Genomic DNA, 64,787 nt, shown 5'->3' on the forward strand with positions numbered 1-64,787 from the left:
TCGCACACAGCAGGTTTAAACCCACCTGCCGCCCCGCCAGCTGCTAACTTTAGGCCGGTTGTGCGCTCACGGGTCCGGGAAAAGCCCGGTGATTTAGCCGCGCTTTCCCGCGCGCCCTGCTCTCCCGAGAAACGACCGCTGGCGGCGCACGGCGCGCAGCTGGAGCGGCTTCTGCCCCTCGGTCTGAGGGGCAGCGCCTCCCTCCGCCAGCCGCACCCGCCCAGCCCGGCCGCACGAGCCGCCGCCGCGGGCAGCCGTTACCGGCCGCGCCGCGCGAGCGCCCCCACCCACCCGCCGCTCTGTGCGCGCGGCGGCCGCAGCCCCGCCCCGCCCTTCCGGCAGTGCGCGCGCAGCCCGCCCCGCTTCCGGAGAGCGGGTCCCGCTTGCAGCGTCATCCTGAGGGGCCGGTTTGAATGAGACCCTGAGGGAGGGAGGGAGGGACGCGCCGGAGCCGCCGCTGCTGCCGCCATCGCTCGCCTGCTCCCTCCTCCCTAGCGCCGCTCCACCGCCGCTCTTTCGCTTCCCCACCAGCACCGCGCCCTGCTGGGACACGGCGCGCCGCCCGCCCCCTCCGCCATGCCGCTCTTCTCAGGTGAGCCGGCCCCGCCGCTCGCCCGCGGCCGTCCGCCGGGCGCGGTGTCGTTGCCTCAGCGACCAGCCCTCCTCCGCGGCCCCCCGCCCTCCGCCAGGCCCGAACCGCGGGCGGGCGGGGGGAGGCGGGCGGTGCTTCCCACGGGCAGCGGGAGGCTCCTCCGCGGCCCCGCCGTCCGGTCGCCGGCGCCCGGCACGTGTCCGCTGAGCCCAGCCGGGGGCGGCACCGGGAACGGCCCGGGACGCGCGGCCCGGCCGGGCCCGGTGCGGCAGGCGGCCCCGCCGCGGCGGGAGGAAGCGCTGGCCTGGTCGGGCTGTGGGGAGCGGCGGGCGCTGCCCGCGGCCGTGTCGGCACCGCAGGTCCTGTGAGCCAGTGTCAGACGGGTGTCGCCTGCCATCGCCCCTCCGTATTGCCGCTCCTTGCTTTATTTGCCTTTTGTACCAAGCCGAGCTTTGCTTTCTGTCAAGCCAACCGTAATCCTGCATCCACCTCTGCCCCTCTAAGCCTGATATTTCCTAATTAAAGCCAGAGGAGTCAAAATTTTTTAAAATCGCATCGTATCCCGCTCTACCTCCTTACCATAAAGGGGGATTTTTAGTGAAGACCGCAGTAGCAAAACCTTCAGTGGCACTGACGGATCAGTCACTGCCTTGTTTATGTTTCACAGGTCTAATCTCCTGGGCCTTTTTAGTACTTGAGGAAGAGACCGTGGAAGAACCTCAGTACACGGTTGTGTCCTTGTTCCTCCACTGTTTTAATTGTGGTTGGCAAACTGGGATCCTGATGTCAGTGTAACAGCACTTTTCATGAACTCTAGCACATCTGTCTAACTTGTATTTTATGTTCAGTGAGGGAAATATGTCCTTCTTTTTTCATAGTTTCCGTTGTTTTCAAATTAACAATTTTCTATTTTGGAAACTTTTGGTGAAATTTCGCTTGCAGTCTCTGAAGAGAAAGTCATGCTTTTCAGTTTCCTCCTAAGTGATGATCTGTCAAAAGCAGTGACATTACAGATTAATAGTTGTTAACTCTTCTGCATATTTAGTGATGGATGTATGACTGTTCAAAAATGCAAAACTTAAAAGACTGCAGCTAACACGTTCGGTGGCTGAGTGGGTTCTCTTCCCAGGAAACGGGAAAAGACTTGTGCTTGGTAGGTCTTAAATATGCAAAATAACGAATATGTTTTTTAAAAAAATCCGAAGTCTGGGCAAACCAGAAGTTACTTTCTGCTAGAAATACTGAAAAGACAGTAATTTGAGTTGCTTTGTAGGCTAATTTAGACTAGGTTTTGATTATTTTTTCTTATTGCCCATCACAAGCGCTGCATACATCTGAAACCTTACCCTTCCTTGAAAGTTTTTTAAAATCACAACTTCTAAGAGGTTTCTGTTGAAAAAAACTCTGGAGTTGCCATAGTATATTTACTTAAAACTGAAGCCCGGGTAGAAGGAAAGGATATGACTTTTTTAAAGTGTGGTATTTCAGCCATTTACTGTGCACATAGGGTGCTACTGTGTGCTGTATTTTGCAGATTTTCAGCAAAACTACATCTTGCTAAAGTAGCATTGTGTGCCTGTGATAGTGATTGGAAGTGATCAAAGATACATAACCATTCTTTAGAAACCACACTGTTTACTCCAGGCATTTTTGTCTGCTCTTGGTTAGGACTAGCTTTACAAAAGTGAATGTAACATGCTTTTGTGTCGTTCTACCTAACGTTCCTGCTGGTCATCCCATTTCCAGTGTCAAGAGTTACACTTTGTGTGACCAAATTTCACTTCACTTCTTAATTCCAGTCTTGCACCTTTACTGGGGTCAGGGCTTCTGGAGCTGCACTCTGTGCTAGGCTGTTGTACGTATTCACACACAGGTGGGTTTTTTGTGTGAACGCTGTCAGCACTGAGGAGGAGAGCAGTGATGGTGTTGTAATCAGTGCTGTGAGCTTAACCTTACATTGCAAGGAAGCAGGAGGTGTGCTGTTCTGTGGGTCTTGTCTTGATGCGCAATTATTGATCCTCATGTAACTCCATGTGGATGATACTGGTAGCCACAACTACAGCTGTCAGTCACTTTGCTGTTAAAGAACATGGTATTGTTTGCTGTTGAAGAAGGATGGAAGTGCCATGGAAAACTGAACTGGAATCATGTCTGAACTTCTTCAGAAATTTGTTTGCAATGAATGGTGCCAACAGGTTGGGAGAGTTGCTTTTGAGCTGCTTTGCCCAAAGGATTTCTGATGCTGTTACACACATCTATTGCTTGCAATTTTTCTCAGTATATATGTTGCTTACAATTGTTTTATAGGCTGTTTTAAAACTTGTTGGAAATAGTAGGTTCTGATGGCTCAGTCACCTTGTGGAAAACATGTCCTTTAGCTTGATTATTGACAAGTTTTAGACTTACAAACTGAATGTTTTGAGATAGTATGAAGTCTGGAATGTGAAATACTGGGTTAATCATGGTAATGACATTCTTTTGTATTAGGAAGTAACCTAGTTTCAAAACATTTTGTTTGCAGTTAATGTGAAATGGGGAAAAGAGAAATTCGATGGCGTGGAGCTTAACACTGATGAACCTCCAATGGTCTTCAAAGCCCAGTTGTTTGCACTGACTGGAGTTCAGCCAGCTAGACAGAAAGTTATGGTTAAAGGAGGAACTCTGAAGGTAGGAATCTGTGACTTTTTGTATTGTTTCTAACTCTGTTACATTTTAAGGTACTGAGCAATGACCATGTTTCCAAGTATTCCGTCAGAAGATCTTTCATTGTATGTATTGAACTCACTACACTTTTCAAAAAAGATTCTGTATGTATGATTCATTGCTTACTACTAGAAAATACTGGCAAGAGTTTATTCCTAAGTGATTGAGAGGTACACTGCTGTTTTAAAACATTTCTTCACTCTTTTATACCAACCACTACTCTGCTTGGTGTATTTTCTGTTCCTTTTTCATGTTCAGAATCTGAATGCAGCTTTTTGCTTTTTAGCTTGTTGAAGAAAAGTTTCTCTGGCACTTTTTTGCTGGAGACTTAGCGGTATAAAGCAATATAGGCAACTTCCCTACAAAAAGTTGTTTATATCTAAGCGGTGTTGAACAACAGATGAAGAACCTTATTGAAAAGATGACTGCTTTTTCTTTTAGACAAGACTTGATGATGCGTGAACAGTTAATATTGTGGAATCTTGGATGAAGCAATTGTATATTTAGAAATATGTTATTAATATTAATGAAAATATTTGCTTGTCTTTTGCTGCAAGATAACTAACTTGTCTTTTATTTCGTTTCAAATACAGGATGATGACTGGGGGAACCTGAAAATAAAGAATGTAAGTTCTGAGGAACAACTACGTTTTACTAGTTTGATTTTTATTTTGGCATTTAAAGAAAGATTTAAGGTTCTTGCTGCTTCTGCTTGAATGGGTATCTCTTTCTTAAAAATCAGACCTTGATGAAACGTAACTTTATAGTCGTTGTACCTACGCATTCTTACAAAGTTCTTGCCATTGATTTGCAAGAAACCTTTTTTGGCATCAGTAGGGAAACAACACCATCTTCCTGAAGTACTTAGGAGCATATGTTTCTTTCTTTCTTACAAGAAATATTCTGGGTCAGACTGGTGATCCTCCTATGTTGTCCGTCTGTGACCATAGTAAAAAGTGATGTTATTGTGGGAGAGTGTGAACCCGGGCACTGTCTGTGCCATGTTGTGCTTGTATGTCCCCAACATGGAAGATCGTTGCATTAGAAATGTTGAAGTTACAGCTCCGCCTGCTTCCTTTTTTATCACCCTGCAGAAATTTGTTCTCCTGTATTAAACAGCTGCTGTTTAAAAACAAAGCTGTTAGTAATAGTTATTTATACCTTTGACTAGTTCAAAAAGAAACCAAAAAGTGAATGTGTTTCTTTTCTTATGTACATAATGTTGTAACAGGGAATCCCAAATATTTTTTGTTTGGTTTGGGTTTTTTTTCATAATTTTCTTTTCTGTAGGTATCTTGTAACGTCTGTTTCATTCAGGTTTTATTCCTGTTCTTCACTGAGCAGATTGAATTAGGTAGCATTACTCTTACCCTTGTAATTTGTTTGCAAGTGTCTGTTAGCAGCCTGTAGCTGCAACTATTGTAGCAAAATCATTCAGCTAAAACCCCAGTACATAATATTCTTGTCCTTTTCTGCATACTTTTATATTAACAGCTGCCTTTATTAATTTTAATAATGTTATATACAAGTTCTAGGGATTATGTTTATACTGTCAGAGCTGTTTCTTTCCATTCTGTTGTCTATCCTTTTCCTTAGCGTTGTATTTTTCCAGGCTCTAGCTAGCCATTTTCTCACCCTTTGATAGATCTTATTGTGTAGATGTGTTCCTGTTGAATGCTGAAAAGCTCCTTTTCCTTATGCTAGTCCAGCAAACTTGGTAACTTTCTTGATTACCCCTAAACTGACAGGGTGATTTTGGTTTTTTTTTTCCACTTTTTGATTAATTTAATGTCCTCAGAACTTGCCAGACCAAAGGGTGGCACTTCTCTTTCCTGTGTGCTTTTCAGATGGAAAAAACAACTCAAAACTCAAAGCTGTGGTCCTTGCTATTACCCACATATGTCTGTTTCCCCAGATTCTAGGCTAAAGATGAGGGATGTTTTTTGTTGTTTTTTAGAGAATTCTGAATTTGAGAACTTGAGACTCTGTTGACTGAGAACCTCAAACATTGCAGCTTCTTTCAAATCAGAAGTTAGCTGCTCAGTTATCCTTGGTTCCAAGGTATTTTCTAAGACTTAAAGGGAAGAGGAATACTTACACTGAGGTGTCGAAGGTGCTTGATCCCTGGCGGTCCATGAGAAATGGAGTTTTTCTGCTCTTCACATTGGGATATTTCATGAATGTTAAATTTAGCCCTGACTGGGATCTTGCCTTGTCAGCTGCTGTCAAGCTCACCAGGCTCAGTGGAAGTGTCCAGTGTGGATAATGCTGTGGAGTTCTTCTCAAAGAATGCTTTCTAGATAATGAGAAATTTAAAGTATACTCTTAAGAAACACATGGCAATATGAGTTTTGTAAATTAAGACAATGTGGGTGTTTATTTTTTGAGAAATAGCTGAGACGTGTCAAAGAGCTTAATGTTTTGATGTGTGGTGTTCATTTTTGTTATTTGTGTGTTTGTGTGGTTTTTTGGTTTGTTTTGATTTTTTTTAAGTGGAAATAACTTTCCTTAAATATTTATTACTGTTTTTACTGTGTTTGAAGGGGATGACCTTATTAATGATGGGTTCTGCAGATGCACTTCCAGAAGAACCAATTGCTCGACCCGTCTTTGTAGAAGACATGACAGAGGAGCAGTTAGCTTCAGCTGTAAGCATATTTCAAACTTTGGGTTCTTCTAAACCTTTGAAAAATTGCAAGTTTTTAAATAATTGCAGTTGCTTAAAAGTGGATTTTAAAACTGTAATGTCTCTTTAGCATTTATAGCTTCTTAAGGAAATGTGAATTGACCTTGATGACCCAAGTGGTAGCAGTGATGAGAAGTCTGGAATTTAACTGAAAAGTCATATGACTAGTCCTGTTTTTTCTTTAGAGCAGGCAGCTTAGTACATTTTCAGCATTACTGATAGTTTTTAAAGACAAAGTTGTATTGCTCTTGCTGTATTAGTGCCTTTGCCTGAATAAGGGCTTCTAGAGGTACAAATCTGTTTCCTGCCTCCTTTATATCTGTGAAAGGAAACTAGGGCTGGTTTGGTGTGTGGTTGTTGCAGATCAGCAGAATGCACCTCACTCAAAAGAGAGAAGCATCAATACGTTTCATTGAGGTAAAATAATATTTTGGCAGAGTTCAGTGAATTCAATGGAATTTAAGAAAGTTAGCAGTGGTTTGACAAGGTTCAACAAGTTTGGCAAGGTTCATCTTATTAATTACTGCATAGAGGAAACATGCAGAGCAAAATCGAGTTAGCCTTGAGTTAGAATGATTTACATGTAAACTGGAGGTGCAAAAGGGTAAGGAAAACCCTCCCATGGATTTATGAGGTTCAGAATGGAGCCCCTTGCTTTCTGAACTCCTTCTCAGAGAGTAGTTGGGGTGCAGCTGGATCCAGACTTAGTTTCAGCCTTGATCAAGGGTAAACATACAAGGAATAAAGGTAATATTGAATCGCCACATGGATTGGTAATGTTTCATAAGTATCAATTCAGCATGCAGTCACAGTTACCAAGGCAAAATCCAAGTTACTATACTGCGAGGCTTTGTGCAGTATTGGTCGCTTACCAAAGATCTGCTGTTGGTAAAAGGTCTCTCTGCCTCGAGGAGCAACCTTGAGAGGTGTCCCAGCTCAAGGGGAGATGACTGCCATGCAGCCAAGCTGCCTAGCAGGGCAAGCTCAGAGAAGGCTCACCTAGGCTGTCATATTTATGGATTAAAGCAGTTGGCTTGTAATCAAATTATATGGAATGGGAAAGGTATGGATGAGACACTTTGTACCCGCAACGTTCTTAGTTCCTTGATAAATGAGTCTTGGAGAAGCCACCACTGTTCAGACATTAATTGCATGATGGGTGTTCCAAGCTTATGAGCATTGGTGCTCACAGTACCACTCTGTGCTTTGTGGGTGAGCTGGAGAAGGTCTTGGCCTGGCTGCGGCTCAGGCCTTGGCCTCCTTTGGAGCCTGCACCAAAGCACTGCAAAGGGGTCAAATGCAGCTATCACAGGGATGTGTTTGGGTGCTTGTTTGTTCTTGTCTATGAGTAAACTTTCCTTTCTGAAAAAGGAAAATACATTTGACATTAGTGGAACAGATTATGTGTTTTTCTTTATGGGAGTAACGTCTGGGAGAGCATAATGAATCTCATTTTTTAATGAAGTAAGTTCTGTTTGAGTTGTTTCCTTTTTTTCTAATTTAAAAGGCTTAATTTTCTCATCAGTCATTTGCACTAGGAATTATTCTTCATACTTAAAACAGTAAACTCCACATATAGAACCGGGATTCTTTTATGCATGTCTGTATGAAAATAGATCCATAGTTTGTACTTCTGTATTTAATGCTTTCCGTGACACCAGCAAGTGAAGGATATTTTTGTATTGAGACTAACCCTGTACAAAGCCTTTGAGGTAACTGAGAGGCAAACAAGGAGAAGATTCAGTGTCAGATAACATTTTGTTAAAGTTGGTCGCATTGCATTTCTCTCATTCAAATTTTGTTAGACATCAAAATTAAATTGCTGCATGTATTCATTAAAATAGAATACACAGCTAAATGAATTCTTTTCCTAAAGTAATTAAGTGGTATTGGTATGCAGTACTACTTCAGTTACATTAAATTACGTGCTTTTCCCTGACAACTACTCAAATATGCAGGATTAAAAGAGAAAAATGCTTCTACATTATGATTCATAGTTGTTTCTGAAACTGGTTAGTTTAATTGTTAGTTGGCATTTGAATTTTTCAAAACTTTAGAATTCATAAGTTGTCAGAAAGGATCCAATTAATGATCTGTTGCCAATTTCTGGAGGGGAGTTTAAATAATGCTTTTCTTTCTAACTATGAACTTCATCACATTCAGAGTTTTACTGAAAACTGATTTTAATTAAAGCATCAGTGTTTTGTACGTGAATTCATGTGGAAATTTCATGGAAATAGAGTTTTAAGGTCAAAACTTGAAGGAGATTATAATTGAACTTTCTGAATGACTGCGTGCTTGAAGAATATGCTCATTAAATTAAACATGAACAGAAAAAACTCCAAAGTGTTCCTGAATGTGCTCTAAAAGCACAGAATGGTGAAATGATTAAGGTAATCAGAAAACGGATCTGGAAAACTTCATAAAGATTGACTGAATATTCCAGGTTTTACACGTCTGATCATTCCTTTTCTTAGAAGTTGATATCAAATTATAACACTTATACAAAAATGGTTGCACATCTCTCTCAGACCATCAACCACCCTTGCAATTTTTTTGGTAGATGGAATTACCATGTGGATTGACGAACCTTGGCAACACTTGCTACATGAATGCTACGGTTCAGTGTATCCGCTCAGTGCCAGAAGTGAAAGAGGCCCTTAAAAGGTAGGATCCAGTACAAAAATACCATAACTAAAATGTTTTCGTTAGCTTATGAAATAGATATTTTGTGGTATGGTCATCTTAATACTGGTATGGATTATCATAACAATCTCTTATTCTTTAAATCTATTTATTATTAAGATAATGGTCAATTAAAGTTTATCCTATGGCTGTGTTAGTTTGTACTTTTTAAAGAACTGAAGACTATGTATTTGTTGGAACTGGCTTTTAGTGGAGAGAATGTTTTGCCTACCTAAAAATAGTTCCTATCAAGGCTTGTTTAAAATGCTTAAACAAGCTACTGAACTCCTAACCCTGTTTGCTGGTGTTGTTTTGTATGATCTTGTTCTGTATTAAAGAATTGTATGGGCGTTTTGTTACTTTTTGCAATGGCTTTATTGGATAGTGTGTTTTCAGCTATGAAATACTGGCGTTACTGACATTTGGTACTTGGAGGTACAGCAGGAAGCTCAGAGATAGAACCATGGGTGTTACGGTGGTGGCAAACTGGAAAAAGCTGGAACTACATGGATCTGTAGGGAACAGAACACATGCCCTTATGGAATTTGTTCATTCGTTCTGATTGTAGAAGAACTTTTCTGATGTTTGGTTGGTTGGTTGTGTGTTATTCTGGACTGAAATGTGAAATTGCCATTTTTTTTGGTGAGGAATCTACGAGAAACTTGAAAATTATGAAGATTGCCATATATTCTTTTTGCTTACAATATGAGCCTGAATTTGCCCTCCAGATGAATTATAGTGTGAAATCCATCAGTATTTTAAAGCTGTGAGAATTAGGTAGAGGATTGCCATCTTAGGGTTAACATAATTCCTTTAAAATACATTACATTCTCAATACCTTGGTACCCTACTGGATAGTCTAGATTGCTCTAAATGCTGGTTATTTCAGTACTTATAATTTTTTCTTCATTCTGTTAGCAGGTGAACCTTAATTATTTAGCATTGAGAACTATCTGTGAGGTACAGAAACTCTGTTTTAAAGCTTTTTCTTGCTTTTTGGTGTTGTCATTTTTAGGAAAGTCTGTTTATTTCCATGTAAATGACTGAGTTACTGCACTGAATCAGATTATTTGACAAATTTAACATGCCAAATGTCAAAATGTAGCTTATGAAAGTGGCAGACTGCAATACAAGATGTGACCTTATTGTCTGTGGGAAGCAAAAGGCGTGTAGATGAGGTTCTTGGGGACATGGCTTAGTGGTGGACTTGGCAGTGTTAAGTTAATTTTTTGACTAGATGATCTTAAAAGTCTTTTCCAACCAAAACAATTCTATGATTCTACAAGTCAGATTCACAGGCAGCTGCTTTGTTTTCCCCTTGAGATGGAGCCTTTATTTGATCTTCCCTGCTTGATGACAGCATGGAAGGGTATACAGCAGTGGGAGAGAGGTGAAAGGACTTCACGTGGGAAGCTTACTATTCCAACTTAATTTCTCACCAGCTTTTCTGTTGACCTCTGCATGGATACTCCCTATTTTGTAGCTTGACAGGAGGATAGTTTCCTGCTCATCATCCAACAATGGACCGAATTTTTCAAGTTCAGTCTGGGATTAAAGAATGCATGAGACCCTCCTTTTATTTGGAGGCTTATGTAGTTTGAAGAGGCCATCTGTTCCATGTGCAGGTGGACAATTAAGAAATCATTCAGGGTGATAAGTTCTAGTAATACAGGGGAACCCCTATGCTTTTTCAGTGTGGGTCACAGCTCCCCAAGAAAAATGACTTGCCCCTCACTGTTCTGCTTGTGCTGTGGAGGGAGGAAGCAGGCCTGCCCTCCATCTCTGTGCATTTTGTCTGCCAACTATCCTTGAAGGTGTTTTTACATGCATCTGTAGAAGCTGCGGCAAATCTTCCAGAAATGGGGTAGCTTCTATGCAGACATTTTCATCAGTGTCTTTGAGGCAAGTGGATTAGGGAAGCAGCAGTGATGTATCCAGACTTCTCAATCTGCATTTATTTATTGTGTCAAGGATGCCAGTTTTCTCTCGCTTCCATGCAGTGCTTTGCAGAATAACAGGGAATTTGAGATGAGTGTAAATCTTACCTTCAGTTACTTTTGTTTTGGCGATTGATTTCTTTGATACTTTTAAATAAATCTATCTGCCTGCTTTAAGATTTGAAAACCTGATTTCTTGGTTGTTTTTAATTGCATACAAATTATTTTTCTACTCTTTTAGGTATGGTGGTGCCTTAAGAGCTTCAGGAGAAATGGCCTCTGCTCAATACATCACTGCAGGTTGGTGTTTAGAGTAGAACACAGTGTTTTAGGCTAGTCTGTGATTTCCTGGTAGCTGCAGATGAAAATTGCAGTTGGAGCTCTGCCTGTTTTTTGTCAGTGCACGTGCCTTAGGACTTCCAGATCTGCTGGCACTGGAGGATTCATTTTGCTCTGTCGTTAATGTCTTTAAAGGTTATTCTGAGTATGGCTGCACAGCATGCATTTCTGCATGTTACCTAGCTGCACACTAGGAAAAATGTATTCAAGTGTGATCCAGACTTCGATAGAAATCATTCGTATCTCTGACCGTTCTGCACATAGGCACAAAGTAATTGGAACTTCCTAAAGCAGGCTCCATCCATCTGTTAATTCAATCATTTTGTGTAGAAATAGTTTAGTAAACAGTTCTTTGTTTCACTTAATGGTAGGCTAACACCGTGCTCCTAGAATATGTATTTCATTGATAATGCTCAGCCAATAAATCACATTAAAAATTATTGTTAAGGTGGTAGCTGATGCTTTATCAGTGATCTTAGCTTTTACCCTAAAGATGCAGATTTCATAACTGAAATAGAAAGTAGTGTCTTCAAAAGGGAAGTTACTCTTTGTTGTGGTGATCTGGGTGCTCACAATGTGGGAGCTCACGATGGCCCCGTATCTCCAAGTTCTAACTAGAATTCTAGTTAGACCCCTTACACTTGAACAAGGGTACTACTTGTCCGCTTTTTCTTTTTTTACTCTATTTCATTGCCCCACTAAGATGCTGGGCCAGGACACTGGGATTTCTACCAGTCCATTTAAGGAAAAACAAAACAATATAAGGAAGGAAAGGTCCAGTTTGTGGGTATGCCTGCTGATCGAATTTTGGGGTGGTAAGTTCAATGGTTACTCTATACAACCATGCCTGCCCCTCCCCTTTTCACTGCCTTTTACTTCGTGTCCCTTGTTTTCTTTTTAAGGTGACAGCTCTGCTTTTTAGGAATCTGAATAGTTTAAGATCTGAGTAATTCTTAGTAAATTCTTTGATGCTGAGCTGGTCAAGAACTCCTGCATGACACTTATGGCATTTATTTAAATGGCTGTGTCATATCAGTTGTCCTTCCAAGCGAGGTCTTAAAAGGAGGAAGCAACTGATCTTGGTTCCTTGTAATCTTGCCTATATTCGCTTATTCAAGAGTGTCATTCATTGGTCTCTCCACTTGTAAATCAGTGAATATGCAGACTGTTGCCTACCTCACAGGGTTTTTGTGAGGATTAACAGGTGTCTCTGAAGTGATTTGTAGATTTAAAATGCTGTAACCTGGGTAGATAAGACATGTAGCCACGTGTCTGGAGCAAAAAAGAAAGCCATGTGTATTGTCATGCAATCAGTAGCATTCATTGAATTGCATATAGTTAATGACTTGTCTGCACGTATGCAGACACATACTTGTTTTCCTGGATGTTAAATTAAGCATGAATATTTTTTAGATATTTTAGTTGGGAAAAATGAAAACTTTTCCCAGTAGCTGGTGAAACTTAAGCTGCTCTAGAGAATAGATTGTGAATGGCTTCTGGTTTCTCTAGGTGGTGTAGCCCTCTTGTGAAAATATTTTCCTCAAATGTTTTTCAAATGAAGTCTTAACAACTCAGCTTCTTTTTTCTTTTGTTCTGTTAGCAGTCAGGAAAGACAAGGCACTATGTGCCAAACCCTGCTCAGAATTGTCGTGTTTACACTTGCAAAGTCATGTTCACAAATGACCTCTTAGGTGCACCTGTTATGCCACCTGGAAAATTCGGCCCTGCTTTGGAAAGATCAGATTGGACACTGTTAAATGATCAGTCTTTAAATGTTGCTGTTGTTTTACTATTATTTTTAAAGTTCCTGCCATGTTTGAATTGTTTTTCCACTTCTCAAAGCATTCACTTACTTTCTCTTCAAGCTCTTAGAGACTTGTTTGATTCCATGGATAAAACTTCCTCCAGTATCCCACCTATCATTCTCCTGCAGTTTTTACATATGGCCTTCCCACAGTTTGCAGAAAAGGGCGACCAAGGCCAGTACCTTCAACAGGTAAAGACTGATTACTAGCTTATTGTTTGAAAATTCTGTAGTATGTTGGAAGTTGAGACCAAGAATATTTTAAAATGTTCCTTCTCCAGCAAAAATAGTTAATCCCAGTAAAGTGTTTGCTTTTGCATTTTGTAGAAAAGTTGAATGTTATATTGAGTGCTAGTTCTGAAAATGTATGGTGGAATAGGGAGAAATTCTTAGTTAAGTAATCCTTACTTTGGTTTTATAGTGTAAAGATTGATGGGTTTAATATTACTAAATAGTAACACCACTAGTTAGATTTAATGTTCTGTTCCCTTCCTAGGATGCCAATGAGTGTTGGGTGCAGATGATGAGGGTACTACAGCAGAAGCTGGAAGGCATAGAAGGTGATACAGTTATGGAGGTAATTGTAATCTTCCTGTAACCAGAGTTAGGATTTATAATATTGTACTTGTGATTCACTTACTTTTTTGCTAAGCATTATCTGTTTTGTGAGTTCTTTAACATGTGTCCATAGTCCAGAAAGCAAAGTTGCTTTCTGAGGTGTCTGATCAGTGTAATGGTGACTTTGTCATGTCAGCTAGGCTGTGCAGTTTACTGTAGAAATACTTTCTCTCCGGGCTTTGTAAAGCTTGTGTTGGACCAGGGTGGTGGTGACTGTGGGTATGCAGTGTTTGGCCCTGATAACCTGTGAATTTAGCATTTAAGAATTTTTTTTTTCTTAAAAAAAAAAAAAACAAAAAAACAAACCACCCCCATAAAAAGAACAAAAACCAAACCAACAACCTTGTGCTACAGCATTCTGGGCTCCATGAATGCTATTTCCAACAGTCAGCTAACTTAATCAACCTGATAATAAATTACTTAAAGTTTTTCCCAGGATTTTACCAGACTGTAAACTATTTCCTGGGGAGTCTTGGCAGTGGCAAAAATTTGATATACTCCTCTAAAATTTAAGACACATTTAATCTGGGGAGCAAGGAGATGTAACTTTTGGTGGAAATCTTGCTTGCTGATATGCTTTGAGGTGTCTTTAACAACATGCTATAAATGTGTATGTCTTGAAACTTTTATATGGTATAAGGAGATGGACTGACTATGAGAAAATGCACCTATATAAACGTGAAAAGATAGGTTTCAAAGAGTTTAAATAAATGGGGTAATCTTGTCTGTAAAGAAGATTGTCTTTACGTGCTATTCAAAGTTACATCATAAGAAAATTTGTTTTACAGACAGACTCCGGAGCTACAGCAGGAGCGTCTAAAAAGAAGAGTTTAATTGATCAGTTCTTCAGCATTGAATTTGAAACAGCGTATCCTAAAGACTAAGGCAAGACATAAAGAATGACAGTGATTTCACACTTTAGCAGTTGAGTGCAGGGAGAATGAACAGCATCATCCAGAATAGTATAGAAAATAAAGGTGTGTGTTGGGGAAGAGAGGGAATGATGTATTGCAGGAGGACACAGAAATTCAGGTTAAGATTGGATATACTTTGAGAGGGTGATATGGGGAAGAAGAATGGTAATGGAAACTTACAGAAAAAAACCCATAGAATTTGAATACCAGACTTCCTCCCCAGGGAAGATTGCCTGTTATCTACTTGAAAGATGCTGAGACGTTTTTCCAAATAAAGGATTTATCCTTTTATCCTAGATAGCCTTTTTTTGACTTGTAAGGAAGTATTGCTGAGTTGCCAAGTATGCTTGGCATACTAAACATGGACAAAAGGTAGCTCGATTGATTTCTTATGAGATAGATGCACACTGTTAGATGAGGTAAACTAATGTAACCTGCAACTTTCTAATAGCTTTTTTAGAGCAAGAACAGGAAGTGTATGATGACATCAGGCCATACATCTCATGCCAAGTGTTAGTTTTTTCCGCATTTCTCCACCCCAAAATCCTGGCTGTCATTAAACTCACCACCATTGGAAAGAATTATATTGTGCATTTTGCTCTTCTGAAATAAGGAAACATGCCCTTAGCTGAGGTGCTGTATCTCATAGCTTGGTAGTAAGGAAGAGCAAAGGCCATTTTTAAGGTCAGTGTTGTGTATCTCTCTCCCTGTATTGTGATGTTATCACTGAAATAGTTGGGAGGAGCAGAGTGAGTAGCTCAGAGGAATGATATGTAGGCCAATGGTACGAGGAAGAGACTTGGTAGAAGAGGCTTGTTGCAAACCTTCCAAGTGTGCTTATGGCAGCATTTGTAGAGTAGGTGCATTCGGAGCGGTCAGAAATGTATCTAGTTAGGAGGAAGTGAACAAGAGAAAAGGATTGGGATAGGAGTGTGAAAAAGAAGAGGCTGGACAGAAAGATTAGAAAAATGTTTAGAAAATAATGAAGAAACGGATTCCATTTCAGTGAAGAGGACCCATACAAGGCAGGGAAAGGAGGCCATGTGTGTTGAAAGAAATGGGAAGTCTGGCCAGCAGCAGAAATAGAAGAAATTTATTAATTAGAAGTAACAATGGAGCATAATGTTGTAGGAAGGCTTCAAAGCTTGATATTGGCAGCTAGTTAGTATGATCTGTGTCCTGGGGGTTGGGTGGTGGTGGGGAGAAGAAAGAACAAAGCAGGCCTTACGAGCTCAAATGGTGATTGAAAAGTTATTGTCCTTTTTTTGGTACACTGTCTGCTTCAGCTACCACTTGCTGTTAGATATGAAGGAACAGATTGGTTAGAAGGAAGGGCTGTTTCAAATCTTCCTTTTCATACTGCAAGAAATAAAAGTACTGTTGGTGCACAAGCATGTGATTACCTTAAATTACCATGCTGTTCAGCAGGTAGTTTTCACTAGAGCAGTAGTTCAGCTCTTGGTGGGTGCATGATGGTTTTCCTTAATTTTGTGAAGCATGAAATGTACAGAAGCTGAAGAAGAGGAAGTAACTAAAGGAAAAGAGAATCTGCTTCAGCTTAGCTGCTTTATCAATCAAGAAGTGAAATATCTGTTTACAGGACTAAAATTGGTAAGCCAGTTCTTTTTAATTTAATTGAATTTCTAAATGACCTGTGTTGTTAATCTATGGGCTGGAGTTGACATCTGCTGTCCAATCTTCGCAAAGTTCGAAGACTTTTTTTTGTATATGTGTTCAATGGGAAGATGGCAGTGAAAATGAATTGCATGTTAATGTACAGCAGACTTCAACAGGGCGTTTTCTTGACCCATGGCAGGTAACCAAGTACAAGCCAATTCGCTCCTTGCAATTCGAAACTGTTCAGGTGGCTTTCACTTCAGACTGAGCACTATCATGATTTAAGCATGCTGTAAATTATTCCCAAAACCTCCAAAAGTCAATTTAAAAATAGGGTGGCATTTTGGTTGCTAATCAGAAAACCCATGATGGATCAATTAAACTTAACTTTGCAAATGTTGAAGGGGGTGTTGTTTTCCATGACACTACCTCATCTTTAAACTGTTTATTTAAGTAGGACTTCTTAAAGTAGCCTGTGCTTTTTATATGTACATATTTCTAAGTTTTCAGGTTTTTTTGGAGAATCTGAAAGAAGGAGGAGAAGAGCTACTACAAAATCTTTGTAGTAACTGCTCTTGCAGAGTATAAGAGTGATGGGGGGGGGATGGAAGCAGTGGTCTGCTTTGTACAGGACTGGACCATGTTGTATGGTTTTCAGATAATCTTTGTATCTGCCTTCTTTTTTTGGTCAGAATTTAGTAGGAAAAGTAAGATAAAACAGTTAATGTTCACAAATTAAAAATATTATGAAATAAGAAACTTCACTTTCAGGCCAAAAAGAGGCCTTCTGCAATTCTTAGGCTGGATTGCCTGTAGCAAGAGTCACAACGCTGACAACCAGGCCAGTCTTTCCCTGAGTTCAGGAAGGTCCCTGGAAGCAGAGTGTCCCCACCTGTGTCCCTGTGTGCAGCTCTGTCTGCTTCAGGCTGAGAACTGAGAAACGTACAAATGTACCTGTCGCAAGAAACTTCAGATTTTCTTTAGTTGTGTTCCAAGCGTGAAATGACACATTCATAACCAGATCCAGATGCTTAAGCTGCAAGTTCTACTCCCGTGGAATAAAACTTTTTGCCGACGGGAGCTCGGTTGTCAGGGCTCAAGACCGAGGCCGGAGCTGAACAAATGAATGGGCGCGGTCCTTCTGCCAAGGAATTTCAAAATTGTGTGTGTCGTAATGGCAGAGAGCAACAGAAGGGACTGGCAAAACAAGGTTTAGTTTATGGTTTGTTGATTCATGCTGTGCTTTTCTTCAGGCTGTGTTTTATGATGAACGTATGTGCTATTACCTTTTTTTAACAGCGTCTTCAAGAGGAAATCACCAAACTCTCCCCAACACTGCAGAGAAATGCACTCTATATCAAATCTGTGAGTAGTACTTTGTTGCTCTCTTTATGATTCTTTTAACCGTTGTCAATTTTCTGTCCCGAAACGCAAAGTTATTGCTGGAGCAGCATGTGATTTATGTTTATAAAGCATCTGCATATCCACTACCAATAAATTTAAGACCAGTTGAAAATGATTTCTTTGAGTACACTATTATACAGAGCTTCAAAATTGGAGGCCTTGTTATACTCCTATGTGTTTGTGTACAAAGAGGTTCCCAGAATAGCCAGTAATTTAGGATGAGCAGTGTTTAAGGTATCTGTGAATATCTGAAGTAACAGCTTTTTCTAATTATTTTTATAGTCGAAAATTAGTCGCTTGCCGGCATACCTGACTATTCAGATGGTCAGATTTTTTTACAAAGAGAAAGAATCTGTGAATGCCAAAGTTCTTAAGGTGAGTAATTTTTCTGCATATTGAAGTTTAATTCCTCTTCAGGCTTTTCATTGAGTTTTTATTATAGGCACACAACTAATATTTGAAGGCTACTTACTAAATTGTTTGTTTTTAAATTGCAGTTTCTTTGCTTTAAGTACAAAGTACCTTTGTTCTCAGTTGCGATGAGCTGCGGCAAACTGTGCTACTAAAATAGTGTGTGTGGGGGAGGGACGGGACAGAAGTGAAGTTGCTCCAGTAATGTTGGGATTTTTTTTGGTCTCTTTTCACTAGTGGTTCAGAGGAGAATGGAAGCATGGCCCTCTCCTTAGCTAAACAGTCACTGGTCAGTGTTCTGAAGTCGATGAGAAATGTTTACGCTACCAAACGCTTCCTGTATTAGTTATTCTAATTGTCTGGCTTCCTGACTGAGAAATGCAAGAACCAGCTGCAGACAGCTCCTTGTTCCAGCTTCGGTTTCTGTGGCTGATAGAGCTCCTGGGCTGCCCAGGAGGCATCACGATAGACGATCCCTGTTACGAGACAAGCGAGGGAATAAAGATTGAAGGCACATGTTAACTATTTTAGAAGACTCTTTGGATTACACATATTGACATTTTGCAAGTGTACAGTCATTTTACATGATCTTTTTCTTAAGGTCCATGTAGGTGTTTCTGTAGTATAAAAGTATGACAGCTAATAATAGCCTAAATATTTATACTGACTGTAGTAATTTATGATGGTTTGTTTATACTGAATCAGACATTCTTCTGTGACAGTATTGTAGCCCTTTGGGTAAGTAGTGGCAGCAACGTTTCAGTAGATCAAGTCATCACAAATGTCACGAGAGTTGCATTTAATTTGACTTGGTGTTGTCTTCCAACCAATTTCTGTTAATAATCTTTATGCTTTTTCCTTCCTAGGATGTTAAATTTCCTCTTATGTTGGATGTGTATGAGCTGTGTACGCCAGACCTTCAGGAAAAAATGGTTTCTTACCGGTCAAAATTCAAAGATCTAGAAGACAAAAAAGTAAATCAGCAGCCAAAGAATGTACGTCTTCTGGCAATTTCATTGCTGGTTTGATTAAATAAGTTAAACATTTATCTGAAATTTGGGTACCAGCAAGGACTAGAGAAAACTTGACTTCCTTAAATATACTTTTTTCTTACTTAGTATTCAGAGTCCTTGATATTGAGCTTTAGATATTTTTGTGTGTATGTATTTTCATGAAAAGACAGTATCTGCTTTGGTGTGACTGCTTAATGAGCAATGTTAAATGCTGTAGACAAACGTGTTGCTTACGTTTTTATTTGAAAATGTATTAAAAAGTATGCAGAAAGGTTTTCTGTGAATGACAAAAAGTAATTCTCTTCAAGCATGACCACGTGTGGCAGGTCACTTGTTTGGTGGGTTGCAGGCAGCTGTTTCCTGCTCACCAACTGGAAAGGGCTGTACAAGGGAGCTCGATGTGTCTTGAGTGAGAAAACTCAGAATATATGTACTAGTGAGCTAACAGTCTGTACTCTAAAAACTTGGTAAATGATTTCATCTCCTACTTCCCTTTCTCAAATGAATCAAAAAAAAAGAGCTAAACCTGTAGTGGTTTAGCCATTTTTTATGCTAGTCTTCCTGGCCTAGTTATTGGCACTTTCATGTAAACATTTCTATAAGACTTGCATCTCTTTTTCAAAAGTTTGGTGCAAGGAAAAGGTGCCATTTTAAAACAGAATATATTGGCTCTTGGAGTCTGTCTTTGGTGTTTTCTTGTTGAAACTTCTGCTGAAAGTCCCTGGCAAGGAATAAAGGCTTCAATTGCAGAATTGTTTTCCTGCTCCAAACCTGTAAATCTTGGTGGTTAAACAGTCTAAGCAATATGTGCTAGAATGGTTATATATTTGTTTTTATAAAGCGGTCTTGTTTAGATTAGGCTTTTGGATGTCCAGCTAGAAATACAGTAGTGGAATTTGTTTCAAGTTGAACAAAAAATGTTTAGGCTTAGAGATGCCTTTAAATGAACAGAGAATTAGTATTTGATATGATTGTGCTAAAGCTTTTTCAAAACCATTCCACATTAATTCAGCATATTCTGTTCTTCAGTCTAGTAAAAGTGATGGTGCACAGAAAGAAGTTAAATATGAGCCATTTTCTTTTCCTGATGGTGAGTACAGCAAAATAAATCTATTTCAAAATAACTTTCTGTTTACTCATGTTGAAGTCAACCTGATGGTAGGAATGTTTTGAGAACCCTGGTTATTTTTAATGCCTTTAAAGATTAAGCTTCAGAATCTGACAGAAATCTAAGAAACGGAAAGATTAAACAAGTCAAAATGCTGTCAAAAACGTAAGTGTCATCCCTTGAGTTAATACATAGAAGACATGCGCATCAGAAGACATTGCATGTACTGTGCAGCTGTTCTGTACGCTTCCCTGTCAGTGGGTGGTAGGAAGCTGAAATCGAAACAAAAACTTAAACTGGTCTCTCAAAACTGCAGTTGTGGTGCTGGTGTTGCCTAAATTGTGGGGGGCCTGGACTTTGAATGTCCTAAGCATTCACCCTCATGTTGAGGACACTGTGCAGTTGTTATTTTGGAGGTCTTTTTAACTGAATTGTTACCATTGGGTGCTTCCTGAGGTTTCTGTGTGATCCACAACACAAGAAATTATGGGGGGGCGTTAAGCAGCTCATGAGCACAGTGGAAAGAGGATGTTCTAGAGTGCTGAGAAGCACAGTTAAGATGTGCTGGGGACTGCAACACCCTTCTCGCTACACTTGGAATCAGCCAGTTTTTTCCATTGAAAAATTAACAGTGTAATTGAACTAATTGCAGAGTGCATTTAGGGGTCTCAGCAGTGTCACTGTAGCTCCTGCTCAGCACACCTGTCCTTGCAGTTTCACAGCTCACCCTGAACTCAGACAGCACTCTGTGCTTGAAGGAAGCATTGGCCAAACCTGTCCCAAAGGTTTACTGACCACACCCCATCATTTTAATGCTTTAAGTTTTACTGCCTTTGTGTTACACCCAGGATACATTATTTATGTCATGCAAATGGACATGAAAAGTCTCCATTTCCTGAGGGTTTACCCTGGCTGAAAGCTGCTGCTTTTAATTCCCAATGACTTAGAAGCGTGCTGTAACTGAGGTTTTACCCAGCTGCAGCAGTATGGGCACTGCATGTTTGGTTAATTCTGTTAAAAAACAAAACACCTGTTCACATAAGAGTCACATAACTTTTTCTTTCCCCTTCTTCCTTCAGATATTGGTTCTAATAATTGCGGCTATTATGACCTGCAAGCAGTGCTAACACATCAAGGCAGATCAAGTTCCTCTGGGCATTACGTGTCTTGGGTTAAAAGGAAACAAGGTAAAAAAAACTAAAGTAGTTCCAGCACTGCCCTTCACAGTTTCTTTCATTGAAGGGGTGTTATGCATACTTAGATTTTACATACTTAAATTACAAATTATCCTCTTGTTTTTTCTTGCAGATGAATGGATTAAATTTGATGATGACAAAGTCAGCATTGTTACACCTGAAGACATTCTGAGGTTATCTGGGGGTGGAGACTGGCATATAGCTTATGTTCTACTCTACGGGCCTCGCCGAATTGAAGTAATTGAAGATGAAGCCGAACAATAGTCTTCAGTTTTAGTCATTCTGCCTAGGTGTGAAATAAATGTTGATTACCGACCACTTCTTTAACCCCAGAGCTTTAGCAAATGGATGATAAATAATTTGTTCAAACCTTTTCATGTGAAGAGGGATATTGTTTCAAAACTGATCCATGTACCAATTGGTCACTACAGGACTGGACTACCCACTGTGGTGGTGACAATATTTTAAAAAGCTTTAAAGTCTTGCAGAAGATAATTTTTTTTAAATGAGCCTCTTCCCACCCTTCCCCATCCCCAATGTCATCAAGTATTTATTACACACCTATTCTCACATTTGTTACTCTTGCATGGTTTATACCACAGTTCAATAGCTGTCCATCCTTTGCCTTGCCTGGCAGTTTTGTTGGGAAGGCAGAAGAGAAACTGTTGCCTTGTTGCGTAACTCAGTGCTGCTGCCCATAGCCAACAACCCTGGCTACGATCAAGTATTTGTCCAGCCTGACCTGCTGTCTGTTCTGTTGCTGGCATCTCATGACTTCAAAATAAATTGTGATCAACAATGTGTCTCCATTAAAAACAAGTTCATGTCTCAGTAGTGTAGTTAGTATGTGTTTGTTTGCACTTCTTGGGCCACCACTGCTGAATGTCTTGAAGCAGTCACATAGTAAAGCCACTTTCTTTTTTTTTAAGCTGTAGGGCTTTATCTCCTACCTTGTTACTGTTTATGCAGTAAGTAGGTCTAGTGTGGTGGCTGCAAAAGTGGGCTTCACTCACCCTGTGACTTCTGTTCATTCCCCACAGGAATGCAGCAGCTGCAGTAAACACTGTTTCGGTGTCAGTCACAGCCAGAAAAGCCCTAGGCCATCCACAGACCTCAGCCTCTGTGTAGAGGATTTGAGTCTTGAAGTGTCCCTGTCCCTCCTGGGAGAGCTGTATTGATATTGCCATACTGATATGAAATACCTTCAGTTGTGTCTTCATTAATGGTGACCATGTGGTGAGTTTAACTGTGCTCTGACAGTCAGAAGGGATCCTCTGTGAGCCCCCTTGGGGACTCTGGTGTCAGCTGTGACCTTCCCAGGTGGTTTATGTGCCACACAGCTCCCCCAGGGAGCAGCCAAAAGACTAAGGCTGTATTTCAATAAAAGCTGGATGATGCTTAAAGGCAAGTTCCACTTATGAAGGAAGCCCCAGTGCAGTACTGGGGCTGTTGCCTTGTACCTCATAGAAGGAGTACAGGCTCCTGGTTTTAAAGGCTTTCTATAGGTTAAGGAGAAAAAAGGAGACATTACCTGTGCCTGGTTGCTGTTTTGTGGAACTATGTCACCCCAGGTATGGCCTTACGATCGGTGTTTCTTCTCTGCTGGTAGTTGAAAAGAGCCTTCTGCTCTGAACAATATTATGACTCTACACCTATGAAATTATCTTTTATTACTGGTCCCAGCCTGAGAGTTATTAAAACAAAAAAAAATTAACTTGTTTTTCCTTCCCAGAAAGTGGTGTGCCCCATTTTTCTGTTGCTTTAGCTTTTTACTCATTTTGATGTGTGCATTTATCACATCTGTGTCTTACTGAGACAAGATACACTTATTAAGAGCTGGTTCACTGAAAACCTCAGAGAAGCAGCAGTTCCCCCCATGGGCCTGGAAGCTCACCCCCTCCATTTCCAGTGGAGCTGTTTCCAGGTCTGTCAAAGCCTTAGTTATGCCATAGGGCTGGGGGCTTGGATCAGGGATAGGGATCAGGATTCCTCCCCAGGTGAGTCTAATTTCAGGCCTGTTTGAGGGCCAGAGCAGTGCTGTCCCATTTTGATGAAGTCATACTTGGCAGATGACACAGGAGAAATCTGCACTCCTTCATACACTGCTGTGCAAAGGAGCAAAGCTAAACCAGGGGAACAGCTTGGTGCTAAAGTCTGTTGCCTTGAACACAAGCACTGAAATGGTGGGTGATACCTAAAGCACCAAAACCACACCTCTCTGGAGATGGCTTCCTTCAGTCTCCTTCCCTTGGCCATCCCCGCCTTCCCAGCATCCAGCTGTCAATAACCAACCAGGTAGGCCATCTTCATTTTACTGCGGCTGCGGAACAGGGTTGTGCTTTCCCTGCGTTCCAGACAGAAACTGCAAAGGCTAATCTCATGCTGTGAGTGCTCAAACTCCTCCCCAGGATGCCGCATTTCCAGGAGCAGCAATGGCTCCTCTCCTCAGAGACGCTCTTGGTCATCTCCACACACCTTAGCTCACAATATGCTTAAAGTCCCTCAATCAACTGAAATAGTTACATTTTGTACCTTCTATCAAATCATACCCACAGCAGAAGGTGAGACTCAGGCTGGTTTATTTCCAACGGCTGCCCCATGTATCAGCCCATACCGACTTTTGCTGAAGTGCCCAATGATTAAATTCCTAATACCGCTAAATCCAAAGCGGGGAGCAGGCACAAAGCTCTCAGCAGCAGCTCTGCATGCACAACTCACCTCCCAGCTGGCAGCAAACCACCCTGGAAATTCACAGGTGAGAAGTGAAACACTACTCTGCAGAGAACAGTTCTGTGATATGTAGTTTTCCAAACAGCAATTAGAGAGATGTCACTGCATGACACAAATTCTACAATAAGTGACCACGTAAGTTGTAGCCAGCTACACCACCACCACAAAAATCTCATTTTTTGAGGACAAACAGGTCCAGCCACATGTAACATCTACCTGTCGAAAGATTGCCATATCCTTAAAATGAAACCAATTGTCACTTCACAGTGAACTGGGACAAAAACCCCTTATGTTGTTGACTCAGGGGAGCTCCTACATAGACAAACATGTGCAGAGACTAAGGTTAATAACCAAAAATGAGCACGGAAACTCCCTCCCCATTATTGACTGTCAAGGTCCAGAGAACTGTTTCTTCAGCAGAAGAGCAGCCTGACCACAGCACCCCTCCCAGGGCACCTCACTGAAAGCAAATGCTGTGACTTGCACCTCCATCACAGCCATATTTTCTCACAAACAGGTACATTTTAATGGTCCACAGCTCCTGGCCACCCCAACTGATGATTTAAATGTCCTTCACACCTGCCCATGCTCTGAAAAGAACACACAGAGACTACTGACTGCCCTGTCTAACAGGAGCAACCCAAGCCCTGCAGATACCAAACTACAGCCTGCACAGAAAGCTGCCTTGACTCCATCCTCCCTTTTATGTTTCCACCATCCTATTTCTGAATTAGGATGACAAATCCTTTTCTCAGAAAACTGGACAACTGAGTAATATTATTAAAAACCTTTAGCATTTATTGAACATAAAACACCTATCAAAAATTTGTTACCTAGTAACAATTAACAACAAACCCAAACAAAACAGACACAATTAACAATGACAACAACCACCACCACCACCACATGACAAGTTGGCACCTGAAGCAAGTTAGCTGCTGCCTTCGGTGTCATTGGCCAGGCTTTCCGCAAGGTCACTTAACCCGGCTTTGCTCAGCGCAGCAATCAGGTTGTCAGGGGTCGCGTGTGCCCCCTCCTGATCCTGCCAGGCAACCAGCAGCTGCTTCGCTCTCATCTTCATGTCCTCGCTGTCAGACTCGATCTGCCGTATGTCAGAATCCTTCATTTCCAAGTAGGGGGCCAAGGCCTTCCACTGCTCCCCAAGCCTGCTAGCGAAGGACTCGATTTGTTCACCCGTCATGGCTTTGTCCCGTTGTGCCTCTGGACCTACAGGAAAAAAAAGTCACTGTGAAACTCAGGGAATGTCTCCAGATCTTCCCTGATCCACCCCATTTTAACCCTCCTATTTATTTACTAACAGACAGATTGACACCTTTCCTTTAGTGGCTAGAACCTACTCAAGAGCTCTGAGAACAGATGAATTTTTACAGATGTATTACTTGGGTTGCAAGAGGAATATCTCTTACTGGGTTTTATGCATTTCCTGCTCAATTGGGAGAGAATTGCTAAAGCCTAAACTACATGAGAACTGCCTCCTCCAAATGAAAAACATTTTGAGAGGTAGCCTGAAATTTTCAATACACGATTCAACTACAATATTAAAATACAGAGTGATATTCAGCATTTGTCTTTTAGACTTCTTTTAGTCACCGTACACAGAGTTAATCCAGGTAAAATACAGTTCGCTTCCCTTTTACTGAGTTACTAAAGCCTCACGTTCCTACCAGCAGCAGGAGCATGAGCAGGATGGCAACTTCCACACATAGTCAGTACTTCAAGGAATTTTCTGCCGTTCTGGCATAAAGATAAAAACCACAGAATACTCTGCTCTGCTGAGACACCAAGTGCTGCAGTGATTACACAGGTGGGTTTGCACATTTATAGCTCATAATGGTCTACAACTCACGGCTTACCACCTGGGGATATTTCACACCATTTTAAAGAAATAAACCCTAAAGACTGAATTACTTACGCATAAAAAATATCGAGATTCTTAACTTTTAATAAGTATTTCACCTTCATGCCACCTGAAGAGCCAGGTGGCAGGGAGCAGAAGTTTCAACTCTCTCCAGTGCTCATCAGCCACTTATTTATCTGAACTAAACCCACTACATCGAGGGGAAAGAATGGAAGATCACGCACGACAAAACAGAAGCATCAGATCACTTCCATTATTTCTAAGCACAACAGTGCATAGTGGACCACAGCTCTCCCAGCTTTGCTTATAAACAAGATTTAAAGAAAGATGTAAATTCAACACAGTGAAACCACAAAGGCTGTTCCAGGCAGCGGTAAGCTGAAGAAAGACATCACTATGGGGAGACTGTGGAAAAGGTCAGGTGTGGAATGGAAAAGGGCAACAGAAGAGATTCACAGAGGCCCACGGAAGGCTTTGCACTAACAGAAAAATCTTCCAAGAAAACTGCCCATGGTGTCTGGTGTGTGAACTCCACACCCTGCACATCCCACCTGCCCATGCTGGATCCAAGAGCCAGCGCACGGAGATACAACGTGTGAGACGAAGGAGGATGGAAGGAGGCAGATTCACAGACACAGCAGATGGGGAAGGACACTCAGGAGCACAACATACCAGGGTTACAGGCAAGAGACAAAAATGGAAGGACTGGTTTATGGAGAGGAATCAGAGATGACATTTGCCAGGAAGGTTGCTTTTCTCGCAGAGAAGCTTTTGCCCTGAATACATTTTAAATGAAGAAGATGAAAGATCTCAGTGTTGGAATATATCCATTTCTGAAAGTCCCTTAACCACCCACCCCAGCAGGGACTAGAGAGAGACACCTTGCCTGTGGCAATTGAAGGGCAGAAAGAATAGGAAAGTGGGTGAGGAACTCTCCTAGGTTCTTATAAAGCAATGATGGCATTTTAGCTATAAACACCTACTAACACTGTAAACATACATCACGTAGCAGAAAAGGTAGAAGAAGCAATGGGACAATGCCCTCAGACACATGATGTAAATTTTGGGGTTGTTCTATGCAGGGACACAAGGTGGACTCAATGATCCTTGTAGGTCCCTTCCAACTCAGGACATTCTATGATTCTATGATTAATCCAAGTGCTAACCCAAGTTCAACAGGCTGCACACTTTCGGCAGCGCAGGCCACGAGATGGACAGGTTGCCACCGGTGCCCTGTGTCCTGAAAAGGCTGTGCTTTTTGGTACAAATGGGGTTCAAGTCAGAAACATGAGGGTAACCAAGGACTGGTGACCTCAGTAGAAACTACATTAAAACGCAGCTTCTACAATACACATCAAAAGAGAAATTGAAAAGACTGAGAATATGCAAATCTTACTTTCATTGTTTTCCTTTAACAAAGCATCATTATCTTCCTCATCTTCATCTTCACCTGTTTTTATTTCTTCAGAAGGAGGCTACAATGAGAGAACTAAACATCACTGGATGAATTTTGTGTTTAAAGAGAAATTTTACATCTCTGTGATGGTCCCTGGAATGTGTACTAGAATGGAAAACCTGACACGATCCCTTAAGAGACTTAAAAATCCCCCACAGCCTCCTGTATCCAAACCACCAGTAACAAGTGTTCTAATAACACAGTTCTAACTAAATAACCTAATGAAAGTATCCATCGACTTCACAAGATTCTTTCATTTTCACGGTAACTACAACTAAGGATTCCATACCTAACTTTATTACTTACTTCAAAGAAAATAAACACCACACAAACAGCTTTCTATGAGACCACTACTGCTGACTGTACTTTTAAAATTCTTCTTCTTCACTTATTCCTCACTCAGGAATTCCTCAAAGTTTTCTGTACTTTCAAACTTCTTGAAGATGGCAGAAATATACAAACTTTTCACTTTCTGATTCAGTTACTGATCAGCCAGGAGGAACAAAATGCTGCTTCTTCTCTGGCCTTTCAGTCACAAGCCTTGTCTAATGTATTTCTGCCTTCTCATAATATTTGGTACATGACAGCAGTACCACCATGAACATTGCATAAAGCGATACCTTAATATATTAAACTGCCTCTCCCCTCCCAGTATCTTTCCTAAAATTGCTATTAGCACCTAGTTAACTCCAATGGCTGAATAAACAAAAAAGCTACATATTACAATCCAACCTTTACCCCTCAGTAGTTTCCCATTACAGACAAGGAAGGTCTCAAATACAGACGCACAGGTTCACACCTGTAAGAAATCGCTGGGTTGTGCGCGAACTCAAGAGGTTTAGAAAAAACTCCCTCCTCCACCTGTTAGTCTCTCTTATCCTTGTGTATAAAGTTATCTGAAAGACCCCTGCTTGGCCTCAAATTTCTACTGTTGAACGTGCAAAGGGTTAATGCCTTAAACTTACACCTCCACAAGGTCTATTTTTCTTTACATATTTTAAAAGCCAGGCGGCTGATAGAAGAGCTCTGGTAAATCTTGCTGTAAAGCAGTATCTTCAGCTGCACATTCTGCCCCTTCTATTGCCACCCCAGCAGCCACAGCTACTGACATTCACAAGCCCTGACACTGGCTCACACCTTCAATAAAAGCAGTTTGCACTGACACCACCAAACCCAAGTAGCTGGGTGCTAATCCGCTTCTGCTTACCGACCCAGCAGGAAAACTTGGGATTGCCACGGCTGTTTGTTCACAGAATACAAGGCAGTTACTTGGTTATTCTATGCTATTCACAGTTTAGTCATTGATCAGACCAATTTTACCTCCAATTTTTACTTCACAAGCTTTTTCCCTGTGTTTATTTTTGCCCCAACTTCCCCCCTCGCCCCCCGGCCCATACCAAATGGATGGTAGAGAGACAAGCGGGAAGTCAAATGAATTCAGCATTTATTATTATAGGATAACATTACTTACAGGTAGCTCCTTGGCTAATTTGATTACCATGTTCTCTAGATATTCAGGTAAACTCTTGAATTGTTGGTTTGTTGGCTGGAAGAAGTGGGGACTTCTGCGTGCTAGAAGTCTCAGTGCTCTCCAGCCATAGTTAGAATTGTTCACGGCCCTATAATAAAATACAAGCTTGGTTGGCAACAGTCTGGCATCTATAAAAGCACAGAAAAAGATCCGCAGAATTTACTAATTAATATAATCCTGTCCAAACTTATACTACTTTTGTACATTACTGGAGTCCTGCACAGATACCAGTAATGCAGAGAACAGTCTGTTTTCTATAACGAGCCAAACATAAAAGAGATAAAAATAAAATGAGACACAAAAAGACTGACATACTTATACTTATTTTCAACCATGTTTTCAGGGTCTGCTTGTTCAATAGCTTCTTCAAAAAATTCCTCCAACGTTGGCATATATTCCCTAAAAAAATAAAATAAGGGGCTTAATACTCCTCACAGTCTATGCTAACATCACTGGTTTTCCATTTGTTCATACACATATCAAAGCTTATTCACTGAAGAAAAAAACCAAACCAAACAAAGAACCTACTCAAATTTAACTGCAAATAAACAAAGAATCTGTTTGATACATGTTGCTATAAAATTATTCACTGCATAACCACTGAAGCGTAACAGTAGTTGCTAGCACTGCCTATTATATGTATTTAAACATTCTGCTATACCAAAAAGTAACATCAACACCTGTCAGTAGCCTTCAGTGAAAAAGGACTATGGGATGCCAGACAAGAATTCTGGCTACAAGGAAATGAGATTTCCGTAAAAGTACCTGTAATAACCGACTGGCTGCCTTAGAAACACGCTGCCACTCACACAGCTTGTAAGAGCTCAGGAGCCTAAACTGGTTGTTAGCTTTGTGCAACTGGAGAGGACAAGTAAAACCTGGCCTCTTTAACCCCCCATTAGCCCATTTCAGTTTCATCTGCTACCAGTCAGACTACTACTACTCCCCAATTTCAATGATTTATGATCACTAATTTTAGAGAGGGGGGGAAATACTAGGCAGCTTAATGCTGTACTTAATGATCCCTGACTCCCTGACTTGCTCAAACATGTTTCATTTCACCTCCCCATAGTTATCCCTGTATCTTCTACCGGCATCAGGAAGAACTGATTTATTTGAAGTGGACTAGAAAGCATCTGAGCCCCCCGGCTCAAAGATATGTGATCAGCTGCACAAAGTCCAGCTGGAAGCCTGTCACTAGGGTATGCCAGGGCTCAGGACTGGGCCTAGTACTGCTCAGCACCTTCACTACCAGCCTACTGATGATGGGACAGAGTGCACCCTCACGACGCCTACAGACATAGCACAACTGTGAGGAGTGGCTGACAGAGCAGAGTTGTGCTGCCATCCCAAGGGACCTCATGAAGTTCAACTAAAGGAAATGCCAAGTCCTGCCCCTGGGGAGGAACAGCCCCAGGCACCACCACATGCTGGGGACTCAGTGGCTGGAGAGCAGCTTTGCAGAAAATGTCTTGGTGAGCAACACCATGCACATGGGCCAGCAATGCGCCCTTCTGGCAAATGCAGCCAGCAGCATCCTGGGCTGCATTTGGAACAGGCCAACAGGTCAAGGGAGATGATCCTTCCCTCCTTCTGCTCAGCACTGGAGAGATACATCAGGAGTGCTGGGTTCCAGTTCTGGGCTCCCCAGCACAAGAGACACAGGTCCATGCAAAAGGCTTTGCAGAGATGGGATATCCCAAGGAGTGGCCAAGGGAGCTAGGACTGTTTACCCTGGGGGAAGAGAGGGCTTGAGGGCAGTAAATACCTGATGGGGCAATAAGGAAGAAAGAGTCAGACTCAATCCTACTCAGTGAAAGTACGAGCAGGAGTTTGCACAAATGGAAATACAGGAAATTCTGCTTAAGCATCAGAAAAAAACCAAACAGAGAAAAACCACAAAAACACACACAAAAAAAGCCCAAACAAAAAGCAAGCCCAAAACTTTTCTGTGAGGGTGATCAAACACTGGAACAGGTTGACAGGGAAGGCTGCGGAGCTTCTGCTCTTGAAGAGACTTCCAAAACCCACCGAAGAAGGCCATAGGCAACTTGCTCTACCTGACCCTGCTTTGAGCAAGGGGTGGATTAAGTGGTCTCTAGATGGTCCCTTCCAATCTCAGCTGTTCTGTGATTTTCAAGACAATATTTGTGACTCATAGGGGACATAATAAAAATGCAATTGATGTTTCTGTGCTTAGAAGAGCTAGCAGTTGCTTCTGAGATATTCAAACCAGAACGTAAGGAAACTTGGCCTAAAAAGAATAACAGAAATAATATTGACAATGTTTAGGATAGTTTGGTGCTTTGAAGACTAGAAGCAAGAAGCACAGATTACCTAAGAGCAGCAGTTTACTGTGAGCCAAGATTATCAGCGGTGCAAAGCAAGCTCATAATGATCTGTATTTCTCCTATCAAATGTTTGACAGAGACACATCTGCTTCTACAAGGGAACCCAGTGATCAACCAGGGCTGGGGGAAAGCGCACTGGTCTATTAACTCACTTTAGTTCTGTTTTGAAAAACATGCTTTGCCCAGGAAAGCAGTGCCCAGTGCATGTTTAAATGTAGTATTATCACTGCCTACTGGAATCAAAGCCGAAATCTTGAAAACTCTTTTGATTTGAATCCTGCCATATGTGGCACTATGCAAAAACTTAAAAGACAGATTTTTATCCCGAGAACAGCCACCTAAAAAGAAGACAGGCAACGAAGTATTACCACATTTGAATGAAGACTTGAGAAACCAAAGCAAAACGCTAGTCATTTGACCATGCTCAATCACAAAGTCAATAATAAAACTTGGGACTGAATCCGGATCCCTTGGGATCTTCTCTTGCCTGTTTACCATGGCATGCATTTTCTCGCTTTATCTCCCTTTAAGTGTTTTAGTTTTTTTTCCAATTTATTTTTTTTTAATTTAAAGAAGTTGCAGTACAATACAATCATGCGCGGGGAATCAAAAGGGGCTCTTTTAGCCCTTGGCCTAGCACAGGCACGTATCCTGTCAAAGGCAATCCTGCATATCCCAGTCTCACAAAAAGGAAGACTCTTCCTCTGCACAGCTCTCAACCCCTGGAACAGCATTTCCTCCACTCAGGACACCTGCACAGCCAGGTGTTCAGCTTTTAGAGCCACAAAGCTCTCTTTGGGAACTGTCCCGTTCCTTTTCCATGTTTTCATACTAGCTTCTATGTCTGCACAAAAAGGGGATCACACTGTTTTTAACAAACAGAAAGTTATGTAGCAAAGTACATTTTCAGCATTTCCTACAATTGTGCAAGCAGAAGGGATAACGAATAACTGTATTTTTCTACAACTGCACCACTAGTAGATCTGGTATGCACTGAAACAATGCCTGCTAGCCATTCTCCTCTTATCTAGTATCGTTCAAAGCACATGTTCGCTTGAAAATCATAGCCAAATAACACGCTAACTTCATTAGAGTCAGACCTGGCAATCTTCCTTTATTATATAAGGTACTTAATTATACAGTCACGCTCTACAAAACTGGAGTTTCCATCTGGGTTTTAGCTTAGATTTTACTTCACTAAGCCATGAAAACTACTGACAGCATAAACACCACTGAAGAAAACAGTAAGAGACTTCAAGACAAAGATTCATACCACCCACTTCTCTCAAGACACAGTAAGATGGCACACCACGCAAGATCATCATATATTCCTTCCTTATGCCGGTTTTGTAATAATTGTAATTTTGTGTGTAATTACAGTGCTGAAAGTTAACTTTAGACAATTATGTAGCATTTTTACATACCTGCTCTCAGATTTACAAGCTTCCATGTTATCAGGACATAAATTCCAAAGGCGGGTCAGTTCCTCACTGAAAAGAGAAGCATGAACACATATCAAACTCTACATTCATCATTCTATCCTTCCATGTTCTGTCACTCAGAGACAGCCACACGAAACAATATTACAGACATTTTCACCCAGAGCCTTCACAATAAAGCATCCCATACCAACTTTGTGATACGTAAAGAGTAGGAATTACCAGAAATCACAGAAATCTCATCTGATGTTGCAAATTAGGAAAATTATCTACTGAATTTCTACTATAATCTCTTGCTGATCTGTGGTCAGAAACAGTAACAAACTCTCACTTTCCACACCAGCTAAGGTCAGGCCATTTTGTTTTGACAAATGAAATAATTCATCACTTTCTTTTTCAAAAGGGGCATTTTACTAACACTCAGTACAAGGTAAACATTTCCAAACCTAGGTTGGGTGAGCTGTTACAATGAAAAGACTATAATTTCTCCTAAAAAAAAGGCAGTGGAAAAATGCAGCACTTCATATCCAGCAAAACATGACACTTTTTTTGGACAGGTCATATCAAGAAGAATTCTTTGTTCCAGGGATAAAATACTAGCGAATGTTATTTTAAAACCTGTGGCACAGATACATTTTAAGCAAAAACATAAATAAGACAAAACTATAAAAACTGACCCAAGAAGTACAAACCACTGATTTTCAGCCTGTCACTTACAGACTATTTAAAAGGGATCTAAGACAGATGACTATACAGAAAGGAAGCCTACTGCAAGTTTTAAATGAACTGACAGATCTCTTGCCTGTTCTTTCCTTGCAGTTCCAAAGTAAGGAATTTTCAAAGTAACTGACTAGAAAAAATAGCTGCCAAAAAAAACCCCACAAAAAACCCCAAACCAACTAACCAACCAAACACCAGAAACTCTTTAATGAAATCAATCCAACGTACTTCCCCATTAGGATTTTTTTGTTTGGTCCTTTTCCTAGGAAGTCCTCTGGAGCTGGCCTCTTTCTCATGGGCCTCATTGGCTTGGAATCAGGAGGTCTAAAGAAAACAAAACCTCTTCAGTATCAAACCAGTAACACTTAAGAGAAAAAAATAAGCCATTTCACCCAAGATGGTGCCTAGTTAAATCACAGTGGAAGTACTCAGGAGGGCTGGAAAGAGGGAAAAGGGAAGAAGAGAGAGAAGATAAAGTAAGTATAAGGAAAGGGATCTGCCCCACACCAGAATTAGCTCATTCAGCAATGTAAAGGTGTATCAAGATCCAGAAACAGAAAAAGAAGAAAATCACATTTATGCCAGCAGCACATACTAAGCATGATCCACCCTGCTGGGGGGTTCATCTGCTTTATGATTGCAAGTTCTCTTTACCCGGATGCGCCTGATTTCATGGGATCAGAGAATGGAGATCCCAGACCACCAAATTTAGGGTAAGACCTACCCAAGCTGAAACTCTGGCTGAGATCTAAAGGAGGAGACAGAACATTTACAAAAGTCAAATTTTGTAATTTTACTTCTTCCCCCTCCCCTAACAGTAACTTCTCTCTTCTCACAGCCCCCTCCCTTTTTTGCAAACTGCTCAAGTCATGAAGAGGTGGCTCCACCTGATCTCTCCACAAAAGGATGTCTGCAAAGAGACAATGACTCAGATGTGCCTTCCCATGAATAAGCTCCAGTTTGTATGTAGAATGAATAAGGGTGGCAGGACAACATTTAGTCAACACCTCAAGACAGTCAAGTAGACACATGGAGTCAAAGCTCAAGTTTTGTCATTAGGTAGTAACTAATTACAAGGGAAACCTTTCAATGCCAAAAGCAACCTAATCATATTTTCCTTTCAGGTAAGCGGTCACCACCAAGTGGTAAACCCAGTAAGGTATGTAAGAGGGGAACTGGTACACAACACTCCAGGCAACCTGCCCCATTGAAGTCACAACACCCAAGGCTTCATTAGAGGCAATCCAAAGCAGCATATGGAAAAGTCGAGCACTAATATCTTCAAGCTAGGGTCTGCTCCAGTTGCCTCAGTCACTGGATCCTTGGCATTAAGAGAACAAAACATTGTGATGAGAGTGAGGAACACCCTCCTGAGACCCTGCACATCCCATAACCACCTCTTCACTGACATGACAAAGCCTTAAAGACTTCTGGCAGAAATCTGAAAGTTTTCTGCATACATGGAAGGGACATCCAACTATACAGATCTCAAAGTTGTGTGAATCATTATCGTTCATATACACTGTGGGTACATATTCTGAAGTTGAACCATCATTTCAAACAAGCAGCAAAAAGTTTCTGGTTCCTAAGTTACCTTTCTTTCACAAAGCTTGGGCACCCCTCATTTTTCCATGAGTTCCAGTTTTCTTCAGTATTTAATATATGCTGCAGAAACATAATATTGCACATTATTAGGGCCATAATACCTTTCAGAGTTGACTCCAAAGTTTTTAGTTGAGCTACTACAATTAAACCTGTGTTACTCTGTGTATTTCAGACATCATTTTGAAGGTCATAAGTATAATCTTCGGCAGCTGGTTTAGTTTATTCAAAAATAATGTATCTCCAATAACTGTGGGAAAGGCTTTAATTCTACTTCTCTAAACAGGAATACAGATGTGGCCAAAGTACAGGAAAAAAGTAAAGCATCCGCTTGTGTCTTATCCCTGTGTCTTTGGACACAGCACTCCTTTCTTTGTTTTCAATAACCAATGTCTCCTGTATGTATACCTGAACATACATGCGCATTTCCATTTCACCCCAAGTAAAGTAAGAAAAGCACATTAATGAAAACACAGGAAAAACGTGACTACCAACTAAAGTCATTATGAGACCTTTTTTACTGAGATGAGAGAAAAGTTCTTTCAGATGCTACATCTGTGTTGCAAAAGCTAGTTTAAATTGATGCTGCTTTTCTATGCCCTATACAGACTTCGTTCAGACAGGCACCAAAGTACTTACCTCTACCATTTTTGAGAATCTTTCCCCATCTGGAGGATTTTCTGAAAGAAGCTATGATTGAGAGAGAGAGGAAAAATAACAGGTTAATTTTTTGCATTATATTTCTAGCAGAATACATAGGGAAAAAAAGAAAACAACAAAGAAAATGGTGGTCACTGCTTCAAAGGTTGTTGATGCAATACTACACAATGAGTATTCTTCCACGCAATTTTTATAGAAGCATCTACTGTACCAACCTGATAAACTGCTTTTGTAGTATCTTCAATCCAAAGGGACTGTTCATCTGTTAGAACGTAGTTTGAACTGGAATTGAAAAAACAAAACAACAACAAAGTATCATTAAATCAGCTCATTTTTTTTTAATTTGAACAGTTTACTACACGTCAAAATAGTGGTGAAGACATATCATTTACACTACATACTCTCTGAAGGGTGTTAAAAGGCACCTGAAGAAAGTATTCTGGTCTGGTCCCATGGACTTGCCACTTATTAGTTTGTGGAGTTAATTAGATGTGCTTATGGAACACACTTCCAGGTTTATCTTCCTTCTTGAGGAAATCCATTTGTGTGATTCAACATCACACCTTGATGTTGGACCCAAAGCACAGTGAGTGGGCACAATGAAAAGATTTACTTAAAAAACCCCAACTCTCCTAACCCCAGCTCAAGCACTACTTTAGATAAACCACAGTAAAAGCAACAGTCTACCAGCAGTATACAGAACACAGAACTTGGATACCTCAAAACATTATATACAACATAACCTCAAGTCATTAAACAAGTTGCTTGGTACACCTAGAATTAGAATGCAATCAGTAAGTAGAAGTGAAAAGGACACAGAAATAAATACAACATGGCTCACTTCATTTCCCAGCAGAGAACAGAACTTTTTTTAAACACAATTAAAAAAAAAAAAAAATCAGATGAGAGTCTAATTTTTGTTTTTCACTGATTCAAAAATAATCCATTTGAAGCATAACCATAACATTCCATTGTCAGTGTTCAAAAGCAATACAACACAAACCAGCTTTTTATGAAGCACTAGGTATCTTAAATAGCAAATATAAACATGACTATGGCTAAATCAATAATGTGAGAAAGACTTCCAGAACGAGCTTCCGTTAGTTAATAGGCTATAAAAAAGCTCATTTTTTAAGGAAGGAAATAATTAGTATTACTTTACAACAACTGCACCAAGTTTTAGACTATGCCATTTATATATCAAACAATCTTTGATGACTTGATGCTTTTAATGAACACCTTAATGAATTGCGATTGAATCACCTCTACAGGAACGAACTGCAATTCAGAAGACATGAATTCTATTCCTTCTCCTCCACCTGCTTTGTAAATAATCTACAGAATGAGGATAATGATCCTTATTTAGTCTGCAAAGTTCTTCCAAGATCTGTTTATAAAAAGCAGCATACTGCAGATGAAAGACAGCTGCCTTAAATGTTAAGCATTATGTGCAAATGTGGTAAAGGGCAGAGGAAGAGAGGTAGGTTTTTCTTTCAGCATAACATTATAAAATACAGAGTAGGAAAACATAGGCGTTTGTTCTGTCTCATGGATTTACAAAAGCAATAATCACTATTATCATTTCTTACTATTTTAGACATAATGCTGTAGCACACCAGGAAGAAAACAAATCAGCAACCAATGCCACATTGCAGAGTCAATGCAGATTCAAAATGATGCTGCATACAAGTAGCTTGCATTGGTCTGACCACTTGCTGCTGCAGAGACTCCTTTCCTTTCCTGGCTGGCATGCACCTTAAGCAGCTTTAGTGGCCTCTGCTTCTGAGACCGCACTCAACTGACCAGCTGGGCAGAAAACCAACTCTGCAGAGATGAGCAGATTGTTTTTTTGCTGGTTTAGTAAACTGCACAAGTTTGAGTAAGTCTAATGAACACTAGAGCCACTGTAAGGGAGGGCAGAGAATCACGTAGAGAGAAACAGAGAAAGGCAAGAACGAGACCTCCCCTTCCCTGCCATAAAATTACTTCAGCAACATCTTGTATTTACCAATCCAAGGCTCTACAAGTTTCACAAGAACCTCAGAAAAAGTAGACATAAGCTCTTTTAAAATATTTTGGTTCATCCTCAAGTTCTTAGCTGCCGATCCACAAACACAAAACATTTCCCCATTACCTTTTAAATTTCACCTGTCCCTTCAGATACTGAAATAGTATTAGGTACTGCAACAAGATGTGACGGCGAAAGTTACTGTCACTCAGCTGCAAATCCATCAGCTAAACAAAAACAACAAAAAAGAATTACACATATAAAGACACTATACATGCGTAAGTAAAAAAAAAAAAATAAAAATGCAAGAAATGTTTTCAGATAAACTCCATAGAGATTTTTTACAAGATGATGGTAAGTCATTACAGAACCTGTATTCAGTATCACCTATACTTGCAAAACAGGGCTTTATAAGATACAAAGACTGGTAAACTGTCATATGGCACAATTTAGAAAAGACTATCAAAATTTCTAATGAAATCAATTTATTAAGAGCACAAGGAACAGCTTGCAGAAGTATCCCTAGATTTCTGTTTAACTAGTTTTATACTGCTGGATTTAACAACATTCACTTGGAAGTGAACACAAATTTGGAAAAACAAATACTGAGATATTTCAGTAACTGAAGGACAGCTTGCTTCCTTTTCTTATGAACTACTGGCCACCACTTAAGGATTCAACTACCACAGAAACATTCGCTCTCATCAACACACAGTAATACACTGCTTGGTTTCCACCCTAGGTACTGCGCAGCATAGTAGATCATTAAAAGGGAAGATGTGAAGATTCTTTAAAGAAAAGAGCCTTTGGCTACCGTTTGCTAACTAAGCAACCGGTTCTGTATCTTCTACACTACATTATTTAGAATTGTCAATACACAGGTCAAAGGCTTGTGAGGAATTTACCTACTCTTCTATCCCAGAAAGAGAAAACTCATGCTGCGCTTAGACTTGCTTTCTGTCATCTATTAATGCCTGCATTTAAAAATTAAAGTTACATATTATTTCAAAATGAAACCAACAATTTTAGGCTAAATTCAATAGAGTGTTGTATTTTTGTCTTCATATTAAAAGAACTAAAAACTCTTAAGATATTTTTCAAAGTAATTTTAAACAAGACCATTATGAGGCAGAAAATATAGTTAGTATATAATCAACTGAGTTTTGAAAATGTAATTCTAAAGTCAATAAAAAAGCAACAGATCTTTAAATATTTACTCTTTTACCTTCCCTTTCTAAATGTAACAATACAAATCAAATGAAATAAATTAACGTCAGCTGTATTGCACACTCTTATTCCAGAAACAGAAACCCCTGAGTCATCAACTAACATAGGGAATCCACAAAGAAAGAAAGAAAAAAAGAATAGAATAAATATATCTTTATCACTTAATTAAGGGATCAAACAATTTAATGGGATACCCAGAGAAGCTGAGGAGGCTCTACCTGTGGAGCCATTCAAAACCCAAGTGGACACAGTGCTGACAACCTGCACTGGCTGAGAGCTTTAAGCAGAGAGGCTGCGCTATGCAGGGCTCCTTCCAACCTCAACTAGTCTGTGATTCTGAGAAAATAAATCACATACCTTTTCACTAGTTAGGAACTTTGCAAAATACACATGTTCTCCTCCTGTTTTCAATTCTTCCAGCTTTTTTCGGGAAGCCTGAGTATCATCCAATTTGTAACTTTTGAAAACAGCCAAAACTTCTTCTGAGTACTATAAAAAAGAGTTATTCACCACATGAAAATACTACAAAAACTTTGTAGTTAATTACAGAACTACACTAGACTCAGCCTCAAGTAAAATAGTTTGTAAACTTGCTATCAGCCAGTCAAAACAAGACCTATTTGCCACCAATACATAAATGTTCTCTAAACAACACAAATGACAGTGGAAGCGTTACTTATCATTTAAGAACACCTAATCATTTGGAGCATTTAAAATATGCTAAGAAAAACAATGGTTGTAAACAGTGCACAACTGCTTTGTTTTTTAGATGTTATGAAAAAAAGTTATTAGAGTGCTACATTCAAACTTAAAATAAGTTGTTCAGAATATATACCAAGAAAGGTACATAAGTGAGAGTTAAATTTGCAGTGCTGTTCTTAAAAACCAGTTGAGCCTTAAAGCAGCAAACAAGAAAAACTAAAAAAATTAATCTAAAAGACTTAAAACTGGCCCTATTCAGCTTCTCTGAACCACACAAACAGCACTCTTCTTGCTATTAAATAAATACTAATGGTGAAGAAAAAGTAGCTTAGCAAAAAAACAATCTTCAACATTCACACTAAGCAAAATTGACACAGCTGGCTGAAGGTGACATCCAAGTAATTGCTTCTATAAAGACATTTGTTTCTTTATAAACCTAGCATCTTTAGGATCCCACCAGGATCCATATGACCATTCAAAAGTAAGATCTAAGACTAGGTAAAACTATTTTTCTTCTTGGGGGAAAAAAACCAAAACAGAACAAAACACAAGTTCTGCTTTTGTGCAGCTGACATTGCTTCAGCACATGAAGTCTTTCTGCTAGTGACTTACACAAGATTTGTTACGGGATTTACTGCACATCTTAAACTGTTTACTGTCAAAGTCACTTCAGAAAACAGCAAAATTCATTTTTTCATGTACTATTATTTTTTGATGGCATTAGCGATTGAACTGTTCTATTCATATGCAGTCACTTTTCTACTTGTACAAATGGTTATTTTTATTTAGGCTGAATGGTTGAAAGCATGAACTCAGATTACCTTCAGAAAAGTTTTCCATGAGACCTTCTCATAGCACTGCACAGGATTTCTAAAATAATCCTGAAGTGACCAGAATTTTCTATACAGGTTATAATCTATTGGAATGGAACTGGGGGAAAAAAATAAAAATAGTTATGAAAATTCATATTAAAAGCGATGTGCAATCCCAGAAATTAATTTTGTAAGTGAAATAATAAATCAATAGCGAGCCCTTCCAGAGAAATTTGTAATTCAGAATTTGTCCTTAAAAGTGTTTTCCATCCCATCTACCATTACTTTCTCACCATAAAAGCAACAATAGTGTAAAACTCAAGATCCTTTTTTCTTACACCCTGGGGAATGAAGAGGAACACAGCTTTATCTCATAAAAGTATATAAAGCATGTACTCAGAATCCTTGAATGCATCTTATTGGAACAAGTTTTGTCAAGATAGTTTGGAAAACTGTGAAAATTTTGCAGAAGAGTAACAGTGGTTCTCAGCCAGGATAAGCAACTTTTTCAAACAGTCTGGAGACTTCTTCCCTCTCCAGGCATCTCCGCTGAAACACTGCCAGGTTGCATCTAATCTTGAGAAGACAGGAGGTAAGTAGAATTCTGAGTACATCACTACAGGGTATTTCTGAAACAGCTCTTTATGTTGACTTTGCAAAATTTTGTTTCAACCTTTAGCATTGCTATAAGCTCACCAACTTGTTGGTGCTTCATCATCTCCCATTTCACCTTCCTCTACGTCCATTCCTTCTTCTCTCTCCTCAGCGTGCTAATAGGAAGAAATAATAAAAAACTTACACAAATGCCACTACGATTTACATGGTTTTCACAATGTTCTGTATTTTAAACATTCTATCACGCTTTAGATCAGAAAGCTTAAGCTGGTAATTTAAAAGATCTCTGAAGTCCTATTCCAGTAATATGTGCAAATTATTCCTGTTTTAACACCTTACTACCTTGCAATGGTAGCCTGACTTGTCTTGAAAAAAAAGCTGAAGGAACAGCACTATACTACATACACTGTGGGGAAAACTTTGTACAGTTAAGTGGCAGCACTCATCCCTTGCAAAATCATTTTCTTTTTACCCCCTCAAAGTCCACACAGTTTAATATACCAGTTAATGTGCTTATTTCAAGAATCAGCAGATTGATCTGGAAGAGGGACAACCAAATTATAAACATATGATTCTAAACATTATGCACAGTAGTGCATTTCTGTGCCAACAGTCTTGCATGTGTCCTGCAGAATGAGTGAAAAATAACACAGGGATTTTCACCTTCTGTCCTAGAGTGCTCTCATGTTCATTGGTATTGAAAACAGTGACATTTTCCAGGTTAAACTGACTCTGCAAGTTAAGTCCTGTGAAAAATAAAGGGTCAGTATTAGAAGCTGTGAAGTTTGTAACTCTGTTCAGTTAGTTAAGAGATGCCGATATTATGTTCTCAGAAACAGCATTCAAATCTTGTGTTTGAAATTACAACAAATGAAAATCACAATATCAAGGGTAAGGATCAGAACCAAGATACAAATGCAAAGTTATTTTCTCCAACCAAACTTGGTCTGCAACCCTTATAAACTTCAAAGATTCAGCATATTTAGTCTTTATTAGATGTTAAGTGTGGTGTAATTCAAAAAATCTCACCTGACTTTTCTGAAAGTGGAAATAACCTAGCCAAGAACAGCTGAATTCTTCCACAGAAGACTGTGTTTTGTGACTTAGATAATCTTCTTAGAAGGTCTAAATATTATAAAAAGTACAGAATATTAGTATTTATCTCACTTTCAATTCCTCTCACACTAAAATTTAAGACTTGCTAATTACATGATCTACATAGTTAATGACAGGAAGCTAAGATTTGTAAATTTAAATGCTAGTAACTTCCTCAGATCAGCCATATTTTTTCCAAATGCGTTCTACCACTTCTGCTAAGACATTCAACAGCAATAAAAAAATAAGTTCAAATGAATCCTACTCAAATACAGCTTCTGATATAGGCCTTGCCATTGCTGAGGAATAAATATTTCTCAGATGTTCTGTTATGATGGCCTCCACTGAGGAAGAGATTTCCCTAAGGTCAGAATTACTTATTCATGACTCTTGCTGATTAATGTAAATCTACTGAGTGATGAGCCTTTTAACTTTATTACTTATTGAACACATCTGAATGTAAACCACATTATTAAACCCACTTTCATTTGCAGACATGGAGTTCTTAATTCCTCACCACCCCCCAACAAACTACAACTCACCATTGCACATTCGTAGCAAGTAATTTTTCCCTGCGGAGTAAAATGTGTTCTGAAATGGAGTAAAGGTATTTAGATCACTAAGAGAACTCTAAACCTTCTTGAGTACATTTTAATTAAATCCCAAGCCATTCCTACTGCTATGTCTATATTTGAGTTTTCCCTTAAATAAGAAGCAGGTTTCACAAAAAGGCAACTAAAAAAAACAGTCCCACAAATTCAAAGAAAGCACAAGCCACAACGCTTAAATCCAGCCTCCATACAGAAAAACCATACGTGACTATACACTGTAAGATCAGCATCCACTTTTTTTGTTTTCTGGAATACACTAATTTTTACACTCATTGCCTTTATTATTCCATGCATTATTTATACACATACACAAAGAGCAATACACAAAAGATTTAGAGCATTCACAGTACTAGTAATTTGGCAGCAGGAGAAAGAAATCTATAGGTACTTGAATTAACGATAAAGAACAGTTTATTAATATATTGGGGGGATTTATCTGAAACAGAGCAGCCTGAATGAATGCCTATGGGAGGCAGTCCTGGTTAGGAAATCCAAGTTATGGAAATACAGAGAAACTGGAATGCTGTTCAGGTGTTAACTATAGAGCTGCTGACACTTGTGGTCCCAGCAGCACTGCCAACGAGCAAAACAAGGATACTGAGATACAGGATTTCTTATGATCTTGGAATAAAATGTAGGCAGGTTGGGACTTCTGCCTGCAACCCTCAAGTCCTTCTAATTAACAGTGCCTGCAGCGCAGGAAGCTCAGGAGCCTGTCGCAGCAGCTCTTCTCCTGTTACAGCACTGTGACATAGCAAGAGCATAAAATGCTCACACAGGCCTCAAAACACCAGTTGCTCCTCAAGAGCAGAAACGTTTTAGAGCAACATATTCGCCATCACTATAGTCTTTTAACAGAAAGCTCACTAAGGAGGTGACCAAGAAGACTTCTTTCCCTGCAAACTGGTGATGGAGGAAACTGCAGCTCTGAGGGAGAAGCTGAACAACAGGTCAAGAGGGATGCTATTCATACAAATTGTGCACCTCAAGTTAAATTTCTGGTTTCTAAATGCAACAATTAGTGTATACTGTAGAAAAAGGAGTTAGAAATAGATCAAAATAATTATTTATTTTACTATTAATTTTCTGACCTCTGCTGCCCAGACATTATTAAGCCTCAAAAGAAAACGTGCTCAGTGCTACTATTTTAACACGGACAGAAGGACAGTTAAAATCTGTTTGTAAAAATGGTTCAGACAGACAGAAGCTTTGGTACGACTATTTCACATTTTGGAAAAATACCTACCGATTTCCATGTAGCAACATTTTTCTCCACAAAAGTGAAAATTTTGTCACATTGATCCAAGGGCAGGCAATCTAGAACATCTCCCAGAAGCACAAAAGGGGTTGATGCAGTGCAGATGCCTGTGAGGAACAGTGAGTATCTTATTCAGCAAATTTGAAGTCAAATCTGGTAAAGGCACATGGTAGCAGAGGGACATTATGCCAAAAAAGAAGAAACAAGTTCTCCTGAGCTCCTACAAATCCTAACAAAAAGCTTGGCCTAAAGCGTGAACTTCGGTGAAAGCTATTTCTATATGTACATACATGCAGATGAGCTTTATAAGACCTTTCCACTAATGTAAAACAAATAATAAAAATATAATAAAGAATAACTTCTAAAAAACTCAAAATCTACTAAAGCAGTGCTCCAAGTCAGTGTACCCATGCTCTGTAGTTTGGTAGTGTCTGCAATCCTCATGACCACAGGTCTCGTTAGCCTATTGTTCATAAAACATGAGTGTAGTTGAGCTACACTTACTAAAACACACAAGTATTTGATGCATCATATGAACAAATAAACAAAGGGAAGAGCATGGGAGCCTCTTCAGGAGATTAGCACAATGATTTCTGACACAAAAGACAGTTATAGTAACAGATTTAAGTATCTAAAATACAGTTGTGTACTGACAGGTCAGTACTGGGAGAAGAGCAAACATATTCAGAAGTTATTTCTGGCTCTACCAGCAACTGATAGAGAAACCCAGAAGTCATTTAGCCTTCTCTGCCTCAGTCGTCTCATCTCTGAAATTATGATGGGAGAGTCCTAAGCACTTTGCAGTGGTGGACAAGGATAGAAAATGCTAATTATGTTGCAACCAAACCCACATATCTTTCCGTATTAAAAAAAATATATATATTAAACACAAATGTTGCACGTAACTGAATATTATACATCACTCCTTTCATGAAACATAGTTAATAACCACTAGCGTAAGGACCACATATTATCAAACCTAACTGATGCAGGTGACTTTCAAAAATCAAGACTTTAAAATTCCCCTAAATGGCCCCTAAAACTGCCAACAGATTTGAGAGAAAGATGCTCACCTTCTGTGACTCCACTAATAGCAAGAGAAATAATTGCCAGGAGATTCTCACATGGAGCTTTATTTATCTAAACAAAAAGAACAGTATTAAACTTCTCTATTATGACCTAAATACATTTAACAAAACTAAAATTCTTGTTCCCAAGTAGGCATATTTAAAACAAATGCTGACATTCAACTTCCCAAAGTGTCAAACAATCTATTAAATCAGACCTGTCAATTAACTATATAATAAAGTTTTTATTCAGTGAGCAACATTTCCTGACCGCTGCTAGCCAGTAAAGACCTCACAATGCCTACTGTGTAGAGAGAGTTATTTACCCCCCAAAATTAATACCCTACATTCACCCTTCATTCAAGTAATACCAACAAAACCGTTCTTTGATTCATAATTCTTTTTAGTTGACAGGCAACTTTGTTACATGCTAGTAACAAATATCCCACTCCATCCTACTCTTAAAGCATAGTTATAGAATAATGCATATTTATGAACTAGAATTTTAAGACACTGCAGATTTTCATAAGCATTACAAAGTACTGCTGGAAAAGGCCAAGTCAACACCTCTCACCATAGCATGCTATCTGTAAAATACTGCCATTCTGTCCTACCTACCAATCTCCTTTAATCATCTATATTCAAATTTAATTGGATAACTTTTACATAATGCATATTTGTAATAATCAGTATTTCTGTATACTAAAGTAAGTAGCTGTTAAATTAATACATTAACTTGCAAATAGAAATTTGAGCGTTATCAAGATAAAAGATGTTGCAGTTTAAAGTACTTACTATTTCTTCTTCTACAATAACTCTAAAAGCTTGATCCAAGGTACATTTCTTTTCATTTTCACTGCAAATGCAAACATTCCATATCAGTTAATAACTATTAGGGAGAAGATTACTAACAAAATACTTGAATAGGCACCTTTTAAAATCAAGCTGCATCTACTTACCTCCCAGGGATCTGGTTAAATGCGTTCAACAATGGCTTGATACTTTTGTGATTCAGAGCGTCTCTGGTAGATGTCTACCAAAAATGTAAAGAAAGAAAAGTTACAAACCCAGCACAAAACAAGGAAAATCTTCTCTTTCCTCTATCTGACAGTGGACTGAAATACTAAAGCATTTTTTTTGCCACACATCACTTTACAAAGAGAACTTTGTAACAAGTAGAACAAGTAACAAATGCCTCACAAATCAGGCATGTGAGATAGTAGAGCGCCACATTTCAAACCTTGGCTAACAATGCAATGAAAACAGTATTTCTAAACAAAACACAGAGGAATACACTATTGCGACCAAGATGCCGCATCTACAGCGGTCTCAAGCCCCACATGCACATCTTCACCTGCCTCACAGGCAGGTTATGGGGGTTTCGGACATGACTCCTGTTAATAAGATGGTCTAAAAATTACTATATCAGGTAACTAAACCTATCTATCAGAGCGAGTGTCCGTGCCTCGACCACTTCTGTACAAATCCAACCCTCTTGCCCAACAAGCTGGGCCGCAAATGGCGAGACCTAGAGGCCGGTGTGCACATCCAGCCCTACCTGCTCCGGCAGCAGAAAAAGCATCATTCGGCAGAGGCACAAAAGAGACAAGCACAACAAACTACGGACGTTTTGCTGCGAGAGTGAGGGGGGGAACGGAACGCCAGAATTTAATCTCATTTTATTTTAGGCTAATTTTAGTTAACTAAGCAGCAGACCCACCCCCCCCCGCCCCTTGGCGGTCCAGGCTGAACCGGCCCTTGTCCCAGAATTTCAAGGGCTTTATCTCAGGTGCGCTGGGCGCCCGTTAAAGCAGAGCCCCGGCAGGGACCGCAGGCCGCTCAGGCGGGAGGGGAGGGAGGCGGGCGGCGCGCTGGGGCACAGCCCGGCACCGGCGCCACGACGCGGTCTCCCGCCCGCCCGGTCCATCCTCCTTAAACGGCAGCGAGGGAGCAGGAAGCCCCCGCGCCCGGCCCAGGCTCACCATGAAGCGCAGCCGCGCCTCGGGCAGGCTGAAGAGCGGCGGCGACATCGCTCCCACCGAACGACGCTCCGCGGCGCGCGACGATGACGCTGACGCCATACTCCTCCGAACGGCGGCGCGCACGTCCTGGGTACGCCCCGCCCCCTCCGCCCTGCCTTGGGCGGTGCGCAGCGGGCGGGGCCGGTGCGTCTCTCTCGCGCTTCCCGCTCGCGGCTTGGCGCACGCGCGGCGGCCGTTAGAGCGGGAGGTGGCCGTTAGAGCGGGAGGTGGCCGTTGGGGCGAGGTGGCCGTTGGGGCGAGGTGATGGAGGCGGGGGAGAAGCCGCTTGTGAGTGAGGTGTCGTCAAAGGGAAAAATGGCTTTTAAAAAGTTAACGTGAGTTTAAAAGGGAGTGGTGGATGCGGTTGTTTCTTGTGACAGCCACCTCAGAGCCACGGTCTGCTGCCATCTCTGGAGTATTATCAAAGGAGGAATAATGAGGGATTTTTATATCATCAGTAAAAAGAAAGCTCTGCACTAACGATTCACAGGTTGAACAATATCTTACAGACACTGTCTTCAGAGTCACTTTTAATAGGAATTGTTTAACAAGTGTTTCATAGGTAAATGTCTGAAACAGCCCTGCAAAAATAGATGTTTGTCGTTTACTTAAATGTTATAGTTTTGTCCTTTAAAGACCACATTTCTAACTAATGGCAGTTCCCAGACTTGCCTGTTCACAGTCCATGTCCAGGCTTGTAATACCTTGCCTTCCATTCCCATGCCCAGGCTTGGGACTGAGTGGGAACCCTTGCTGGGTGGTGTCCAGCTGTAAAACCCTTACAAAGGTGCTACTTGTTGGCCTCTTCCAAGGGCTCCTCAAAACTGACTGGAATTACTGTTTTCTTCTGCTGCTCCTCAATCCTGCTTTTCTTTTTTGCTGTCAAGGCCGAAACATTTGGCTCGCCTTCCTTTTCTGCTGAAAAAAAACCCCACCCCAAACCAAATTAACCCTACCCCACCTTTTCTCTTACCAGTGCTGAAACTCCTTAAGCAATCACTGTTATTAAAAAACAGCTACTTAGCTGAGCCAGCCCATCCTGGTGATAAATAGCCCTCAAGATGTGTGACCAGCATTGAACAAGCCAGTTGAAGTCTGCCCAGACTGCCACCATGTTCCCTGGTGTGTGGCTGCCCTTAAACCTAAATTCCTCAACACACCGTGCCTGTGTTGCAGCATTGAGTGGATGTATTTGGCCACTGGAAAACAAAGCAATGTTCATTTGAAGAGAAGCTGCCAAATTAATGTATATTGTGATTAAGTAATAAAAGTCGTACCCATCTTTAACCAATTGGCATAAGTGCTTTCTGACCACCTGCAAAACGAGGGGGTATTTTTCAAGTTTTAGATCCTTCCGCATGACAAGAAAGAGACAGAAGATTAAGTAATGCATGGTTTAGAAGCAGAGTGCTTAGTTCATATTTAACTAATCATTAATAGATGTATTGTAAGTAAGAAACTAAACAATTATACCTAACATAATCAATTATTTTTTAGTATAGATGTATATCAAATTTTTCAAAAATTGTGATGCATATGTAATAATTATGTGAATATAACCAACGCAAGAGCATCCAGTCTTTAGAGCACTTATGGAGGATGATCCCCAGTGTTTCCCCAGCGCTGATAAAATAAAGAATGCTGCTTAACAGTATAATAGACTCTGCTGTTAAGTTTATTTCTTTGTTTCACTTTCATGAAGGAAGGCTTCATCCTCATGTATGTAGAGACCTGCTGGTCGCAATTCACCACGCGAGGAGCACTGGTCTGCCAGAAATGCGGTAAGCTCTGTGAGAGGAACATTTCTCCATGCATGGCGTTCTTTCTCAGCACCCCTGTCTGTTTCTAATTGCTCTGGGCTGCAATTCCCCAAGCACCTGGACCACTGGTTTCTTACCATCAAAGGTAGAAGTGCCCTTAGGTCCTCTTCCACTGGAGACGACTCCTGAGGACACAGACTCACCCTGTGGAATTGTTACAAGGCCCCACTGAGATCCCCCATTATTTCCATCTGAAGAAGTTCCTACAGTGCAAGCCAAAATACGTAATTGCTGTAAGAAAATCTGGAGCACCACGAATAGTGTGATTTTGCTGGAAATATTTCTGTTTTGCTTCTTATTTTTTTTTTTAAATCGAGGGTAATTTTATGACAGTTTTAAATCTGAAAAATTCTGATATAATTCCATTTTTTGCCCTTTTTTTAAAAAAAAACCAAAGCACCTCCTCCTTCTTGCTCTTCAGTTCCCTTCTTTTTTTTCCCCACAAACCCCCCCAATAATTTTAAATAAGGAAAGCATTGTCTCACTGAGTTGGAACCTCCTATCTCTGGCCCACCTGGATATATAGTAGAGCAAAGGTTTCTCATTAGTTATCCAATTTTTCGTAATGAAAATAGGATTTTAAGTCCCAGTCTGTTCTTCTTTACAGTTAGAAGTACAGGGAGCAAATCAGGTACCTAAAGAAAGGCGCCTAGTGCCACGTAAAATATCTCAGGGTATTGGAGACGTCTGCAGAGAGCCAACAGATGAAAGTGGGAGCCATGGGCCTGTATCCTTCTGAAGCAGCAGCTGGAGGCCAGGTGGGACGCCCTTCCATGACTGAATCGGCATGAGAGACCTGAATTGCATCTGTGGAAAGTAATGGTGGGATCCAACCTCTGTGCCTTGTAGGCTTGTCCTTTGTACTTTATGGGGAGAGGGAGGCTTAGACTCGTCTTTCAGGCACAAGTTGCCCCAGTTTAAGCATCTGGGATAAAGCAGAGGAGGAATATCACCTTGCCAATGGCTGTTTCTGCATTCACCACAATGGTCTCATTTAGACCGTTAAGGTTGGGTGATATGAATTCTACCCCAGGTGACATGTTTTCCCATTTTTAGATGATACCTGTGTGTAAAGACAGCATAGGGTTGACACTGTGCAGAACATGTAGGAAATATGCACAGAAAATTGTTCTGCTGAATAGCATGGAAAATATTTTCATTTTCACGTGTCCCTTCCTACTTTTGCTGTCAGGAGCAGCTGAACCTGCCCTGATCCAAATACAAAGAAGATCATCCCATATTTTTTTCTTAGCTAGCTCTCACGGTAAGCACAGTGGTCTGTCTTTGTCATGCAGCTGTGATGGTCTCCTGGGAAGGCTGGAGATGTTTCTTATTTCTGTTGACCTTGCCACCCTCATCAAGTGCATGAACAACTTGCAGAGGCCAGAGAACCATAACCAATATATTTCCTTACCCAGGTACAGTATCACGCTGAAGGCAGTAACAATATGTTAGCCAAACAATACTGAGGAAACTCCCAGTGGAATGAGAACATTGCTTCTGAGTTTCAGAGTTACAAATGACCGCTTTTTGTGCAGGAATATTGTTTTCAGATGCTACAAATGACTGTATTTTGAGCAAGAACATTGCTTTCAGTCGAGTTACAAGTAGTAGCTTTTTGCCTCAGGAAAGAGAGATATTGGCCGTTTTCGTAACTCTTTAAAGCTGCTGAATTGATCTGCACTGTAGATATGTAACCAGCCAATTGCTTTCTTCTCCTCTTGACTCTCTTTTAGTAGTCATTTATCTTTTAAATTTTAAATTTTAAATTAAATTTAAATTTTTTAAATTTTAAATCTTTTAAATTTTAAATCTTTTAAAGTGTGAGGAATTCAGCTCAGCACTGAAGCCCTCCATATCATGAATCTTGCTCCTCTCTAGCACTGTAACCTCAGGTTTTTGGTCAGTTATGCCATCCGACACATGGCATGTGTGGGCAGCCCTTCTGCCCATCTCTGGCTCTTCACATGAGTATTTCAGCAGTTGTCTTCTGCTGTTGTCTCTGAATCCCTGAAGGGAACATGCTCAGCTGAGGTTGACCCATGTTGTGCCCTGCAGTGCTCCAGTATTTGCTTTGATTTCTATTAAAAGGTGAAGAGCAGAAGTCCTCTTCTGAGACTGAAATCCTTTCCTGCATCCAGCTTTGTGGGCTGGAAGCTCCAGCTTTTCTCCACCATGCACCAGCCAGGCTGGGACAAGCCTTTACCCCCTTCCTGGCAGAAGAAGGGGGTACATATACATATACTTTGGGTTGAGCTAGCTGGGCTAGTGCGTCAGCTCACCTATGCCTGCCCAGGGTCTGTGCAAGCTCAGTGTGTCTGCATCGCTCCCAGGACCCTTTCCAAGGCAGCATGGGGTTAAACGTGCATTTAGGGAGGTAGGAGAAAACCATTCAATCAGCAAAGTTGCTCGCAAGGGGAGGGCATGACCAGAATTATTGACAGCATTAGAAAATGTCCACTGTTGCTAAGTTTTCCTCTTTTTTTTGTGTGTGTGTGGTTTGTTGTTGTTGTTGTTTTGTTTTGTTTGTTTATTTGTTTTGTTTTGTTTATTTGTTTGTTTGTGTAGGGTGAAGGACTCCCAAACCTGTGTTTAAATTCAGAGAACAGAGAGAAAGCCAAGCCCTGACATGGTTTCCCAGGTCTCCTAAGCCTGCTGTTTGGTGTCTGGCCAAAAAGCTCAGGTACTGCCAGACTCTTGTTGCATAGGTGGGAAAAAGCTCAGACATCCAATATGCTGTTCATATTGAAAGAGGCAAATAGTATTAAAATAAATTTATTGTTATTATTAAAAGCAAATATTTAAAGCAACGTATGAAAGGATAGATGGAATTGGTTTTGTGTGTGGTGTGGCTGTAGTTGGTTTTTGTACCAGCAGAGGGAGGTGTTTGCCCAGAAAACGAAGGTGCAGAGTGAGGGGACACTTGGCCTGCGCTTGGTTGGCTGGTGCTGGTGTTGCTCCGGTTGCAGGGAGCTGGGAACGTGCCATCAGCCTAGAGTTTGTCACTTCATCTATCAATGAAACCGTTCTTTGACATTGCTTAAAAAATGCAAAATATGTCAGAGCCATGCTAATTCATTTCAAATAATGTGGAAAGAGGCTTCATAACATTGAGAACAGGCTGAACCTGATTTAGCATTTTGAATGACTTACCTGCATATGCTATAAGACATGATTAATATTATTCATTCTGGCTTGGAAAAAAGTTTACTTGTTTTTTTACAAGGCTTTTTCACTATTTATCGTCTCTTACTTTGATAAATTAAACCATATTATCAGCTGAATGAAAGGCCATTCTAAATAAATAATTTGAGTTATTCTAGCCCCCACTTCTAGCTATATGAAAGATATACAAAGAGCTCTCTGAATATGTTTTTTTTTTTTTAATAAAAAATTGTAAACTTTTACAAAGGAAGTAGAAAGCCAATTGCAATTTTCCTAAGGAGATACTGCTGAAGTAAATTGAGTCTTTTTTAGAATACAAATATTCCTTAAGCCAAGACTGATGTTGTACGTGAACAGAGAGTAGGACCACCAGCATGCTGAAAAGCAATACAGTATAATTGTTAGTGAGTACAGCATAGACAAAAACATTTTTTCCTGGTGTAGGAACAGATAAAGAACCATGTCACCACTGTGATTTAATAGCATTTTATAGCCGCTTCTTCTTTGATACTGTTTTTTTCCTCTGTTTAGAACAGTGTTAGCTTCCCATAGATCTCATGAGAGGAGGGAATCAATGCTGAGCTGTTAGTGCTCATGTTGGGATATCGACAAATGAGTCTAGCAAGCTGGCTGGCTACAGTGACTGCAGATGTTGGCACCCCAGCAGTTGCTGTGCACCCCTGGCAGAGATTACTGTTCCCACAGCAGTGTCAGCACCATGTCACTTCTGCTTGCCACTTGTTGTTGCCACAGTGCAAAATTCGACAGCTTTGCTTAAAGCCATTTTCATCAACGATTTAAGCAGAGATGCCAAACTGCACTGAACTGGCAGATAAAAATTGCATTCCGTTTGGGAGATCAGACTCAGTCAGAGGAGTACTGCTGCATATCTGTAAGGCAGTAATAAAATGCTGCAACTGTTCTTGATGTAGTAGTCAGTGTCCTAAATTAGCTTGCAATATGTTAGAGAAGTACAGCATCAATTAGCCTATGTCTTCTAGTATGTGCTAGGTGGGAAGCTAAGGGTAGAACGAACAAGTTAATATAATTTTCTTTGAAAGTATTACAAACAACATCGCTTTTTAGCCCAGATTTAAATACTGTCACCAGCTGAAAGCCCAGATGGATGAAAGCAATTAACAAAAACAGTGTCTCAGAACATCTCTGTGCTCAGAGAGCAGTTGATAGAACAGCGATTGTATTACCTTATATCAATAGGTTGTGTAGTTTGAATCACAAAAATCTTCACCTAAACCAGATGCTATATTTCTGAATAAAATCCTGTTCCAAGACCAAACTGAGTTTCCATTTTAACTTCTGCTGTCATTCCTACAGAACGGTATAGTTGGTGCCTTCTCCTTTGTTGCCCTCCCTTGTGCTCAAGAGCTTTTCTTTTCAACCCTCTCCCTCCCTGGACAAGCTTGCACAACATTCAGTGTAGAAGGACTGGTACAAAAGGTGGATAAATTTCCTTATTAGCCTAGTTTAAGTAGCTTATCTGTTATTTCCAAACCAGTCATGGGAAGTTGAACAGGATGCTTTCATCTTTTCAACAATCATGAATACAAGCTGTACTACCTTTGGTACTTAATTTTTAGGTGGCATCCTGCCAGCTGCTTTAGGCTGTTACTGACTGTGAGATACAATTAATAACGTGCGGACTGATGAAGGAGAAACTAGATTAACACAAAAAAGAGCCCCTCAGGAAAATTCAAATTACATCTTTAAAAAAGTATGTAACAGAGAATCTTTCTAACTTTTATTAGTGTGTTACACTTTTCACCAGAGCGTATATATAACTTTTATGTTTGTTAAATCTCATTATGATGCTCTGCTGCATTTGCGATTTTCTGGGTTTCTTCTTGATTTCCTGAATAAATTGCTGGGGAAAATATGCCATATGATCCCATTCTGTCATGCCAGTTACAGCTGAAATGTTTCACCAATATTTTTTGATGGCATTTTTCAAATAACTTGGTAAGGATATGTAAAAGGTGTTCATTTACCTGTATTCACCTAGAAGACTGTTTCAAATGTGTACCTGAGAATGATTTTCTACTCATCTTTCATCTGGGACATGGGACTTACTGACAGTTGTCCTAGAATGCTGCCAGTCTGGATATAGATGGAAATATGATCACAAATGGAAATGGGTCTGACCCCTTAACGACTTTAATTATCAAGACCAGGGTTTTGATGTTAGAGTACGATGAAAATGGGAGTCACTGGAAGCTGAGAGCATGGAGTATGCTCTTGCAATATGCTAAAGACATTTACGGGCTGGTACTGCCCAAACTAGAATCCATTGTTTCCGTCTTCATTGAGCCAAACAAGCTACTATTCTAACAAGAGATGATGATCAGACAAGGTACTGCAACTATTAATAGATACCTGCAATGGCCCGAAACCCAGGAGCTGAATGACTGAGCTAGGAAAAAAGACTATTTTTTTAGCCCATGTCTAAAACTTTGCACTATTGCTATATGTTCTGTTGTTGCCATCATAATTATCAACATACACAATTTTTGTACATAAATATTAATATTCTGCAGAAATAAAAGTCAATGAAATGTTGTCAAATAGTATTATTTGCTACCTTAAAATATCTCTTTTGTATTTGTCTAATTTATCATTGTGATCTGGATGTCCTGAGTGTCAGTTTGCAGAAGTGGTTATCATATATTGTTTTATCCCAGTGCAGAGAACATGTCATTTTTGTTGCCAAAATAATTTACCAAACTTTATATCTCTGTCCTACTAATACTGCAGAGATCTGGCTTTTTTCAAAAGCAAGGTGTCACACATCTGGCTGCTATTCACAATAATCGTGCTATCAACAGCTCCTTCCCTCAGTCGGTAATATTTTTTGGATTATAACCTAATAAAACTACTGTGAGTTCAGCAGAAAACTCAGATTAACTTGACATTTTTTAGCTAGAATTTCCTTGCAACAGACCTCTCATTTTGAGCATACTGAGATATAGATCCCTTTAATTTTATTCATGAGTGCCTTGTAATGTCAGGCTTGGTTATTAAAAAATGCAGGAAGGCATTTTCTGGACCACATACCCATGTTTCTATATCACAGGTGCCTGGGGTTACTTCTTTACTTTCACATCTGCCATTGGTATGAATTCTGAAGTATGCTGTTGTTTTGTGATTATGCTGCTCAAAATTGATACCATTTTTTCAGAATCAGTTCCTGTAATTACACTATTGAAGGTCATTCCTTCCTCCTTGTCATCCTCTTTTTGATCTTCCTTGTCAATATTCAAGTAAAATACAGCTCCGCCCCAAAGAACTTGAAGTCTAGTTCAAACATGTGCATAAAAAAATACAGAAGCCAGTGGCAGAGGTAGGCAGCTAGTGCCGATTGCGACATTTTGCAAATGAGCTATTCTATAAGGATGAATTCAAAGTAAGAGAATAAAGCCACTCAGCACTCCAGGTTTGGGGTGGGATGGAAGAAGACAGGAAAGTGAGGCCTCCAGAAAGACATTTGGGAAAAGAGTGGGAGTTAAAAAGATGTAAGAAGGAGGCAGAGTCAGAGCCCTGACAACCTGGAGGATGAGCTTGTTCTCAATGGAGAGGGAGAGAAGGAACCCTTGGAGGAATAAGAGAGAAGCTAAAGGCAGGGAGACCCACCTTACCTGAAACAGTCAGCCTGCTTTGCCCTGAAATTAAATAAATCCACCGTGCTGCAATTGTTTGTTGTTTGGCTGCCCAGTGGCTCTATCGGAGGCTTGAGTGATGAGGAAATGACCCCTAACCAGTGCTTCATCCTGTCCAGATACCCTCTCATTGTCACATGGATGGACTAGTGGAAAAGAAGGAATCAACTCTTGTAGTTCAAACTGCAGGAATACAGTCTGGAAAAGCCTTGCTGAGGCTGTTTAGCAGGAATTAATCCGAAAATCTACCCAGGCTATCTGGGCAAAGTCTTTAGATCAAAAATTGTTGCTCTGGCAGCTGCTGCTCTCTCCTGTGCTTCAGCAAAGGGCACAATTTAGGAGAAGGGATCCTCTCGCTTAGGTGCTGCATCATCTCTACATGCTGCTCTTATGTGTTGGTTTTCCCCAAAGAATGAAGAAAGAATGGAAAAACATTATTTTAAAAACTGTAGTGGAGTTCAGTGAAATATGTTAAAAAAGGTAGGGTCTACAGCTAACATTTTTATTAAGATCTAAAGAAAACAAAACCAAACAAACAATAAACGACAAAAACAAACATCGGGAGGGCCAGAAGGGGAACTGGCAAACTGTGAGTGTCGCATCTTCTGCCTCACTTCACTAGTATGTCCCTTTCTATTTTATCTGGTTCTTTATATTGTGAAATCCATAAGGTCTCCATGCCAAAACAGAGGTTTGTAAAGTACCTTGCACTTTGTGGACCTGTGTTTCACCTCAGCCTGCTGCTCTCCAAGTGACATTGTAGATTGTTTGTGCGTGGGGGTCTCGTGTCACCCTCTCAGACAGATTGTGTCTCGAAACTGCCAGCTTATGGGAACGGATGATGTTCTTTAAGAGCCTGCTGAAGACAAAGTAGAAAATCCAGCCGTGTCCATGTGTAAGTTCTAACTAAGGCATGTGTCATTGATAAACTTTGCTATCGGGGCTCTCTGTTATACTTTATTTATATCAACTTAAGGCCTGAAAGAATGTCGCTTTGGCTGCCTTTCAAAACATGAAAGCTGAACATATGTGGATTCATTGAAAGGGAAATTAGTCACTCTTATTGTTTTAGAGAATCCAATCACTTTAAAAGCCCTGCAACATCAATATGCCTCAACATGAAATAAATGCCCCAGAGGATTTCTTGTTTTGAACATTGTCTTAATGCAACTGTCTATCTATTAAAGCACAGTTTCACCTACTGAAGTATGGAAAAGCATCTGGAAGTGTATCGCATTCAATCAAAATGTCTGAACAGACTTGGAATCAGCACAGTGTTTACATTCTTGTCAGTTATCTCCAAGTGCTTGCTGCTAGTAGAAGTTGCCTATTTCCAGGCAGCCTCACATGTCACACAGAACTGGAAAAAGCTCATGAAGAGGCCCCCTGTCCCTTAATGCTGCACACAGTAGCAAACCTGTTCTGCCTCTCACTCTGACATGCACATCTATGCACATTGTTTTCTCAGCTTCGCTCAGGTGAGCTGTTCCTCTAGGTGTAAAAAGAGCACAGGCCCAGAGGATCAAGTGTCATTGCCGTGGTGCAACCCACTATGGTGATACAACCCAGCACCTTTCCAAGGGCTCCTCCTACTCCGTATGACCATGACATGTGCTGAGCAGGTTTCTGGGACTCCGTTATGGAAAGTCTTCCCCAGACTCCCAGCAGGTGACTCAGGCTAGGTGACAACAAATGACCAAAGAGAAGTCTAATACCCACAATGGCAAAATGGTTTTGGTTGGTAGCAGAGCTCTGTCTGGCTCTGAGGCTGCTTGAAAGATGTCCCTAGTCATCCCTGGGGAGAGTGGCAAACAGGCTGCTTTCCTCTGGGGTCCCTTTTAGATGAAAAACCTTGAAGCCAAGCTCTTGAGCATCGCTCCTACAAAAGATGTGAGAATGGTGGACTCAGACACATCATGAGGACAGAAGGTGAGGGGTAAAAGACCTACTAATTTGTACTCATATATCTCATAGCTAGCTCTGTTCTTTCAGTACGGCACAGATCCCAGTTGCCTGTGGAGCCTAGGCGAGGAGCACAGCCTTCCTGAGCACCTCTTCTGATAAAACTAAGGGTGATTCAGGGTTTATGTTGGATGTGTGATGCTGTGGTGGTGTGTTGTCCTTACAGGGAGCCTAGGGCAAGTAGACTTCTCTCTTAGGCACTCTGTTAAGTACCATAAATTAAGTGGGATGGATCTGGATGACAGAAATAAATCTCCCCTATTTCCCCAGAAATAATCTCCTCTGTTTTTCTTGTGCTGTATGCCTAACTGGCAACCGGAGCACACCAGCATACTGGCAGGATGATTTTCATTCCTTGCACACACTTATCCTTCCTTCAGGCTGCAGCCTAGAAATAATGGCTACATTGACTTACTCAAGATAATCTCAGATCTGCTGCTTTTCCAGATGTCTGCTTGCTTTGGGTGCTTTATACAAAACTAAAGAAAAATCTGATCAGCCTGCTCACTTTTTTCTGGAACTTGGTCATGGTCTTAAAACAGAGAATTTCCCTTGAAAACTGATACCAAATTTCATGTGTTGAGAGGTATATCTAGCACTGTAGTACCAGGAGTGTCACTGTGATTGGTTAGGTGATTCCCCAGACTCCCTCACAAATCCGTATTCTTTCTGTTTTCACAATCAAATTATTCGCAATTTCGGTTTCCTCACAACATTTGGTATTGGCTTCTTGTTTTTCTTCATAATGAGACTTAAATTCTCTAACTATTCTAATATTTTGGCATGGTGACCAACCACTGGATTTTTTATTGTTGAGGAATTTCCCAATCATATAATTAAAATGAGAATGATTGCATGGCAGCATCAGAAGCTCTGAGCCACTGAGCTATGGTTTTGGATTTTAAACCAGTCAGTTGAGCTTGTGCTCAGGGCTGTGATAGCAACAGATTCATAAAAGCAGTTCAGAAACTAGGTTTCACTAGTCCACTGTTACTAGTATAAAGTCTGCTTAGGTTTTCGTTTTGCTCAGAAATAGGTTGAGGAAGCTGAAAAGTTAAAGCCTGCGACCAAGAGTCTGATGCAAACAAGCAAATATTTAAGTACCATCTGAAGCATGCAGATGCCTCCAAAGAATAATTCCTTGACAAGTTCCTGTGCTTTGCAAGATCTGAGAGCTGGGTAAGCAGCCAAAGAAGGGCATTTGCTAGTACATGAAAGAGTACTATCCCAAGCTCATGGGGGAAGAAAAAGTTTGGGAGGGACTCGAAGTCCTTTCTTTACTTGCCCTTGACTCTAACTGCCAATTTAAATGACTTTGTGGCACATTTTCTTGTTGTTTTCAAGTTGTTTTTCTCTCACATCAGAGCAGCAGGAGAAGAAAATGGAGAACTTATTACATGGAGAAATACATGCAAAGAGCTGCGAACCACGCAAAGTCAGTTCACTGGAAAAAAGTGAAAAATATGTTTCCCCATAATTTCTTTAAAGTAGGATTAGTAATCTGAGGTGCTTCTGTGCTGCACAGCAGCAGGGATGCTCAGCTAACAGTGTGGTTTCTAACCTGAAGATAAAATATCCAAATGACAAAAAATAAAACCTGGCTACAGCTTTTTATCAATCACACCTTTTCTTGTAATAAATAACTTACCTGCTTAAATTTCGGATGTGAATTACTTTTCTGGGGTACCCAAGGGAACAGTAATAACTTATCAAAGTATTCACCTGAAGGTTCCTAAGATTATCCAGCTATCTGTTAGGGTCTGGACAGACTAAAAGTAGCCACGGGGGCCCTTTCTTTAAAATTCAGCCCTGGAAAAGTAATTTCTGTTTCAGCAGCAGCCAGTAGGGCCACCCTCTTGCTGCAGCTCTGCGTCTAAAAATGTTTTAAAACCTCTGTGTCTCCTTCATGTGAGAAAAGTGTAAATCAGGGATAGAGGCTTCACAAGAAAGGCCACCTGAAGTAGGGAAGACAGTCTGCACAGATATTATCGCAGCTTTTTGAGCAGGGGACGTTTGTCGCAGGGGAACTCAGGAGATGCTGGCAAGGTCAACCTTCCTGGAGAAGTGGTGATGTTGCTCACAACTAGTCAGTGTTGCCAGATCTCAAAGCATCTCCTAAATCCAGCCCCATAGCTTCTATCTGCCTGCTCAGGATGAGCTCTTCATTCATTGCCTTACTTAAGGAGAAGCTGTAATTGGTTTAGTCAGCTGCTGTCTATTTGATATAATGAATGAGGCAAATGATAGTTTGAGTTACTTGATTACAAATATCTGCTGAACTAGTTGAATTTTCTGGGTGTTAATATTTCTAGTCCATCTTTCAGTCAACTTTCTTAAGGTATTTTGCAGGTGTTGCTGTGGGAATACTCACAGAGGAAGTCAGAACAATGGAGGAGTCTGCTTTAGTGGATGAGGACTGGGTTAGGGAGCAATTAAGCAATCTGGACATCCATAAATCCATGGGTCCAGATGGGATGCACCAGTGGGTGCTGAGGGAGCTGGCTGTGGTCATTGCTGGACCACTCTCCATCATCTTTGCCAAGTCTTGGGAAATGGGAGAGGTGCCTGAGGACTGGAGGAAAGCAAATGTCACTCCAGTCTTCAAAAAGGGCAAGAAGGAGGACCTGGGTAACTGTAGGCCAGTCAGCCTCACCTCCATCCCTGGGAAAGTGATGGAACAACTTGTCCTTGGTGCCATCTCAAGACATATCAAGGATAAGAGGGTCATTAGGGACAGTCAACATGGCTTCACCAAGGGGAAGTCGTGCTTGACCAATCTCATAGCCTTTTATGAGGACATAACAAGGTGGATAGATGATGGCAGAGTGGTGGATGTGGTCTATCTTGACTTCAGTAAAGCATTTGACACAGTCTCCCACTGCATCCTTACAGCTAAACTGAGGAAGTGCGGTCTGGATGATCGGGTAGTGAGGTGGACTGTGAATTTGCTGAAGGAAAGAAGCCAGAGAGTCATGGTCAATGGGGTGGAGTCTAGTTGGAGGCCTGTATCTAGTGCAGTGCCTCAAGAGTCAGTACTGGGGCCAGTATTATTCAATATATTAATCCGCGTCTTGGATGAGGGACTAGAGTGTACTGTCAGCAAGTTTGCTGATGACACCAAGCTGGGAGGAGTGGTTGACACGCCAGAAGGCTGTGCTGCCATCCAGCGAGACCTGGACAGGCTGGAGAGTTGGGTGGGGAAACATTTAGTGAAATATAACAAGTGCAAGTGTAGAGTCTTGCATCTGGGCAGGAACAGCCCCAGGTTCCAGTATAAGATGGGGAACAACATGTTGGAGAGCAGTGTAGGGGAAAGGGATGTGGGGGTCCTGGTGGACAGCAGTATGACCATGAGCCAGCACTGTGCCCTAGTGGCCTGGAAGGCCAATGGCATCCTGGGGTGTATTAGAATGGGGGTGGTTAGTAGGTCCAGAGAGGTTCTCCTCCTCCTCTACTCTGCCCTGGTGAGACCGCATCTGGAATATTGTTTCCAGTTCTGGCCTCCTCAGTTCAAGAAGGACAGGGAACTGCTGGAGAGAGTCCAGCGCAGAGCAACGAAGATGATTAAGGGAGTGGAGCATCTCCTTTATGAGGAAAGGCTGAGGGAGCTGGGGCTCTTTAGCTTGGAGGAGACTGAGGGGTGACCTCATGCATGTTTATAAATATGTAGAGGGTGAGTGTCATGAGGATGGAGCCAGGCTCTTCTCGGTGACAACCGATGGTAAGACAAGGGGTAATGGGTTCAAACTGTAACACAAGACGTTCCACTTAAATTTGAGAAGAAACTTCTTCACAGTGAGGGTGACAGAACACTGGAACAGGCTGCCCAGGGGGGTTGTGGACTCTCCTTCTCTGGAGACATTCAAAACCCGCCTGGACGCCTTCCTGTGTGACCTCACCTAGGCGTTCCTGCTCCAGCAGGGGGATTGAACTAGATGATTTTTCAAGGTCCCTTCCAATCCCTGACACTCTGTGATTCTGTGAAAACCTTTATTTGTTTGGCAAACTTCATCAGCATCTATAGTGAAATTTGATCAGCATCCAAGAGAAACGGGTAACGAGTCATTTAGACATCGGTCAATGGGACTCATGATCTGTTTAAAGCCAAGCACAAATTTAAGTGATCTACCACATCAGACCTTCAAATCTTTGCCAGATGTCATCCAGAAAATTGGGAATAGGACCCATCTCTCCTACAGTGCTGCCACGCTCAGGCTTTTATTGTACCAAACCACTGTTTAATTTAGTAAAAAAATCCAATAAACTGGGAATAAAAATTGACTGTTTTTGTGATAGACTACTGCACATGGAAGACCTGTGTGACACTGGTACAAGGTGGAATTCAGTCTGGTTGACCCCCCTGCAGGAAGGACCCTAGAGACTGGGTGTGTTTGCAGAGAATCTGTGAGGTAGAGGGATGGATGTCTTCCTGGTAAATCCTCTGTTGTCAGGCTATAGAGTTGTTAAAACAACAGGCAGATTTGACCTCATTTCCCAAAAGGTGAAAAACATTAAGGTATCTATAGCTGCTGTTGCCTAAACCGTGACAACATTCAGTGATTCCCTATTAGGTGTGGTACAGCCTAAAATCAGTACTCTTCCTTCCACATACATCTCTCTAGTTACAAGGGCACCGGGTCTCTCAATTTGCTAGTGAAATTAATATGATTCTAGATCTCCTGCTTTTGTTCTTCCCCAAAGGAAGAACGGAGCTTTCCCTGCCCACCCCGTAGCACCTGATCGAAGTCCTGGAGAACATTTTGCCACAGTCATGTTTCCTGTACTGTGGCATGGTGACACTCAGAGCTGCTCAGTATGAGCACTACTGGAAACAGCCACTTCTCCAGCAAATCCAAGAGCTGAAGTGTTACACTCACTGCCATGCTCTTCTCTATTGAAGTTTTTTTCTTCCCTCTCTGGCTGGCATGTAAATGACATAATTTGGCCTGCTATATTAATTGGAGGTTTAGAAGCCAACTTGCAAATCCTTTAGCTGATGTTTTAATTAATATTTTTTTTTCAAGTGTACACTCTTCATGCTCTAGAATTTAATCTATTTATGCCATTATACACTCATTATTATATGAACCAAACTAAACCAGGCCAAGGTTGTTTGTGGTGCTGTATAGCATTAGTGGTATGTTTTCCAGGCACTCTCTGGTGTCACCTAACCTCAGGTACTGGATGCTGTGATGTAGCTGAGATGTTCCGACAAGGGTGGCATATATGACACAGCCCAAGATCATGCCCTTGGAAGTGGGAGAAGATGGCCTTGAGTACTCAGCACCTGTGAGTAAGTGGCTGAATACATCCCTTGCTGCTTGGTTTGTTTTCTCTCTCTTTTGAACAGGAGCAATGGGCCTGATTCTTCCTTCCCACAGATATTACACTTTGTGACCCCTTGGATGTGTCATCCCATGTGGAAGAGAAACACATGATGTGTGCTCCTTTCCAGTGCTCTCATCACACCAACAATAAATAACAATAAATAATATATTTTCCTTAAGTTCTACTTGTCACATATTTTGGCTAATGATCAAAGAATTAACCTGTTCTAAGGTTTTGTTTGTTTGTTTACTCGTTTGTTTTTTCTTCCCAGCAGAAATTCAGATCTTTCACATGGTTTCTACATCTTCCTTTTAACATATGTTCCAAAATTAGGGCTGAACCTTGCAAGCTGCCACATGTGCATTGGGAAATAGCTGACCCAGCGCTCATCGGGATCCTTGGACACGGAAACACCTCTGGCTGCAGCATCGGCTGTGGGGCGGGAGCTCCCCTCTGACAGCTGCGGTGTAAGGGCCGTGCACTTCTCAGCTGGAGTTTAAACTGTCAAAGCAAGGCTTGCTTAGGCTTTGGGAACTTTGTTCTTGGCTCTCCTGTGGACCGACTCTCATCCTTCATCCCTTACCCATGGAATGAGGAGTATGGGGGCCAGAGCGTGGCCAAAGTGCTGTGGGACTCAGCTCCGGGTGGGTTTGCACAGCCTGTTACATGGTATATGCTCTTTTTCACTCTCTCTCTGTGCTTGGAAAAAGAGGAGAATTCCTGGCTTTTTTGCCTGGTTTTCACAGCCTATATTTGTAGAGGATTTTACCCCGGCTAGCGTGATTACAAAGGAAATAGTGCAGTAGCTCCTCAAATTGAGGGAAAAGAGCAAATCAAAACACCCATCAGACTCCTTAGCCACCGCGCCAACTACCACAGAGTTGGGGAAAATGCCGTGTATGTCATTTTGCTGCATGCGAAAATGAAGGGAAGGGAAACGAAAAAAAATATACCACCATGTCATTTAAAAATGTGTACCTACAGAGTCGAAGCAACCACGAGTGATGCTGTGCAGATGGTTTTTCTCTTGCCAGGGAGAGGTGTAGTGGGGCCAGAGTCTTTTAATCTGTCATATATATAACCAAAGATTTACAGTTGGAATCGGACTTGAAAATGTAAATGGATTTTCAATTGCAGAGTCTGCGCCATCATAATGGCTTTCATTCAAAGCTTTGTCTGGGTAGAACAACAGCTGTTCTGCCTGTGTTTTTTCTTGGTTTATTTTATTTTTAGACTTTTCTCATGTGTAAAATGCCAGGAGATGGACACAGACTAGGAGACCTGGCGGTGATGTCTGCTAAATAAATGAAGTGTCCCAGTGATACTTGAGTGAAACTTGTGTTTAAAATGCTTTCTTCCTTACCTAACATTGCAAAACACACAGAAGGAAAGAGGTGATTTCAGTTGATTTCAGCTAGTGAAGTGCCCTGACCCAGGCTTTTGACCAATTTCCCTCTCCTAACATGGCTAATCTGGATAAAATGAGATGCAGAAATCGAACCTGATTTTAAAATTAGTTTTTTGCTAGTGATTGTTGAGAGTCCCCTGGAGGCTTCAAGTTTTGCACCTTAAAGTTAAAAACTGAGGAACGCTGATAGTCACTCATTTAAAAATGCCACCTTTAAAATCCCTACCCAAGAAAAGCACTTGGGTATTTGAAGTTGAACTCTTCGTGTTCGAATTCAACAATTGTCTATCTGTTTTTTAAAACCATACTACCTCATTTTTGTTTCAAAAGTTCCTCTTTTTCAACATCTGTACATTTCTGCTGGTGTTTATTACAATTATTAAAAGTTCATGTTTGACTGTTCATAAAGTGCACCTGTTCAAATGGAGATACAAATGAGAGTTTAGTACAGAAATAGAAGTTATGAGTCCAAATACTATTGTGGAGCTTTTTCCCACTGCACACATTGTTTTGTTGCTTGGAGACTTGCTGTATGTTCTTTAATCTCTTCCACAGTTGAGCTCTGTACTTCTAATACAGCTGCAAAACTAGAAAATATTCTTGTGTTTCAAAACTTGTGTAG

At 40.8% G+C, this 64,787-nt stretch overlaps 2 protein-coding genes across 6 annotated transcripts; one reads left to right on the plus strand and one right to left on the minus strand.

Moving 5' to 3' along the window:
• Positions 1 to 384: 384 nt before the first annotated feature.
• USP14 (ubiquitin specific peptidase 14) lies at positions 385 to 21,852 on the plus strand. Of its 2 annotated transcripts, XM_080340495.1 has the most exons (16): positions 385 to 592; positions 3,114 to 3,259; positions 3,889 to 3,921; positions 5,839 to 5,943; positions 8,545 to 8,648; positions 10,845 to 10,903; positions 12,808 to 12,938; positions 13,243 to 13,323; positions 14,153 to 14,232; positions 15,775 to 15,889; positions 17,195 to 17,260; positions 17,582 to 17,674; positions 18,577 to 18,705; positions 19,753 to 19,813; positions 20,911 to 21,018; positions 21,140 to 21,852. In XM_080340495.1, the coding sequence occupies exons 1-16, from the start codon at positions 577 to 579 to the stop codon at positions 21,289 to 21,291; spliced, it is 1,479 nt and encodes a 492-aa protein (XP_080196621.1). In that variant the 5' UTR covers positions 385 to 576; the 3' UTR covers positions 21,292 to 21,852. The 2 variants fall into 2 exon arrangements, with proteins under 2 accessions (XP_080196621.1, XP_080196622.1); XM_080340496.1 differs by lacking the exon at positions 17,582 to 17,674.
• A 2,677-nt stretch (positions 21,853 to 24,529) lies between these two features.
• THOC1 (THO complex subunit 1) lies at positions 24,530 to 46,878 on the minus strand. 4 transcript variants are annotated; one of them, XM_080338700.1, is made up of 22 exons: positions 46,773 to 46,878; positions 45,750 to 45,823; positions 45,586 to 45,646; positions 44,797 to 44,863; positions 43,712 to 43,830; positions 42,397 to 42,445; positions 41,789 to 41,884; positions 41,423 to 41,505; positions 40,841 to 40,914; positions 40,154 to 40,262; positions 38,988 to 39,119; positions 37,530 to 37,630; positions 35,611 to 35,677; positions 35,375 to 35,425; positions 34,728 to 34,798; positions 33,858 to 33,881; positions 33,362 to 33,457; positions 32,399 to 32,464; positions 28,939 to 29,022; positions 28,564 to 28,711; positions 27,033 to 27,111; positions 24,530 to 24,984 (listed from the first exon to the last, which is right to left on the minus strand). In XM_080338700.1, exons 1-22 carry the CDS (start codon positions 46,869 to 46,871, stop codon positions 24,689 to 24,691), a joined length of 2,046 nt encoding a protein of 681 aa, XP_080194826.1. In that variant the 5' UTR covers positions 46,872 to 46,878; the 3' UTR covers positions 24,530 to 24,688. The 4 variants fall into 4 exon arrangements, with proteins under 4 accessions (XP_080194826.1, XP_080194828.1, XP_080194827.1 ...); XM_080338702.1 differs by lacking the exon at positions 41,789 to 41,884; XM_080338701.1 differs by lacking the exon at positions 33,858 to 33,881.
• Positions 46,879 to 64,787: the final 17,909 nt, after the last annotated feature.

The sequence above is a fragment of the Nesoenas mayeri genome (assembly GCF_963082525.1).
Source record: "Nesoenas mayeri genome assembly, chromosome: 2".
NCBI classification, from domain to species: Eukaryota; Metazoa; Chordata; class Aves; order Columbiformes; family Columbidae; genus Nesoenas; species Nesoenas mayeri.

Bases quoted from the DNA above. Each gene is read 5' to 3' on its own strand.
- USP14 (XM_080340495.1), top strand. The intron at 5,944-8,544 runs GTAAGCATATTT...TTTTTTTGGTAG, and splicing joins AGGAGCAGTTAGCTTCAGCT to ATGGAATTACCATGTGGATT. The intron at 17,261-17,581 runs GTGAGTAGTACT...TTATTTTTATAG, and splicing joins ATGCACTCTATATCAAATCT to TCGAAAATTAGTCGCTTGCC.
- THOC1 (XM_080338700.1), bottom strand. From the start codon at position 46,871: ATGGCGTCAGCGTCATCGTCGCGCGCCGCGGAGCGTCGTTCGGTGGGA. The intron at 35,678-37,529 runs GTAATGGGGAAA...TTTCAATTCCAG, and splicing joins GGACAGGTGAAATTTAAAAG to TTCAAACTACGTTCTAACAG. The intron at 34,799-35,374 runs GTAAGTACTTTG...ATGTTTCTGCAG, and splicing joins GATTCTCAAAAATGGTAGAG to CATATATTAAATACTGAAGA.